Genomic DNA, 66,347 nt, shown 5'->3' on the forward strand with positions numbered 1-66,347 from the left:
ACTCTCCTCTGAGGGTGTCATCAAACAAATAAGGTGGCAGGTTCTGCACCTGCCTGAACACTGGTGTTTCTATGTGCAAGGACCTGGGTTCAAATCGCAGGTCCTCACCTGTGGTTCTAGGGGAGGGGTGAGCTTCAGGATCATGAAGCAGTGCTGCAGGTGAAGCAGCTTTGTTTATTTATTTATCTATCTATTTATTCCCTTTTGTTGCCCTTGTTGTTTTATTGTTGTTGTTATTGATGTCGTCCTTGTTAGGACAGAGAGAAATGGAGAGAGGAGGGGAAGACAGAGAGGGAGAGAGAAAGACAGACACCTGCAGACCTGCTTCACAGCTTGTGAAGCAAATGCCCTGCAGTTGGGGAGCCGGGGGCTCGAACCTGGATCCTTATGTTGGTCCTAGTGCTTTGCAACACCTCGCCACCTGCACTTAACCCAACGCACTACTGCCTGACTCCCATGAAGCAGCTTTTTCTCTCTCCCCAAGGCCTCCTCTACACTCAGTTTCTCTCAGTTTATCCAACAAATAAAATATAGTATATAATAATAAATGAGTAAATCTTTATAAAAATATAGAGGCAGTGCCATGGAGATGTTTAGGGCCAGCAAAACAGTGACAGGTGACAGGGCAACCTCCCCTCAGCTGCTGTGTGTGATGTCTGTAAGGCTTCCCATAAGACACGGGAGACACCATCTAGATCCACACTTCTCAGTGTGCCTTTTGCTCCTCTGCCACACAGCAGACAGCCTCCTCTCAGCTGCTCTGTGTGTGATGTCTGTAAGGCTTCCCATGAGACACTGGAGGCACCATCTAGATCCACACTCCTCAGTGTGCCTTTTGCTCCTCTGCCACACAGCAGACAACCTCCCCTCAGCTGCTCTGTGCTGATGTCTGTAAGGCTTCCCATGAGACACTGGAGGCACCATCTAGATCTAGATTCCTCAGTGTGCCTTCTGCTCCTCTGCCACACAGCAGACAACCTCCCCTCAGCTGCTGTGTGCTGATGTCTGTAAGGCTTCCCATGAGACACTGGAAGCACCATCTAGATCTAGATTCCTCAGTGTGCCTTCTGCTCCTCTGCCACATAGCAGACATCCTCCCCTCAGCTGCTGTGTGTGATGTCTGTAAGGCTTCCCATGAGACACTGGAGACACCATCTAGATCTAGATTCCTCAGTGTGCCTTCTGCTCCTCTGCCACATAGCAGACATCCTCCCCTCAGCTGCTGTGTGTGATGTCTGTAAGGCTTCCCATGAGACACTGGAGGCACCATCTAGATCTAGATTCCTCAGTGTGCCTTCTGCTCCTCTGCCACACAGCAGACAACCTCCCCTCAGCTGCTCTGTGCTGATGTCTGTAAGGCTTCCCATGAGACACTGGAGGCACCATCTAGATCTAGATTCCTCAGTGTGCCTTCTGCTCCTCTGCCACACAGCAGACAACCTCCCCTCAGCTGCTGTGTGTGATGTCTGTAAGGCTTCCCATGAGACACTGGAGGCACCATCTAGATCCACACTCCTCAATGTGCCTTTCTCCTCTGCCACATAGCAGACATCCTCCCCTCAGCTTCTATGTGTACTGATGTCTGTAAGGTTTCCCATGAGACACTGGAGACGCCATCTAGATCCACACTCCTCAGTGTGTCTTTTGCTCCTCTAACACACAGCAGACATCCTCACCTCAGCTGCTATGTGTGCTGATGTCTGTAAGGCTTCCCATGAGACACTGGAGACACCATCTAGATCCACACTCCTCAGTGTGCCTTTTGCTCCTCTGCCACACAGCAGACATCCTCCCCTCAGCTGCTGTGTGCTGATGTCTGTAAGGCTTCCCATGAGACACTGGAGACACCATCTAGATCTGGACTCCTCTGTGTGCCTTGTGCTCCTCTGCCAGACAGCAGAGATGAAATTCAAACTGACCACAGTTCCTACAAATGCTGGAGGCCCCACAGTGCCAGGCTGCTGTGTAAACCCCTGAAGAGCTGGAATCACATACATGGGAGAGATAGAACCCTTCCCAGCACTCACAGGGACAAAGGACCTGATTTGCAGGGCTCCTCCAAACCCTACCCTATTACTCTCTTCTGTTTAATATTTTATTCTATTTTAATGAGAGAAAGAGATACAGAGAGAAGGACCAGAGCCCTGCTCAGTTCTGGCTGATGGTGGTGCTGGAGATTGTGTTGTTGTGGCGGTCTGGTGTTGGGCTGCACTGCGGAGAAGAGAGTGGACGTCCAGAGCAAAGGGGTACACAAATCTTTATTATAGGATGGGGGGGGTTGGTTCAGACCACGTGGGGCCAGCCAGCAATGGCCGTCCCCACTACCTGACCACGGGGGGAGAGAAGGGGGTGAGATCTGAGAGAGGGGGAGCTGAGAGCCCAGAGAGAGGGGGGGTGAGGGGGCTTTTATTGGGAGACAACAAGGGGTGACGTGTGGGCCCAGGATTGGTTGAAGGGGGCACTGCTAGGATTTCGCGGGGCATAGTAAAACCTGGGGGCGGAGACTGCATCAGAATAACTCCTCAGCAACATCTCCTCCTTTCCCTTTATATCTAAATGGACACAGTAAAGAAAAATGGAATGGAGCAGGCTTAAATGTTTTAGAGGAATACCATGCTCAGGTGGGAAGATGTAGGACTTTCTGTGGAGGAGGTAAGGCTTAAATGGCTGCCAACCTTGTGATATTTATGCGTCCTCCTGTGCTCAACCCCTCTTTAGAGAGAGAGACTTACCTGGAGAGACTCATCTCATAGGTTTAAGCGCAGCCTGCTCAACCATCTCTTCACAATATCTCTACATCTTTTCTATCTTTCTACCTAGTAATTGCATAAGATGTACAAAGTCTGTAAAAGACTATCATGGAGCAGAAACCATTTGGGCATAGCCTAAATGATATAACAAAACAAGAAGGGACAAGTAGGGGAGTAGTAAAAGCCAGTGTGGTGTGAAGGGAAGGATTGGTGTATAAAGGAACATTCCCTGCTTGGGTGGGGAAAGGGGCGAGGGTACATAATGAGGGGGAGGCAGGAGGCATGACCCACCAAACAGAGGGGCTATTTGGCATTGTATAGTCCTCAAGGCAACAGTCTGTAAAGTCTATGAATTACTCAGGGTCAGTCTATAAGAAACCAGCAGTGTGAAGGGAAATAAGCTGCTTTAAAATTGTGTAAAATGTATATAGGGTATGCCAGCAAGTCCTATACAAGTCTCAGTCCGAAGTAGATTGTTAGGGGAAGAATTGGCAGGGGATGCGACACTGCATGAGGGAGGTCAGCTGCTGGAATTGAGGGAGGTCAGCCGCTGGAATTTTGCCTTTCTGTAGATAGCCAGCTGGAACCGCCAACACGTGACAGGCAGGTCAGAAGCAGGAACGGCAAGCAGGCATTAAGAAAGTTCTGTCCTTGGAGTCTGTGTATCAGGTTCTTCAGATCGTGTTGAGTGACATCTAGGGTTTCGGGGGGTGTGCCACTGTAGTTGTGCCATCTAGTGGGTGACGTCAGGGTGTGCAGGGGTTCAGATGGTTTTTCCGGGATTCCTGTGAAAGAAACACAAACAATCTGCTTCTCGTGGTTAATTTGAACTTGTAACAAATTATAGGTTTGTTATAGTTGATACCTCGATGATTATAATTGGTTTAAAATCTCTATGATTTTATTTAAATGTCATCTAATGTGACCTCCTGTAGCAGCCTCTACCGCAGGATCTTGAGACCAATTTTAGCTAAAATATTTATTTTAAACAGACTCAAATTGCTTAGAGAGTTAATGCATATTCGTGACAATGATTTTAACGTTTACAGTGCCAGATTGATGCCAGATCTGTTGTGGATTAATTTCCACAAGATAGTTTACAGGGCACCTTTGGGGGCCCTTCAAAGGTGTCCTGTATATAAAATTTATATAGTTTAGTTTTGGGAATGAATAGTCATGTTAAACATTTAGACTTTTACCTAAATAGTTAGTTTCCTTAACAAATTAATTTTTACCTTGTCTGGTAATAGTGTAGCTGTAGGATTACACTTTTGACCGTTAAGTTAGTATTACCAAACTTGAGACATACCCATAAACATTTAGTTATAACAAACTGGAGGAAAAAGAACTTTTGTTATAAAAACACATTATTTAAAAACAAATTTATATCTGTCATTAGTCACACAGTTTAAGACTAAACACTTACATATATACCAAAACTATATATAAAAATCAAAAGAGGGAGAAAGAAAAAAAATTTTGGAATGTTTCTGGATGTCTCCAGAAACTTTGGCTGCGTCCAGCATTTTTATATAAAGCCAATTACCTTTTAGAGTACTCCGAGCAGATGGGTCATGCAAAAAAAAATTTTTTTTGTCATTCAACACACTCACTCACAAAAACAACTGGCCAGTTATAACATAAGACATACAGGGAAAGGGTAGGAGAGAGGTCTCTGTGAGCCAGATTTTGTAGGTTCTGCCATGTCGTATTACAGGTCCTGGGATGTATCCTGCATCTGGTCCTCTTGTAGTATTTCTTGTTCTTCAGGGATAACAGTGCCATCCTGCGGGTATTGTTGGACATGGCGGGCAGGAACCCAGACAGGTTTAGAGAAATTTTGAGGGAAAACGCATGCGAAACCCCTTCCCATGGTCAATAATGGGGCAGGCCCTTTCCAAATTTTATCAAGTGGGTCTCTCCATTTGACCTTAATAGATGGGAGGGTAGATGGTGTTTGCCAGTGAATAATAATAGGGGGTAAGGCCAAGTTATTGTAAATATTAAAGAGATTTAATGTAGTTAAGGCTTTTGCTAGCTGGATATTGGGGGGATATGTTCCTCCTTTATCTTTATTTAGTTGAGCCTTCAGAGTTGGATGGGCCCTCTCGACAATGCCTTGTCCCTGTGGATTGTAGGGAATGCCTGTGGTATGAGTAATATTCCAGAGGGAACAAAAATCTTTAAATTGTTTGCTTGTAAACATAGCTGCATTGTCTGTTTTCAAAAATAATGGGACCCCCATAACAGCAAAACAAGAGAGCATATGGCTTACAAGCTTTTTTGCACTTTCTCCTGTCTGAGCTGTAGCCCACATAAATTTAGAAAAGGTATCAATTGAGACAAACACATATTTTTGTTTGCCAAAGTTTGGTATGTGGGTGACATCAATTTGCCAAATAGCATTAGCTTTTAATCCTCAGGGGTTAACCCCAAGGGTCTGGACAGCAGGTGTCTTTATGAGACTTGCACAAGAAGAGCATGTAGCTAGGATATGTTTTAACTGTGGTACAGGAACATCAGGGAATCGAGCTCGAAGGCCTTTAAGATTAACATGGGTTAGAGAATGAAAATTATCAGGATCAGAGACAGAGACTGGGAAAGTTCCTGTGGAGGCAAGGCGGTCAACTGCAGCATTCCCTTCGGACAGGGAACCAGGAAGAGGGCTGTGGGAATGAAGGTGTTGAATATACAGTGGTTGGGTTCGAGAACAGAGCATAGAGGCGATTTGAATCAAGAGAGGGGAAAGTGGGTTGTCATCAATTTTCACATAAGAACGAGCAAGCCATGGAAGTAAGTTAACAGTATATGGCGCCCGGGACGTGGGGCGAAGAAGCCTTCTGGACCTAGGAACTCCGCTGATCGAGAGGATAGGCCTATCCGAATTCACAGAGTCATCGCAGCCGAGGGAGTAACGCAAAGACTCGCATAGATCACCATGGAGCTACCCGACCATGAGTCGCATCTGGAGGAGAGTGTCACAGCGGCTGAGGTAAGCAAAACCATGGGACATGAATTTAGCAAACAAGATTTATTTATTAAAGGACTCAAGGAGTCACTCAAGACACGAGGAACTAGGGTTAAAAAGAAAAAATTAAAGAAGTTTTAAGATTATATTGCAAATATTTGCCCCTGGTTCCCCCAGGAAGGCACTATAGATGAGAAGCGTTGGAGAAGAATTGGTGACTGTCTTAATGATCACTATCAGTCTTTTGGTCCTGAACGTGTACCTGTTTCTGCCTTTTGTTACTGGAATTTAATTAATGATATCTTAAAAATCTATAATAATCACCCTGATATTAAAAACCTTATTACAGAGGGTGAAAAGGTCCTCCGGCAACTTTCTAGTCCGCCGTCCAGGACAAAGTCCCCATCCCCATGCCCTTCTGTGATTATTGATCCTGATCCCCCAGTACCCAGTCAAAATAAAAGCCTCCCAGCACCCGATGAAAGTAAAAGCCCTGTTCCCCTCCCTACAGGTTCCACCTCACTCACTAAAGTTCCCTCCATTGACCCTCCTATTGCTAATTTACATGAGTATAAAACCCAGCATTCTTTCCCCCGCCTCTATCCAGTTTTATAAAACCCCCCCTCTCCTGAAGCACTTCCCACGGAGGATGAGGCTTTGCTAGAAAAAGAGGCTGCCAGATACTACAATCCTGATTGGTGTCCCCCTCCCTTTAATTCCCCTCCCTATATCCATACCCCTGCTCTCCAGCCTGACCCTCTCCTTGACAATCCTTCTGTCAGGTGGGCACGCTCAGGAGCCCTTACAGGAATTTCCACCCTCCGCAAGGTCCTTGCTGACCGGAGAGAGCAGCTTCAATTAATGGAAGAAATAGCTGCAGTTACAGAAGAGCTTACATTTTTAGCCTCACCAAAAAACCTAAGCCCAAAAACCCTAAACCCAATCCCTAAAACTAAAGCTAAAACTAAACCATCCAAATCAAAACTGGTTTTAGCTTTCCCTGTTACTCGGAGCCAGGCTCAAACTGATCCTGCACGTGAGGACTCTATACAAATAGAAAATCCTGAAGACCCCCAAGACTCAGATGTTGGTAGTGATGATAATCTCCCAGAACCTCCCGCCCCCTCTAAAACTGAAGATGACAAAGCCCAATCAAGTTCAGACGATGATAATGATGATAATTGCTCTCAAAAACATAAAAATCTAAATAATTATAATGATTCTCAAAAATATAAAAGTCTAAATCTTAAATACTTAGAAAAACTAAAAGCGGCAGTTGCTAATTATGGTCTGACCGCTCCCTTTACCATAACCTTGTTAGAAGGATTTAGTGATAAATGGCTTACTCCTAATGACTGGAATCAGCTGGCTCGTGCTGCTCTTAGTGGAGGAGACTATGTATCCTGGAGAATTGAATTCATAGAAAATTGTAGAGACATGGCCCAACGCAATGAGAAAAAAGACTCCTCAAAAACATGGACCCTTAAAAAACTTGTTGGTGAGAGCCCTTATAATTCCAATGAGGCTCAAGCCCATTTCCCACCCGGCTTGCTCACCCAGATACAGCAGGCTGGCCTAAAAGCATGGAAACACCTCCCCCTAAGGGATCGACCACCACTTCTTTGGCAAAAATTAGACGAGGCCCAGAAGAGCCCTACAGTGATTTTATCAGCCGCCTAATTGAGGCAGCAGAGAGGCTTGTCGGAGGTGAGGAAACCGATAATCCTTTTGTTAAACATTTGGCTTTTGAAAATGCTAACTCCGCCTGTCAGGATGCCATCCGTCCTCACAGGCGTGGCACTCTTGCTGATTATGTTAAGCTTTGCTCCGGCATCAGCACTACACATGCGCTTGGGCTCGCCATCGGGATCGCCCTCCGTAATAATAATTTTGCTGCAGGCGCTGGCCAACATGCTGTAACTGCAAACAGCCTGGCCATTTTATGAGAGAATGCACGGCTACTGCCCAAATTCAATCTCCTGTGTCAGAGCGCCCTCTACCGGCAACAGTTTTTCCACGCTGCCACAGGGGCAGACACTGGGCCTCTGAATGCAAATCGAAAACTAACATCCAGGGCCAATTCTTAAACCCCCGGGAAACTTCCTGCGGGGCTGGCCCCCGGCCCCCACACAAGGGACAAACCCTGGGGCTATCAGGTTTGTCTCTCGGGCTCCAGCCCAACCACTTCAGCAACCGCTCCAGCCGCTTCCCCCTCCCCAGCCAACTCCCAATGCCTCCGCAGATCAGTCTCTAGTCTCTGGAGAGCCACCGCAGGACTGGACCTCTGTGCCACCTCCCGCGCAATATTAACCCCCGATACAGGCCCTCAGACCATAAGTACTGGAGTTTTTGGCCCTCTCCCTCCAAATTTATTTGGCCTTATACTAGGAAGAGCTAGTTCCACCCTCCGAGGTCTGCATGTGGTCCCTGGAGTTGTTGATAATGACTTCACTGGAGAAATTAAAGTTATTGCCTCCACTCAAGGAGGCACGCAGGTTATTCCACCCAGTGAGCATTTAGCACAGTTAATATTATTTCCCTTACAACATCTTAATAATAATTTCCATAAACAGTCCCGTCTCAATGACCCCCCTGGGTCTTCAGATGCATATTGGGTCCAACAGGTTTCCCTCGACCGCCCCTCCTTAAAATTATTTTTAAATGGCAAACCTTTTACTGGTATCATAGACACAGGGGCTGATGCCACAGTTATTTCTGAAAAAGACTGGCCACACACTTGGCCCTTAACGGCCTCTCACACCCATTTAAAAGGCATAGGCCAGTCCACTGATCCCAAAGTCAGCTCCCAGGCTCTTACTTGGTCAGATGAAGAGGGCAATACTGGCTCTGTTACTCCATTTGTTATCCCTGGGCTGCCAGTTAATCTCTGGGGACGTGATATTCTCTCTCAAATGAATGTTATTATGTGCAGTCCCAATGAAAAAGTGACCCGGCAGATGTTAAATCAAGGTTTTCTCCCGGGAAGAGGACTAGGAAAAAACTCTCAAGGAATAAGAGATCCCCTTACAGTCGCCCAAAGAACAGATCAGTCGGGGATGGGTATCCCTCCCCCTCCGCCTTTTTCCTAATGGCCGTTGACATACCTGCACCCCATGCAGAAAAAATTGCCTGGAAAACAAATGTCCCCGTATGGGTTGATCAATGGCCTTTAACACAAGAAAAATCCAAAGCAGCACTGACACTAGTGCAGGAGCAGCTTGCTGCAGGTCACATAGAGCCAACCTCCTCTCCATGGAATACCCCAATTTTTGTCATCAAAAAGAAATCAGGAAAATGGCTATTATTACAAGATTTAAGAGCTATTAACAAAGTAATGTTCCCTATGGTGGCCCTTCAACTGGGTCTACCCTCCCCTGTAGCAATTCCCTCTGGCTATTTTTTTAAATTTTTTTATTTAAGAAAGGATTAATGAACAAAAACATAAGGTAGAAGGGGTACAACTCCACACAATTCCCACCACCCAATCTCCATAACCCACCCCCTCCCATAATAGCTTTCCCATTCTCTAGCCCTCTGGGAGCATGGACCCAGGGTCATTGAGGGTTGCAGAAGGTAGAAGGTCTGGCTTCTGTAATTGCTTCTCCGCTGAACATGGGCGTTGACTGGTCGGTCCATACTCCCAGTCTGCCTCTCTCTTTCCCTAGTAAGGTGTGTCTCTGGGGAAGCAGAGCTCCAGGACACATGACAACCCTTCGGCTTCATTACTTGGGTGAGACCTTTCCTTTTATAGTACACTCTAATTTCATTTCAGGTGGTTCACTTTCTAACAAAGTCCCATAACCTAGGTATACACCAGTTTCTGTGAGAGAGAGCGTATGTTCACACGTATCCATAAACTACTGCAAAATATGTACCTGAAAGCAGAAGTACATTAGAGTTTGCAGTGAGTACCTCCCTAACACTTCCTCTCCACTATTCCAAGCTTGTGACCCATGATTGCTCAACAAATTGTTTGGCTTCATATGTTAACTCTCTTTTCAATCACCAGGTTCCAGATGCCACCAGGATGCTGGCCAGGCTTCCCTCTGGCTATTTTAAAATAGTTATTGATCTCAAAGATTGTTTCTTCACTATTTCCTTACACCCTGATGATAGGCCTCATTTTGCCTTCAGCATACCCCAAATAAATTTTCAGGGCCCTATGCCCCGTTATCAGTGGAAAGTATTACCACAAGGCATGGCCATTAGCCCTACCCTTTGTCAAAAATTTGTCAATCAGGCTGTTGCTCCAATTAGACAAAAATGACTTTCCATATACATCCTACATTATACAGATGACATACTTTTGGCTGCCCCCCAAAAAGACAGCGTGTTCCTATGCCTAGAAGATCTGACAGCCAGCCTTTCAAATAAAGGACTTCAAGTTGCCCCTGAAAAAGTACAAATAGCTGACCCTTATACTTACTTAGGATATGACCGTGTGCTAACCCCACGGATTCAACTATGCACCTCCCATTTACAGACCTTAAATGACTTCCAAAAACTTCTAGGTGACATTCAATGGCTTAGACCATATTTAAAATTGCCCACTCATGCCCTGCTCCCCCTAAATGAAATCCTTAATGGTGACCCAAACACATCATCTTCCAGAAAACTTTCCCCTGAAGCCCAAGCTTCCTTAACCCTTATAAACTACTCCATACAAGAACAGACTGTTTTTCAAATTGACTATAATACACCCCTGTTGTTTGTTATCTGTTCCACTTCTCATATGCCCACTGGTGTTTTCTGGCAAAACTCACTTATGGCCAAAGATAAGGGGCACCCCCTACTATGGGTTCATCTGCCCGCTTCCCCTCAGAAGGTGCTTGCTACATATCCATTCCTGATTGCACAGCTGATTATAAAAGCACGTAAATTGAGCCGTCAATATTTTGGGAAAGATCCTGATTCTCTTATCTTACCCTACACTAAAGATCAGCTTGACTGGTTGCTCCAAGCCTCTGATGACTGGCCTATTGCATGCGCCTCCTTCTCAGGCACCATTGATAATCATTATCCCAACAATCCCCTGCTACAATTTGCTGCTGTACATCCCTTTGTGTTCCCCAAAGTAACAGCCACCCAGCCTCTTGATAAGGCCTCCTTGGTATTTACTGACGGCTCTGCTAATGGAATTGTAGCCTACGTGATTGATGGGAACCCCGCCTCTTGCCTCTCCCCTTACACTTCAGCCCAGCTTATTGAACTTTGTGCTATCATCAAAGTGTTTCAAGAATTGCATTCCCAGCCCTTTAACCTATATACAGATAGTGCCTATGCTGCTCATTCAGTGCCCTTGTTAGAGACTGTTCCTTTTATCAAATCTTCCACCAATTCTTCTCCCTTATTTCTAACATTGCGCTCCTTAATTGTTGCTCGAACCTGCCCTTTTTTCATAGGGCATTTGCGTGCTCACACATTGTTACCTGGTCCCCTCTCTGAAGGAAATGCACTGGCAGATGCTGCCACTCAGTTAACTTTCCCTGTACTTATAGATCCCGTTTCCCTAGCACAACAGGCCCATTCCCTCCACCACCTTAACTCTCAGACCCTTCGCCTTGCATACAAGGTTACCCGTGACCAAGCTCATGAAATTGTTAAAAATTGCCCTGACTGTTCTATCTCACTACCAGTCCCTCATACTGGAGTTAATCCACGTGGACTGGTCCCGAGTGAAATTTGGCAAATGGATGTTACTAATTTTAATGAATTTGGAAAACTTAAATACATTCATGTTACTGTTGATACCTTTAGTGGCTTTATCTTTGCCTCCCTCCATACTGGAGAGGCCTCAAAAAATGTTATTGCTCATGTCCTTCAATGCCTTTCAGTCATTGGTAAACCTAAGGTGGTCAAGACAGACAATGGTCCGGGATACATGGGAAAAAATTTTCAGGCCTTCTGCCAGAAACTCTGTATTAAACATATCACTGGCATCCCCTATAACCCTCAGGGCCAAGGCATTGTAGAGCGAGCTCACCAAAAGCTTAAGGCAACCCTGCATAAACTCAAAAAGACTTCCCTGTATGAAACTCGTGGAGCGCCACGTAATATCCTCAACCATGCTCTTTTTGTTCTTAATTTTCTCAATCTCGATGCACAAAGAAAATATGCTGCTGACCGTCTCTGGCACCCAGAGACCCATGATAGACAAGCCATGGTCAGGTGGCGTGATCCCCTGACCTCACAATGAAAGGGTACCGACCCTGTCCTCATATGGGGACGTGATTCAGCCTGCATATATGATCAAAATGAAGGAGCTCCTAGGTGGCTTCCTGAAAGACTTGTTAGACAAGTCAATGGAATCTCACCCTCAAGGGGAGATTGCCCTGCTCTTCCTAAGAACAGTGTTGATATACTTCCCTAAAGCCCCAAGAGTTACTAATGCATTCCGTGCCCAAGAACGCAAGTTCCTGAGGCCTTTCTTCTCCTCTTGTTTTTTCAGGAAAACAGCTCAACAATCTGAAGATGGCTCCAAAGAAGTCCAGCCGTGTGATGCTTCCTTGTCTTCTCTAACTGCCCCTATTATTGGCTGTTCCCACCCGTGCAGCGCTTGTTTTTCAATAGGAATTCCAGGTTAGAGAGACACAAACTAAGGACTCACACACCATAGTCCAAAACATTGGCACGGCGCGCTGTCCTCCTAAAGGTTGCCAGGAGACTGTTGTTATTAAGATTTCTCCCAAAACTATATCTAGCACCTATCGGCCTTATGCCTGCTTTCCCTTTGATAATAAAGACAGGAACGGATGCCGTACTGATGTTTCCACTTATGGAGGCTGCCGCTATTGGTCCTGCATTATTCATGATGCCCACTCGCCAAAAACCCACACCGGAAAGCCCAGTATTCTCAGATTACAAGGGTCCCAGTTTACTATTCAGATTTCTGATCCTTGGGATACCCACTGGCAAGAGGGAGTTATAGGTAAATTATATAATGATGGATATTCCAAATATCCTACTGGAACTATACATATCTCCCGACAATTGGCGTTGGCCGAGCACAGAGAACAAGTAAATCAAGTCATTATAGAAACAGAAAATAAGCTCCATTCGGCTTTCCAAACGAATTCGGCCATGGAAGTCACTAAAAAATGGGCTACCTGGCCCCTTTATCTCCAATATGCAATTGATCTTTTAAATCATTCTCAGATTGCGCTCAACACTTCCCGTTGCTTGCTGTGTGCATCCCTTTCACAACCCATTCTTGCAGCAGCACCTTTAAACAACACACCTCCAGTTTCCCTGGAGGCCACCACAAAAAAAACCCCTATGGGGCCCCAGCCCTCCATCCCCTCAGTCCCACTTTTTCTAGAACACATAGGCAGTTCATTCATACTGGTGTGCCTTTATACCAGCAACTCTGGCTCCGTTAATTTCACCTGCACCCACAATGTCTCTGTAAGCGCTATCCATACAGCCCCCCCATTAGCTTACTTCTGGTGCTGTGGGACACTTCTGACTAGCATAAATACCACTACCCCTGGACCCTGCCTTATAGTGGCTATAGTCCCCCAACTCACTTTATATGAACCTGATGAGTTTGCATGGCTCTTACACTCCACTCACAAAAGAGCTGTTTTCCTTCCATTGATAATTGGCATAGGCTTAGCTACCTCTACCGGCATAGATGGTGGGGCACTAGGAAATTCTATCTATTCCTCCCATGATTTTTCTAACAAATTACAGCAAGTCATAGACTCCACCACAAATAGTCTAGAGTCATTACAGAGACAGATCACGTCACTGGCAAAAGTTACTTTACAGAACAGGCGAGCTCTTGACCTTTTGACGGCAGAAAAGGGAGGAACCTGCTTAGTTTTACAAGAAGAATGTTGTTTTTACATTAATGAATCAGGAGTTATAGAAGAAAATGTCAGAAACCTACAAACACTTAGTCGAGATTTGAGAAATAGATATGACCCTTCCTCTGCACAATCATGGATGAATTCCCCCTTCTTTACTTGGCTGCCTTCAATCATAGGACCCTTGATTAGTCTTTTGTTAATGGTTACCTTAGGACCCTTTATTTTTAATAAGATTACTGATTTCATAAAACGGCAGATTGACTCCTTGGCATCAAAACCTTTGCAAATACATTATCACAGACTTGATTTGGCTGACAGAGGTCTGGCTGAACCTGAGGATGACAGACCCCCTTTTTGGATGGCATAAAACTCAGAATTATGCTCTGAGACAGCCAACCTTGGCAGGGCAAGGACACCAGTAAGGGGTGCAAGGCAAAGCACTGCAGGGGGAGGACCCTATAGTCCGCCTCTGAGTCCCCTGTGAAGCAAACCTGATTTACATGGAGGTTGGTGTCAGCAACAAAAATTGTTTCCCTAGAAACTGTGGCTCTGCCTCCCCTCCCCAAAAAGACACTGAGAGCCTTATAAGGTGCGGGAAGGTTGGTTTTGCACCCACCCCGCAGGAGGAATCGGGTCAATACTTCCCCCCTCTGGTTATGTCCACCAAACCTGCTGTTAGGGTCTCCGCTTCTCACCCCCAATTGCCTGCCTCAATTTAAAATTATAACAAAGGGAGGATATGCCAGGAGCCATTTCTCTGCTTGATAGATGATAAGCTTTGAGACAATGGAACCCCTCAAGACAAGTGTTAATTCCCCCCTGGGCAGGCCATTTCCCCTCAGGTAAACCATTTATCAGTAATCAAGTGAGTCAACACAAGTGAGTCAACACACAGTTTGGTTTCCACCATTTGTTGCAAGGAACATTCCGCTTTGAAGTTTGCTCCTCCTCCCCCTCCTACAGCATCCCTTCTCCTTCCCCAAAGCCTTATAATGCCTGTGAACACAATAAAATTTTGCAGCTTGATCAGAAACCTGTCTTGCTGTCATTCTTCCATGTCTCGTGTCCCTTTCATTCCAGGTCTTTTTGGGTTCCTAGCACCTGTTCACCGTCCTGCTGGTCGGGGCATGTTACTATTTTCCTGTGATTGTCTAGAGCACTCATCGCAGAAGCATGCCTGCCACTGAAGATAGAGTGGGTCTGGGAGTGCAGCACGAGCCAGATCTTTCCAGTCCTGTGGTGTATTGAGATGCTGGTAAAAGCTCCTTAAGACGGACTTGGTCCATGGAGCATGAATACCGTCCTCCCTGACCGCTTGTCTGAGTGTTCCAAGTTTTTTAGAGAAGTATGGCTTCCACGGCTGAGGGTTTTGTTTAGAAGGGGCCACGTTTACCGGGAAGGTGTGGATTTGGTCCGATGGCACGGGAGAGGGAGCTACAGAAGTAGAAGGTGCCGTAGAAACTGCTGTAGTGGCCACAGGGGAGACTGAACGCATATCTATGGGGACGGAGCTCCCGGGGTGGACTGCACATGGTTTAAAGTCCTTAAATGCTGAAAAAATATCCTTTAGCTCTCGTATCTCAGCCACTAGGTCCCTTAATGATGTTGTATCAGCAGGGGGCAGGGTCAGGGACGAGGAAGCCTCAGGCAGAGCTGAAACCATGGCGGCAGGGGCAGGGGGCGGGGTCAGGAACGTGGAAGCTGCAGGCAGAGCTGGAAACCGGGGCAGCAGGGGCAGGGGGGGGTGTTCAGGGATGCAGAAGCTGCAGGAGGAGCTGAAATCGTGGCGGCAGGGGGCGGGGTCAGAGGAGGAGCGTCCGAACACGTGTGCGTGTCTGTGGGAATGGAATTCTTGGGTCTAGCTGCTGATGGCTTAGGATGTCTGTCTTAAGCACATGTGATTTAACTCTCGTACCTCAGCCTCAAGGTCACTTATCCTTATGGCATACCATGTTTTACATATCTTGAAAGTGGTGACCACAGTTATAAAAATCCAAGGGGTAGCGAAAATTAAACCGTTTATGATAGCGCAAATCTGTCCCAGGTCAAGAGATAATGACTGGGACACCTCCTCATAAAACGAAAAATTTCCCATGGTGCAGGGAAACACGGGGCCACAGAGGTGGGCGGATGCCACTTACCTGTGTCTGGGCGGTTTCGGGGACCTCAGGCTGGGCCACCCAGCAGGGTGTGGGCACGGAACACGATGGGCGCCAGATGTTGTTGTGGTGGTCTGGTGTCGGGCTGCACCGCGGAGAAGAGAGTGGACGTCCAGAGCAAAGGGGTACACAAATCTTTATTATAGGATGGGGGGGTTTGGTTCAGACCACGTGGGGCCAGCCGGCAATGGCCGTCCCCACTACCTGACCACGGGGGGAAAGAAGGGGGCGAGATCTGAGAGAGAGGGAGCTGAGAGCCCAGAGAGGGGGGGTGAGGGGGCTTTTTATTGGGAGACAACCAGGGGTGACGTGTGGGGCCAGGATTGGTTGAAGGGGGCACTGATAGGATTTGGCGGGGCGTAGTAAAACCTGGGGGTGGAGACTGCATCAGAATAACTCCTCAGCAGTCAACGCCCATGTTCAGCGAGGAAGCAATTACAGAAGCCAGACCTTCTACCTTCTGCAACCCTCAATGACCCTGGGTCCATGCTCCCAGAGAGATAGAGAATGGGAAAGCTATCAGGGGAGGGGGTGGGTTATGGAGATTGGGTGGCGGGAATTCTGTGGAGTTGTACCCCTCCTACCCTATGGTTTTGTTAATTAATCCTTTCTTTAATAAAAAAAAAAAGAAATAAAAAAAAAAGAATAACTCCTCAGCAACAAGATTGAACTTTGAACCTTGAACTTCAGAGCCTCAGGCAGGAAATTCTTTTGCAGAACCATCAGGCTCTCTCCCCAGCACTTTGCCCTATCATTCTTGAATAACAAAACTTTAAGAGTTTAAAAAAATTTTAAGGCAGCACTAAAAATAATAATGGAATTTTTTGCACAGAGGAGGCTTCTGCATTCTGTCTTAAAAAGATCAGTCAAATTTTGTGAAGAGGCCTTGGCCAGACCAGAGACTGTTTCTTCCAGACACCAGAGGGGAGCCAGGTAAGGGTGCCCCAAGGCAGTAGGAAAAAATAGTGCTGCTGGAAGTGCAGGGACTGTTCTGCAAGACACAGGAGCTATGGAGTTCATCAAAACACATTTCTGGGGTTGGGTAGTGGTGTAACTGGTTGAGTGCACATGTTACCATGCACAAGGACCCAGGTTCAAACCTCCAGTCCCCATCTGTGGTGTGAAAACTTCACAAGTGGTGAAGCAGGCCTGCAGGTGCCTCTCTATCTCTCTCTTTCTCTCAATTTCTGGCTGTCTCTATCCAATAAATAAATAAAGACAAAATATTATTAAAGCATTTCCATGGTGTAGAGTAAGTACAGTGGGGTAGGGGCTTTGTTAGGTAAGAGGGCACAGAAATTCTGACAAGCCCAGGCCTCCAGCAGCCAAGGGTCTTTATTGCCCAGTTCCTGGTGGTGTTAGAGCTCTCCTTAGGGAAAGCACCCAATCTCCCCTGTACCCTGCTGGCATGGTAACTGTAAAATGCACTTCTTTGACATATGAACTTCACATATTAGATATAACAGTCTGATCATAATCCTACTACACTATCTTTGCCAGTTATAGCAGCTAGATAACTCATTTTTAACCAAGACTTTAAGCACAATCCTTAGCCCAAGAAGATGTAACATCTCTTTATACCAGTCCTTGCACTTTGTGCAAAGTGTGCTTAACCCGCTGTGCTACCGCTCAGCACCCTATATCTCTTAATTCCTAATAACCTAACACCTAGCCTATAACATGAAAACCAAATTCAGTTCAATCATATCACAAAAAATACATTAAAGAGTACAGAAAACTAAAATAAGATATTCTTTTTTTAAGAAAATATTTTGTTTTAATGAGCGATATACAGAGAGAAACACCAGAAAAATGTTGAGCTCTGGTTTAGGCTGGTTTTGAGAACTTAATCTGGGAGCTTGAAGTCCTATTCTCTTTATAGCCTCTAGTGTTTCTAAATAAATGAATAAATAAATAAATAAATAAATAAATAAAATGGTCTGGGAGATAAAGCAGTGGATAATGCTTTGAACTCTAAAGCCTCTCCCCTCTCTCTTGTTAATGACTACTTTTAGGGATTGAGTTACAGCAAAATGTTTATACAAAAATATTTCTATACCTGAGGTTTTGAGGTCCCAGTTTCAATCCACAGCACCACCAACAGCCAGAGATGAGCAGTGCTTTGGCCTTATCTTTTTATTTACTTGTATTTCTTGCTAGCTCCTCCAGTAAAATAAATAAATATTTAAAAAATAACAAATAAGTATTTAAACTATATAAAATATTGTATTTAATAAAATATGTAGCATATATTATTCATAAGCCACTGCCTTTTCCCCAGAATGATATGGGTCATATAAAAATCCTAAAATAAAGTGTTTCAAAATAATAAATACAAGTGATTCTATTAATTGATGCAGATTAAGAAACGTTAAACAAAGCCCAATGCTATTTGATATACTCACTCTTCAAATTAGGATTAAAATAGCATTGCAATAAGATATAGATTATGTTCAAGGCTTGAATCTAAACATCTATTCCTGAAATCATTAGCAAGTTCAGGATAATGAATCTCCCAACTACTGCTTTTTAAGATTTTATATATTCATTTACTGGATAGAGATGAAAAGAAACAGAGAGAAAGGCAAGAGAGAGACCTGCAACACTGCTTCACCATGTATGAAACTCCAATTCTGCGTGTGGGACTATGGGCTTAAACCCAAATCCTTGCAGATACTGACATGTTCTCAACCAAGTGTGCCATGACCTGCCCTCTCCCATGCTTTATTACTGAAACTTTATTGCAGAGAATAATGCCATAAACACATATTACTGATACCATGTTAGAAGTTTACTACTGTGCTGTCTCTTCTGCCCCATTATTATTCTCATTATTACCATTATTGTTGGCATAATTTCCCCCAGAGCCCTGCTCATCTCTAGCTGGTGGTGGTGCTGGGTACTGAACTTGGTGCAGCCTCTTGCACAAGAGAGGGAGCCCTGGAAGGAGCTATGGTGATTGAGAAAAAGAAAGAGAACAAAAGTCAAAAGATAAAGTGCAAATTGGTAGGCAGGGGTCTACAATCTCCTAATGAGATGTTAAATGAAGTGTATTGTTTGTAAGACAGTTTTTTAAGAATGTGAAGAAGTCTAGTAATAGCTATGCTAAATGTCTCTCATGCCTGAGCCTTTGAAGACCCAGATCAAAGAGTTGTTCAGTGCTCTAGCTAATAATAATAAAATAAATCTTTCTCAGACATGAACATGTTGCATATGCATCTAGTCCACTCATTGACACTGTGCTGTTCTATCATAAGGCTACAATTGTTTCTATATTGTTTTCTAAAATGTTGATAGTAAAGTACTGGAAAGAAAATGCTCAAGAAAAAAGTAAAAACATATTAGTATGTACAGACATAAGCTATATGCAACTACTATAGTACTGAGAAAAAAGGCTAGGGAAAGAGAGTGTCCAGGAGTGGAGCTGCATGACCATGCTCCACACCCAGCCTCGAGGTCTGGCCACACATGGGAGATGCTATGGTATCAGAGGATGGCTAGGGAAAGAGAGCATTCAGGAGTGGAGCTGCATGGCTATGAACCACACCCAGCCTCTGGGTCTGGCCACACATGGGAGATGCTATGGTATCAGAGGAAGGCTGGGGAAAGAGAGCGTCCAGGAGTGGAGCTGCATGGCTATGAACCACACCCAGCCTCCGGGTCTGGCCACACATGGGAGATGCTATGGTATCAGAGGAAGGCTAGGGAAAGAGAGCATCCAGGAGTGGAGCTGCATGGTCATGCACCACACCCAGCCTCCAGGTCTGGCCACACATGGGAGATGCTATGGTATCAGGAAAAATGTGGGGAAAGAGAGCGTCCAGGAGTGGAGCTGCATGACCATGGTCCACACCCAGCCTCCAGGTCTGGCCACACATGGGAGATGCTATGGTATCAGAGGAAGGCTGGGGAAAGAGAGCGTCCAGGAGTGGAGCTGCATGGCCATGAACAACACCCAGCCTCCAGGTCTGGCCACACATGGGAGATGCTATGGTATCAGAGGAAGGCTGGGGAAAGAGAGCGTCCAGGAGTGGAGCTGCATGACCATGCTCCACACCCAGCCTCCAGGTCTGGCCACACATGGGAGATGCTATGGTATCAGAGGAAGGCTAGGGAAAGAGAGCATCCAGGAGTGGAGCTGCATGGCTATGCCCCACACCCAGCCTCCAGGTCTGGCCACACATGGGAGATGCTATGGTATCAGAGGAAGGCTGGGAAAAGAGAGCATCCAGGAGTGGAGCTGCATGGCCATGCACCACACCCAGCCTCCAGGTCTGGCCACACATGGGAGATGCTATGGTATCAGAGGAAGGCTGGGGAAAGAGAGCATCCAGGAGTGGAGCTGCATGACCATGCTCCACACCCAGCCTCCAGGTCTGGCCACACATGGGAGATGCTATGGTATCAGAGGAAGGCTAGGGAAAGGGAGCGTCCAGGAGTGGAGCTGCATGGCTATGAACCACACCCAGCCTCCAGGTCTGGCCACACATGGGAGATGCTATGGTATCAGAGGAAGGCTAGGGAAAGGGAGCGTCCAGGAATGGAGCTGCATGGCCATGCACCACACCCAGCTTCCAGGTCTGGCCACACATGGGAGATGCTATGGTATCAGAGGAAGGCTGGGGAAAGAGAGCGTCCAGGAGTGGAGCTACATGGCTATGCACCGAACCAGCCTCCAGGTCTGGCCACACATGGGAGATGCTATGGTATCAGAGGAAGGCTGGGGAAATAGAGCATCCAGGAGTGGAGCTGCATGGCTATGCTCCACACCCAGCCTCCAGGTCTGGCCACACATGGGAGATGCTATGGTATCAGAGTAAGGCTAGGGAAAGAGAGCATCCAGGAGTGGAGCTGCATGGCTATGTACCACACCCGGCTTCCAGGTCTGGCCACACATGGGAGATGCTATGGTATCAGAGGAAGGCTAGGGAAAGAGAGCATCCAGGAGTGGAGCTGCATGGCTATGTACCACACCCGGCTTCCAGGTCTGGCCACACATGGGAGATGCTATGGTATCAGGAAGAAGGCTGGGGAAAGAGAGTGTCCAGGAGTGGAGCTGCATGGCTATGCTCCACACCAACCCCCAGGTCTGGCTACACATGGGAGATGCTATGCTATCAGAGGAAGGCTGGGGAAAGAGAGCGTCCAGGAGTGGAGCTGCATGGCCATGCACCACACCCAGCCTCCAGGTCTGGCCACACATGGGAGATGCTATGGTATCAGGAAAAAGGCTGAGGAAAGAGAGTGTCCAGGAGTGGAGCTGCATGACCATGCTCCACACCAGCCTCCAGGTCTGGCCACACATGGGAGATGCTATGTTATCAGAGGAAGGCTGGGGAAAGAGAGCGTCCAGGAGTGGAGCTGCATGACTATGCTCCACACCCAGCCTCCAGGTCTGGCCACACATGGGAGATGCTATGGTATCAGAGGAAGCCTGGGACAACGTCTCCCTCTCTGAGTTGCCATCTGAAAAGGATGAAAGTGAACAGGTGCCTCCCCCAGACTCTGCCTAATGGTCTGTGTGGGTCCATCAGCCCTGGGTGATTCTGTGCTGAGGAGGTTGGGAGAGATGTTGTGTGTGGGAGTAGTGGATGAGAGGTGCCTGACCCAAGGGGCAGGTCCAGCAATTGCTCTGCCTGTGTTCAGAGGGCTGGACCTCTGTAAACGCTGTTCCCCTCATTTAAAAGGTTCCTGAACAATAACAGTGATGCCATCTGGCAAGCCACCTCATGAGATTGGGTCAAAGTAATTCCTTATCCAGACCTACCTCTAAACCAACTTCACCCCCAATCAGCAAGAAGTATCCAAAATGAACTTGTTGCCCCACATCCCTTTTTATCCCATTTTAGGGTCTGAAATGAAGGAAATATGCAGAGACCTGACATCCTAATCTCAAGGGAAGAGCTTATCTTGCTGAAATGGAAAAGTAAACCCCTCACCCACATAGGAATTTACCCCCACCTACACTAGACATCTTCAACATCTATAATGGTAATAATGAGAATATTAATGGTGCAGAAGAGACAGCAGAGTGATTCTTACAGAAAAAGAATATTAGAATCAGCAAACAAGTAAATGCAAAAAAGATCCGTACCCTTTAGGGAAAGACAGAGTCAGGCTGGGGGTACAAACTGACTTGCCAATGTCTATGACCTGCAGAGAAGCAGTGACAGAAGCCAGAACTCCTTCCTTTTGCATACCAAAAAGAATTTTGGTTCATACTTTTAGAAGGGGAAAAAGATAGGGGAGGATGATCAGAGGGCTCTGGACCCAATTCCATCAGGACCTAAAATAGTCGTCACCTAGAATCTTTGTTTTCACACCGTCACCAAATGGGAAGTGAATCTGGAAAATGCCAGACCTACAATGTGATCTAACAATTTCTCTCCTGGGGATATATCCAAAGGAAACAAAAACACCCACCTAAAGAGATCGGTGTACACCTATGTTCATAGCAGCACAGTTTGTAAAAAACAAGCCAGATGCCAAACAACAGATGAATGGCTAAGAAAGTTGTGATATATATATTAGATTACTACTCAGCTGTTAAAAATGATGCTATCTCCTTTGCCTTATCTTACCTGGAACTTGAAGGAATCATGTTAAGTGATAAACCCAAAAGAGAACAATGACTGAAAAAAAATGTTTCTAGGTGGAACTTAAGAAACAAGGACAGTGAAGAACACATAAAAACTGAAACTTGAACAGGGTGTGGTGTGTTGCAGCAGAGCAAAGGACTCTGCAAAGTAGGGGAATAGGTAAGGAAAGGGGGTGGTGGTGGTCCCTGATGGTGGAAATGGAACTAACTTGAGAGTGAGAGTGTTCTGAAGACACCTATCAGAGAGAGATGAGAAACTGCACCAATGTGTCAACAAATGTGCTATAAAGCACTGAGCCGCCAAAAAATTGCTACAAAAAAATTAAAAAGAAAAAAAGAGTTGTATGAGAAAAAAAATGAAAATACTGAGTAAAAAGGTGCTATGAAGGACCTCAAGACCAGTCAATGGACATTGTAAAAATGATTAAAACAACAGACAAACTCAGCTTCCCCAGGGTAACTCAGCACACTGTTCAGTTCAGGGCCCATGTGGCTCTCAGCTTCCCCAGGGTAACTCAGCACACTGTTCACTTCAGGGCCCATGTGGCTCTCAGCTTCCCCAGGGTAACTCAGCACACTGTTCAGTTCAGGGCCCATGTGGCTCTCGGCTTCCCCAGGGTAACTCAGCACACTGTTCAGTTCAGGGCCCATGTGGCTCTCGGCTTCCCCAGGGTAACTCAGCACACTGTTCAGTTCAGGGCCCATGTGGGTCTCGGCTTCCACAGGGTAACTCAGCACACTGTTCAGTTCAGGGCTCATGTGGCTCTCGGCTTCCACAGGGTAACTCAGCACACTGTTCAGTTCAGGGCCCATGTGGCTCTCGGCTTCCCCAGGGTAACTCAGCACACTGTTCAGTTCAGGGCCCATGTGGCTCTCGGCTTCCCCAGGGTAACTCAGCACACTGTTCAGTTCAGGGCCCATGTGGGTCTCGGCTTCCCCAGGGTAACTCAGCACACTGTTCAGTTCAGGGCCCATGTGGGTCTCGGCTTCCCCAGGGTAACTCAGCACACTGTTCAGTTCAGGGCCCATGTGGCTCTCGGCTTCCCCAGGGTAACTCAGCACACTGTTCAGTTCAGGGCCCATGTGGCTCTCGGCTTCCCCAGGGTAACTCAGCACACTGTTCAGTTCAGGGCTCATGTGGCTCTCGGCTTCCCCAGGGTAACTCAGCACACTGTTCAGTTCAGGACTCGTGTGGGTCTCAGCTTCCCCAGGGTAACTCAGCATACTGTTCAGTTCAGGGCCCATGTGGCTCTCGGCTTCCCCAGGGTAACTCAGCACACTGTTCAGTTCAGGGCTCATGTGGCTCTCGGCTTCCCCAGGGTAACACAGCACACTGTTCAGTTCAGGGCCCATGTGGCTCTCGGCTTCCCCAGGGTAACTCAGCACACTGTTCAGTTCAGGGCTCATGTATGTGGCTCTCGGTTTCCTAAGGGTAACTCAGCACACTGTTCAGTTCAGGGCCCATGTGGCTCTCGGCTTCCCCAGGGTAACTCAGCACACTGTTCAGTTCAGGGATCATGTATGTGGCTCTCGGCTTCCCCAGGGTAACTCAGCACACTGTTCAGTTCAGGGCTCATGTGGGTCTCAGCTTCCCCAGGGTAACTCAGCATACTGTTCAGTTCAGGGCCCATGTGGCTCTCGGCTTCCCCAGGGTAACTCAGCACACTGTTCAGTTCAGGGCTCATGTGGCTCTCGGCTTCCCCAGGGTAACACAGCACACTGTTCAGTTCAGGGCCCATGTGGCTCTCGGCTTCCCCAGGGTAACTCAGCACACTGTTCAGTTCAGGGCTCATGTATGTGGCTCTCGGTTTCCTAAGGGTAACTCAGCACACTGTTCAGTTCAGGGCCCATGTGGCTCTCGGCTTCCCCAGGGTAACTCAGCACACTGTTCAGTTCAGGGATCATGTATGTGGCTCTCGGCTTCCCCAGGGTAACTCAGCACACTGTTCAGTTCAGGGCTCATGTGGCTCTCGGCTTCCCCAGGGTAACTAAGCACACTGTTCAGTTCAGGGCTCATGTGGCTCTCGGCTTCCACAGGGTAACTCAGCACACTGTTCAGTTCAGGGCCCATGTGGCTCTCGGCTTCCCCAGGGTAACTCAGCACACTGTTCAGTTCAGGGCCCATGTGGCTCTCGGCTTCCCCAGGGTAACTCAGCACACTGTTCAGTTCAGGGCCCATGTGGCTCTCGGCTTCCCCAGGGTAACTCAGCACACTGTTCAGTTCAGGGCCCATGTGGCTCTCGGCTTCCCCAGGGTAACTCAGCACACTGTTCAGTTCAGGGCTCATGTGGCTCTCGGCTTCCCCAGGGTAACTCAGCACACTGTTCAGTTCAGGACTCGTGTGGGTCTTAGCTTCCCCAGGGTAACTCAGCATACTGTTCAGTTCAGGGCCCATGTGGCTCTCGGCTTCCCCAGGGTAACTCAGCACACTGTTCAGTTCAGGGCTCATGTGGCTCTCGGCTTCCCCAGGGTAACACAGCACACTGTTCAGTTCAGGGCCCATGTGGCTCTCGGCTTCCCCAGGGTAACTCAGCACACTGTTCAGTTCAGGGCTCATGTATGTGGCTCTCGGTTTCCTAAGGGTAACTCAGCACACTGTTCAGTTCAGGGCCCATGTGGCTCTCGGCTTCCCCAGGGTAACTCAGCACACTGTTCAGTTCAGGGATCATGTATGTGGCTCTCGGCTTCCCCAGGGTAACTCAGCACACTGTTCAGTTCAGGGCTCATGTGGCTCTCGGCTTCCCCAGGGTAACTAAGCACACTGTTCAGTTCAGGGCTCATGTGGCTCTCGGCTTCCACAGAGTAACTCAGCACACTGTTCAGTTCTGGGCCCATGTGGTTCTCGGCTTCCCCAGGGTAACTCAGCACACTGTTCAGTTCAGGGCTCATGTATGTGGCTCTCAGCTTCCTAAGGCTAACTCAGCACACTGTTCAGTTCAGGGCCCATGTGGCTCTCGGCTTCCCCAGGGTAACTCAGCACACTGTTCAGTTCAGGGCCCATGTGGCTCTCGGCTTCCCCAGGGTAACTCAGCACACTGTTCAGTTCAGGGATCATGTATGTGGCTCTCGGCTTCCCCAGGGTAACTCAGCACACTGTTCAGTTCAGGGCCCATGTGGCTCTCGGCTTCCCCAGGGTAACTCAGCACACTGTTCAGTTCAGGGCCCATGTGGCTCTCGGCTTCCCCAGGGTAACTCAGCACACTGTTCAGTTCAGGGCCCATGTGGCTCTCGGCTTCCCCAGGGTAACTCAGCACACTGTTCAGTTCAGGGCTCATGTATGTGGCTCTCGGCTTCCCCAGGGTAACTCAGCACACTGTTCAGTTCAGGGCCCATGTGACTCTTGGCTTCCCCAGGGTAACTCAGCACACTGTTCAGTTCAGGGCCCATGTGGCTCTCGGCTTCCCCAGGGTAACTCAGCACACTGTTCACTTCAGGGCTCAGGTGGCTCTCGGCTTCCCCAGGGTAACTCAGCACACTGTTCAGTTCAGGACTCATGTCGCTCTCGGCTTCCCCAGGGTAACTCAGCACACTGTTCAGTTCAGGGATCATGTATGTGGCTCTCGGCTTCCTAAGGCTAACTCAGCACACTGTTCAGTTCAGGGCTCATGTATGTGGCTCTCGGCTTCCTAAGGCTAACTCAGCACACTGTTCAGTTCAGGGCCCATGTGGCTCTCGGCTTCCCCAGGGTAACTCAGCACACTGTTCAGTTCAGGGCCCATGTGGCTCTCGGCTTCCCCAGGGTAACTCAGCACACTGTTCAGTTCAGGGCCCATGTGGCTCTCGGCTTCCCCAGGGTAACTCAGCACACTGTTCAGTTCAGGGCCCATGTGGCTCTCGGCTTCCCCAGGGTAACTCAGCACACTGTTCAGTTCAGGGCTCATGTGGCTCTCGGCTTCCCCAGGGTAACTCAGCACACTGTTCAGTTCAGGACTCGTGTGGGTCTCGGCTTCCCCTGGGTAACTCAGCATACTGTTCAGTTCAGGGCCCATGTGGCTCTCGGCTTCCCCAGGGTAACTCAGCACACTGTTCAGTTCAGGGCTCATGTGGCTCTCGGCTTCCCCAGGGTAACACAGCACACTGTTCAGTTCAGGGCCCATGTGGCTCTCGGCTTCCCCAGGGTAACTCAGCACACTGTTCAGTTCAGGGCTCATGTATGTGGCTCTCGGTTTCCTAAGGGTAACTCAGCACACTGTTCAGTTCAGGGCCCATGTGGCTCTCGGCTTCCCCAGGGTAACTCAGCACACTGTTCAGTTCAGGGATCATGTATGTGGCTCTCGGCTTCCCCAGGGTAACTCAGCACACTGTTCAGTTCAGGGCTCATGTGGCTCTCGGCTTCCCCAGGGTAACTAAGCACACTGTTCAGTTCAGGGCTCATGTGGCTCTCGGCTTCCCCAGGGTAACTCAGCACACTGTTCAGTTCAGGGCCCATGTGGCTCTCGGCTTCCCCAGGGTAACTCAGCACACTGTTCAGTTCAGGGCTCATGTATGTGGCTCTCGGCTTCCTAAGGCTAACTCAGCACACTGTTCAGTTCAGGGCCCATGTGGCTCTCGGCTTCCCCAGGGTAACTCAGCACACTGTTCAGTTCAGGGCCCATGTGGCTCTCGGCTTCCCCAGGGTAACTCAGCACACTGTTCAGTTCAGGGCCCATGTGGCTCTCGGCTTCCCCAGGGTAACTCAGCACACTGTTCAGTTCAGGGCCCATGTGGGTCTCAGCTTCCCCAGGGTAACTCAGCACACTGTTCAGTTCAGGGCCCATGTGGCTCTCGGCTTCCCCAGGGTAACTCAGCACACTGTTCAGTTCAGGGCTCATGTATGTGGCTCTCGGCTTCCCCAGGGTAACTCAGCACACTGTTCAGTTCAGGGCCCATGTGGCTCTTGGCTTCCCCAGGGTAACTCAGCACACTGTTCAGTTCAGGGACCATGTGGCTCTCGGCTTCCCCAGGGTAACTCAGCACACTGTTCAGTTCAGGGCTCATGTATGTGGCTCTCGGCTTCCCCAGGGTAACTCAGCACACTGTTCAGTTCAGGGCCCATGTGACTCTTGGCTTCCCCAGGGTAACTCAGCACACTGTTCAGTTCAGGGCCCATGTGGCTCTCGGCTTCCCCAGGGTAACTCAGCACACTGTTCACTTCAGGGCTCAGGTGGCTCTCGGCTTCCCCAGGGTAACTCAGCACACTGTTCAGTTCAGGGCTCATGTATGTGGCTCTCGGCTTCCCCAGGGTAACTCAGCACACTGTTCAGTTCAGGGCTCATGTATGTGGCTCTCGGCTTCCCCAGGGTAACTCAGCACACTGTTCAGTTCAGGGCCCGTGTGACTCTCGGCTTCCCCAGGGTAACTCAGCACACTGTTCAGTTCAGGGCCCATGTGGCTCTCGGCTTCCCCAGGGTAACTCAGCACACTGTTTAGTTCAGGGCCCATGTGGCTCTCGGCTTCCCCAGGGTAACTCAGCACACTGTTCAGTTCAGGGATCATGTATGTGGCTCTCGGCTTCCCCAGGGTAACTCAGCACACTGTTCAGTTCAGGGCCCGTGTGACTCTCGGCTTCCCCAGGGTAACTCAGCACACTGTTCAGTTCAGGGCTCATGTGGCTCTCGGCTTCCACAGGGTAACTCAGCACACTGTTCAGTTCAGGGCCCATGTGGCTCTCGGCTTCCCCAGGGTAACTCAGCACACTGTTCAGTTCAGGGCTCATGTATGTGGCTCTCGGCTTCCCCAGGGTAACTCAGCTCACTGTTCAGTTCAGGGCTCATGTATGTGGCTCTCGGCTTCCTAAGGGTAACTCAGCACACTGTTCAGTTCAGGGCCCATGTGGCTCTCGGCTTCCCCAGGGTAACTCAGCACACTGTTCAGTTCAGGGCCCATGTGGCTCTCGGCTTCCCCAGGGTAACTCAGCACACTGTTCAGTTCAGGGCTCATGTGGCTCTCGGCTTCCCCAGGGTAACTCAGCACACTGTTCAGTTCAGGGCTCATGTGGCTCTCGGCTTCCCCAGGGTAACTCAGCACACTGTTCAGTTCAGGGCCCATGTGGCTCTCGGCTTCCCCAGGGTACTCAGCACACTGTTCAGTTCAGGGCCCATGTGGCTCTCGGCTTCCCCAGGGTAACTCAGCACACTGTTCAGTTCAGGGCCCATGTGGCTCTCGGCTTCCCCAGGGTAACTCAGCACACTGTTCAGTTCAGGGCTCATGTGGCTCTCGGCTTCCCCAGGGTAACTCAGCACACTGTTCAGTTCAGGGCCCATGTGACTCTTGGCTTCCCCAGGGTAACTCAGCACACTGTTCAGTTCAGGGTCATGAATGTGTCTATGTAGACACAGAGGTGACACACAGAAAGCGAGAGGGCATAACAGCTCCACAGCTCTCTGTGCCTGTGATGCCAAAGCAGGCCCCCTCCAGGGTAGCTGTCTCATAAGCCTGCCTGCAGATTCACAGCAGCCCCATCTGGAATCGCAGTCACTGCATGGAAAAGTAACACTCTTAGGAGAGGGTGATAGCAAAGAGATACTCATGTCTGAGGCTTTGCAATCCCAGGTTCAGTCCCAACACCATTATAAGCCAGAGCTGAATAGTGCTTTGGTTTAAAAAAGTCAAACACAGTGCACAAGGTCCCAGGTTTGAGCCCCTGGTCCTTACCTGCAGGGGGAAAACTTCGTGAGTAGTGAAGCAGAGCCTCAGGTGTTTCTCTGTCTCTCCCTTCCTATCTTTCCCTCCCCTCTCAATTTCTCTGTATTTTCAGGGCTAGTGGCTCACCTGGTAGGGTGCACGTTATCATGGAATTAAATGTATTTTCAGGGCTAGTGGCTCACCTGGTAGGGTGCACGTTATCATGGAATTAAATGTATTTTCAGGGCTAGTGGCTCACCTGGTAGGGTGCACGTTATCATGGAATTAAATGTATTTTCAGGGCTAGTGGCTCACCTGGTAGGGTGCACGTTATCATGGAATTAAATGTATTTTCAGGGCTAGTGGCTCACCTGGTAGGGTGCACGTTATCATGGAATTAAATGTATTTTCAGGGCTAGTGGCTCACCTGGTAGGGTGCACGTTATCATGGAATTAAATGTATTTTCAGGGTTAGTGGCTCACCTGGTAGGGTGCACGTTATCATGGAATTAAATGTATTTTCAGGGCTAGTGGCTCACCTGGTAGGGTGCACGTTATCATGGAATTAAATGTATTTTCAGGGTTAGTGGCTCACCTGGTAGGGTGCACGTTATCATGGAATTAAATGTATTTTCAGGGCTAGTGGCTCACCTGGTAGGGTGCACACTATCATGGAATTAAATATATTTTCAGGGTTAGTGGCTCACCTGGTAGGGTGCACACTATCATGGAATTAAATGTATTTTCAGGGTAGTGGCTCACCTGGTAGGGTGCACGTTATCATGGAATTAAATGTATTTTCAGGGTTAGTGGCTCACCTGGTAGGGTGCACACTATCATGGAATTAAATGTATTTTCAGGGCTAGTGGCTCACCTGGTAGGGTGCACACTATCATGGAATTAAATGTATTTTCATGGTAGTGGCTCACCTGGTAGGGTGCACGTTATCATGGAATTAAATGTATTTTCAGGGTTAGTGGCTCACCTGTTAGGGTGTACACTATCATGGAATTAAATGTATTTTCAGGGTAGTGGCTCACCCGGTAGGGTGTATACTATCATGTGAGAAGATTTGTCTTCAAAGCTCCTGTCCCTCCCTTAAGGATGAAGCTTCACTAGTGGTGGAGTCGTGTTTCAAGTGTCTCTCCTCTTTGTATTTATCTCCCTATGTCTCTTTTTTCTCTCACTTTATCAAAAAGAAAGGAAAGAAGAAATGACTGCTACGAAGAATGGAGTTGACAGGCATTGAGTCCTAGTGATAACTCTGGTGGCAAGAGAAACGAGAAGGATTTTTACTTATATTGGATATATTATATGGTTCTCAGATATTAGCAGCCATTGGAATTATCAGATTTTTAAAAAATTAATATAGATTACTTGTCTCCTCTGGTACAATTTATGATTCCTTCCATCTAGAATGGGGCCCAAGACTCTGCATTGGTACTGTTAACTTCCGGGTGATTTTGATACTGCTGATGGCAGATGACAGTGAGTGATAGTGTGCATTATACCAGTGTGTGTGTATGTGTGTGTGTGTCTGTCTATATGTATGTCTGTGAGTGCGTGTGTGTGTGTGTGTGTGTGTGAACAGCAACACTTCCTTATTCTAGGCTGAGATGGGGGCATCTCCAAGATAAAGACACACACATGTTTGCAATAGAGTAACTAGAACTCTCATCAAGTTGGGTTCATTGTTCACTAAGTTTCATCTTTCCTCACTCTAAAAACACATGTTTGCAGTAGAGTAACTAGAACTCTCATCAAGTTAGGTTCATTGCTCACTAAGTCTCATCTTTCCTCACTCTAAAAATACATTCTGTAGAGAGTCGGTTTCTATTTTGCAGTCATACCAAATACAATTGTTAAGAGGAAAAAACACACCCCAGCCAGGAATACTTAATCCTATGGCTGTTTTGTTTTGCTTTTCATCCTTTTCTCCTATTAGAAAGGAAGAGTTTTGAGGGGCACTGGGTAAGTAGTGGGAAGAGTCTGTAAGAGCTCACCAGGAAGGTAGCCACACCTGGTATAAGTTGGCTTCAGGTGGGGGTAAGGGAGGGAATGAATTAGGTTAAGAGAACTCAGGGAGAGCCTGGGCAGTGGTGCACCTGGGTAAGCAAGCACATTACCATGCACAAGGTTCAAGCCCCTGCTCCCTACCGGGGGAAAGCTTCACAAGTAGTGAAGCAGGTCTGCAAATCTCTCTCTTTCTCTCTATTCCCCTTCCTCTCTCAATTCTCCATTTCTCTCTGTCCTATACAATAAATTTAAAAGTGGGGGAGCAGGGGAAGGGAAAATGCTGCCAGCAGTGATGGATTAATCATACAGGCACTGAGCCCCAGTGACAACCCTGGCAGAAATAAAATAAAATAACAGTAAATGCACACAGAGCTCAGGGAGACACCACACTTTCCTTGACCTTCGTGTGACTATGCCTGAGCTATCTGCAACTTCCAATCTGTTTTTGCACACTTTTTACTTCAGTTCTTTGGAATAAAGTTTGAAATAGCATTTACACACCTGACCCTCAGAATCTTTGGGGATTTTTCTAGGAAAACATCTGTGAATGAACCAACAAACCCCAGAATAAAGACTGACCCTTAAGCCTCCTTCTGGACCCAGGGCTAGCATTCCTGAAATAGGCTCTTACTAAACCAGGCACCAGGACAGTGGATGCCTTTGGTGTCAAGGGCAACCCACAGGCTCTGGCCATGCAGGTTCCAATGAGCAATGACCACCTGTGCTTTCTCCCTGCTTCTCTCTGGCCAGCACCTTTATTAGAAAGATCTAGAAAATATTCAGTTTGTTTGCAAATTCCAAACAAAATAAAAGCCCAATGTTCTGTGTTCCCTGTTTCAGCATTTCTTATATACATTAACATTTCTCCCTACAAATACATAGCAGAACTTGTGAACAGAACTAGAACTAGAACTATAAAAGTTTCAGGTGTGCAGGGCCACATATCTGCTTAGACTTATGCTCCACCCATTGAACTCTCCCATCCCCTTATCTGCCTTTTGAGTGTCCATCATGGACCATGTATCATCACAGCACCTGGAGGTTCAGCAGTGCATCTCACAGGCTCCTGTTGGCAGTAAGGGTGGGGAGGGTGAGGATGACGTGTCACTGTCACTATGAAGCCGGGTGCTGTCAGTCACCCTTCTCAAGCTGGGTTCTCTTGGTGTCATCTGGTTGTGGAACTCAGTGCATTTCACCCAGAGAAAGTGCTGACTCACTGCTTGGCTCTTGCTCAAGACTCACTTCCTTCTGAGAACCCCACCGGTTTCACTCTCCAGTTTCAGTTTCTCTTTCCTAAAGTTAAGTGCAGAGAAACTGGCCAAAAACCCAGCTGATATTCCTATAAATAGTTCTTTTCCACACTTATTTGAAGCAGAGGGGGGAGATTTCCGAAGAGCACAGGAGCCTGAACGGCAACCTCTCAGAAAAGCTGAGAGAACACGGCAGCAATGAGGTAACTTTGCACCCTTCTTCTGTAAATGTCTGCAAACTGTCTGCTCATTCTTGTTGGGGAATGCAAATCTAGACAGTCATACTACACAGGAAGGTGGATGCTTGAATTCCTCTTGATTGTGGTTTCTGGCCCTGTGGTGTCATATCTGTTTTAACAGCCCTGACTTATTTACTCCTGCTGCTTTGTGATTCAGTCAAGCCTCCAAGGGAAACTGATAGCTGCTATTCTAGAGGAGGGAGGGGTGGGAGCAGAGAGGAACGAAGGTTTCATTAGGCAGGTGTTTCATTTAAAGATGGGTCTGGGGGAGTCTCTCCTGTAGACAGTCTCTCATTTGTTTCCACCTGAAATAATTATGTGAGAGACTTTCCATAGGATTCTTAAACTCTTTTTAGCAGATAATGTGAGAGATGTGCCCTTATTTCATGCTACAATAAACTTTGCACAAATGGGCTCAAACATTTCAACTTTGAATTAGGGCTGGGAAAAGATAAAAAATAATTTCTTCTTTTCTATTTTTTTACAAAACATTTATTTCACTATTTATGATTTCACTTATTTAATGAGAGAGATACAGAGAGATGAGAGAACAAGCCCTGCTCAGGTGTGTCTTATGGTAGTCCTGGGGATTGAACCTAGAACCTCAGTGCCTCAGGCATGTAAGACTTTGCAGCATTTATGCTGTCTCTTCAGATATATATATATTTTTTCTTCATATATATATGTATATTCATATATATCTGAAGAAAATATATATTTTATTCTATATATATTTATATATAATAATATATATTTTATTCTATATATATTTCCCATCTATTGATTGATTTAAGTCCTACATGAAGTATGAATTGGAGATGTCTGCCTGATCGGGAAATATTAGAGAAATTCTCAAGTGTCATTCTCTTCCTTCCTTCCTTTCTCTTTTCATTTTTCCTCCTTCCCTCTCTTTCTCTTCATTTCTCAATATCCCCCCCCTTTACTAGAGCACTGATCAGCTCTGGGATCTTGGTGCCCAGCCCTGACCCAATCAGGTTAGGGAGTGGAGAGCTGGCATGAACAGTGAGACGGAGCACAGTCAGGTGAGGGAGTGGACAGCGGGCATGAACAGTGAGACGGAGCCCAGTCAGGTGAGGGAGTGGACAGCGGGCATGAACAGTGAGACGGAGCCCAGTCAGGTGAGGGAGTGGACAGCGGGCATGAACAGTGAGACGGAGCCCAGTCAGGTGAGGGAGTGGACAGCGGGCATGAACAGTGAGACGGAGCCCAGTCAGGTGAGGGAGTGGACAGCGGGCATGAACAGTGAGACGGAGCCCAGTCAGGTGAGGGAGTGGACAGCGGGCATGAACAGTGAGACGGAGCCCAGTCAGGTGAGGGAGTGGACAGCGGGCATGAACAGTGAGACGGAGCCCAGTCAGGTGAGGGAGTGGACAGCGGGCATGAACAGTGAGACGGAGCCCAGTCAGGTGAGGGAGTGGACAGCGGGCATGAACAGTGAGACGGAGCCCAGTCAGGTGAGGGAGTGGACAGCGGGCATGAACAGTGAGACGGAGCCCAGTCAGGTGAGGGAGTGGACAGCGGGCATGAACAGTGAGACGGAGCCCAGTCAGGTGAGGGAGTGGACAGCGGGCATGAACAGTGAGACGGAGCCCAGTCAGGTGAGGGAGTGGACAGCGGGCATGAACAGTGAGACGGAGCCCAGTCAGGTGAGGGAGTGGACAGCGGGCATGAACAGTGAGACGGAGCCCAGTCAGGTGAGGGAGTGGACAGCGGGCATGAACAGTGAGACGGAGCCCAGTCAGGTGAGGGAGTGGACAGCGGGCATGAACAGTGAGACGGAGCCCAGTCAGGTGAGGGAGTGGACAGCGGGCATGAACAGTGAGACGGAGCACAGTCAGGTGAGGGAGTGGAGAGCGGGCATGAACAGTGAGACGGAGCACAGTCAGGTGAGGGAGTGGAGAGCGGGCATGAACAGTGAGACGGAGCCCAGTCAGGTGAGGGAGTGGACAGCGGGCATGAACAGTGAGACGGAGCCCAGTCAGGTGAGGGAGTGGACAGCGGGCATGAACAGTGAGACGGAGCCCAGTCAGGTGAGGGAGTGGACAGCGGGCATGAACAGTGAGACGGAGCCCAGTCAGGTGAGGGAGTGGACAGCGGGCATGAACAGTGAGACGGAGTCCAGTCAGGTGAGGGAGTGGACAGCGGGCATGAACAGTGAGACGGAGTCCAGTCAGGTGAGGGAGTGGACAGCGGGCATGAACAGTGAGACGGAGCCCAGTCAGGTGAGGGAGTGGACAGCGGGCATGAACAGTGAGACGGAGCCCAGTCAGGTGAGGGAGTGGACAGCGGGCATGAACAGTGAGACGGAGCCCAGTCAGGTGAGGGAGTGGACAGCGGGCATGAACAGTGAGACGGAGCCCAGTCAGGTGAGGGAGTGGACAGCGGGCATGAACAGTGAGACGGAGCCCAGTCAGGTGAGGGAGTGGACAGCGGGCATGAACAGTGAGACGGAGCCCAGTCAGGTGAGGGAGTGGACAGCGGGCATGAACAGTGAGACGGAGCACAGTCAGGTGAGGGAGTGGAGAGCGGGCATGAACAGTGAGACGGAGCACAGTCAGGTGAGGGAGTGGAGAGCGGGCATGAACAGTGAGACGGAGCCCAGTCAGGTGAGGGAGTGGAGAGCGGGCATGAACAGTGAGACGGAGCCCAGTCAGGTGAGGGAGTGGACAGCGGGCATGAACAGTGAGACGGAGCCCAGTCAGGTGAGGGAGTGGACAGCGGGCATGAACAGTGAGACGGAGCCCAGTCAGGTGAGGGAGTGGACAGCGGGCATGAACAGTGAGACAGAGCACAGTCAGCATGAAGGGCAGCCTGCTTTGCGGTGTCATCACAAGTTCCAGTCCAGCCCCCACCACACTGAGGGAAGATTTGAGGCTAGAGTGTCTTTCCTCTCTCCTCATCTCTATTTCTGTCTGAAAAAGTTAGCTCAGAGTGGTAACACCCTAAGAAGGACTGGAGAAAGGAAGAAATAGCTTCAGTATTTCTAGAGGGCCAGCAAATAGCTCACCCTGACAGTGCACTTGCTCTGCCATGCACATGACCCAGGTTCAAGCATGACTCCAGCTCAGCTGGAGGAAACTGAAGTTGTGGTTTCTTTTATTATTAATATTATTTATATTTTTACCATCTGTTTTATTTATAAAAAGGAAACACTGACAAAGCCATATAGGATAAGAGGGGTACAACTCCACACAGTTCCCACTACAAGAACTCTGTATCCCATCCCTCCCCTGGTAGCTTTCCTGTTCTTTATCCCTCTGGGAGTATGGACCCAAGGTCATTGTGGGATGCAGAAGGTGGAAGATCTGGCTTCTGTAACTGCTTTCCCGCTGAACGTGGGCATTGACAGGTGGATCCACACCCCCAGCCTGTCTCTCTTTTTCCCTAGTGGGTCAGGGCTCTGGGGAAGTGGAGCTCCAGGACAGATTGGTGGGGTCCTCAGCCCAGGAAGTCTGGTTGGCATCATGGTAGCATCTGGAACCTGATGGCTGAAAAGAGTTAACATATAGAGCCAAACAAATTGTTGACTAATCATGAACCTAAAGACTGCAATAGTGTAGATGAAGATTTGGGGTCTCCATTTAGAAGATAGCTAGCTTCACTTCAGACTGTGTCCAGAGACATCAGGAGTGAAATGTCAACACTTCAGCCTCATTACTCAGGTGAGACCTTTCCTTTCACAAGATTCTCTAATACCATTCCAGGTGGTTTACTTCCTAACAAAGTCCCAAAACCTAGATATAGACCAGGTCCCATGTTCACATATATCCATAAATTATGGCAAAATTTATACCTGAAAGCAAAAATTGTGTAATAGTGTGCAGTGAGTCAGTATGATGTTCCTAATGAAATAGCGTCTACTTAAACTTAGATTCCTCCTCACCTACTTCTGATTACACTTCCCTCACTCACTCCAAAGCTAACCTTATCAAAGCAAGGACTATAAAAGCTGAATAAGGGCAAGAGACTGGCATACTTTAACGATGACTCTTTAGTCACTATCAGGCCACCCCATCAGCTGGGGCCCTAGTCAGGGAGTCCTGAGATTCCCGAACAGACATGATGGGCCTAGACTTCGAATAGATCCCTCTTTTTATTATCACTGGTCATCTCCATCAAGAGGAACACAATGGACCTCTTTGTGGGCCCCCATAGGACCTTGCCCTCAACTTGGATCAACAATGGTAGAGAATGTTCCATCCTCTGAAGAAAGGATGGACAACATACTCTATGCTCCACCTGAGAAAGACGGGTCCTGATATTGGGGCAGCTTGGAATGTTCCTACTCATGACCACAGAATGTGAGCTCTGATCTACAGGGATGCAGAGAAACACAGGCTCCTAAGCTGAATATGGGCCCCAGGTCACATCAAATCGATGGGGTTTACAGTCAGCAATATTTATACACTATTCCCATATTTGGGAGCTACTCTCTTCCCTGATCCAGCTTTCTGGTCCTTTTCCAGCCATGACATCATCTCCCCAGACAATAACTTGGGTCCACCTGCATATCAGATTTCAGGCTCAGGAAAAAAAAAAAAACTAGTATAGTCATGGGCCCTTTGGAATAACTAAAATAGGCCTACCAGCTACCTTCAAAGTTATGGTTTCTTACCCTTGGTTCTATCTCTCTCTCACTCTTTATCTGGAAAAAAAAACCAGAAAACAAACAAACAGACAAATACTGTCCTGGTGTGGTGATGCCCTGACAGTGACAGGAGTCATTCTGGCCACTTTATATGACTTTCCAGATCTTTCCTGGATATTCACAGCAGAATCCATAGTAGCAGGCTATCACCTCCTGATGATAAATACATGTAGATTGAATTCAGACTAACAAATACATGCAGAATGAAAATAAACCATGTGTATTGGGGGTCCAGCATTTTAGAAGTTCTGACATAGACAATGTAGAAAACAATTTGGGGACAAGGAATGATTTTTTTGATAAAAGCACTTCAGCAAAGGCCATAAAGTTAACATTAGCTCTTGGACAGAGCTAGAAGGAATTATGTTAAGTGAGCTAAGTCAGAAAGATAAAGATGAGTATGGGATGATCCCACTCATCAACAGAAGTTGAGTAAGAAGATCTGAAAGGGAAACTAAAAGCAGGACCTGACCAAATTCTAAGTAGGGCACCAAAGTAAAAGCCCTGTGGTGAGGGGTAGACATGCAGCTTCCTGGGCCAGTGGGGGGTGGGAGTGGGTGGGAGGGATGGGTCACAGTCTTTTGGTGGTGGGAATGGTGTTTATGTACACTCCTAGCAAAACGTAGTCATATAAATCACTAGTTAATTAATACGAGAGGGGGAAAATTAATTGTATGTCTCGAAGTTTTTCAAAACACAAACTGAATCTTTTCAATATATAGGCTGTGTATTTGATATGCAGACTCTCTCAAAAGCCTAGACCAAGTAGATCAGAAGCAACCAATAGCACAGCTATATACAAGATACTGGGTACTGTACAGCAAACCCTAACAAAAGGAGTTTTCAAAGTTAACCCAATTACCAAACAATGTGATGATAACATTAACTATCGATTGTCTTTTAGAACCCTATGACAGCAGGAACCTCACATCTCCACTATAGAGCCTCTACTTCCCCCAGTCCTGGAACCCTTGGATAGGGCCCACTTTCCCGTATGCCTCTCCCAATCCATATCAAATAATATTGCATCCGCCAATTGCAACCTAACCAACACAACGACTGCCACCTCAACATGCTTCACTTCAGACTGTGTCCAGAGACTTCAGGTGTGGAATGACAACCCTTCAGCTTCATTACTCGGGTGATACCTTTCCTTTCATAGTATTCTCTAATTCCATCTCAGGTGGTTCACTTTCTAACAAAGTCCCAAAACCTAGATATACACCAGTTTCTGTGAGAGAGAGCATATCTTCACACGTATCTGTAAACTACTGCAAAATATATGCCTGAAAGCAGAAGTGAACTAGAGTTTGCAGTGAGTACCCCCTAACATTTCCTCTCCACTATTCCAAGCTTTGGGTCCATGATTGCTCAACAATTTGTTTGGCTTCATATGTTAACTCTCTTTTCAGTCACCAGGTTCCAGATATCATCAGGATGCCAGCCAGGCTTCCCTAGACTGAAGACCCCACCAATGTGTCCTGGAGCTCAGCTTCCCCAGAGACCCACCCTACTAGGGAAAGAGAGAGGCAGACTGGGAGTATGGACCGACCAGTCAACGCCCATGTTCAGCGGGGAAGCAATTACAGAAGCCAGACCTTCTACCTTCTGCATCCCACAATGACCCTGGGTCCATGCTCCCAGAGGGATAGAGAATGGGAAAGCTATCAGGGGAGGGGGTGGGAAATGGAGATTGGGTGGTGGGAATTGTATGGAATTGTACCTCTCCTACCCCATGGTTTTGTTAATTAATCCTTTCTTAAATAAAAAATTAAAAAAAACATAACATTAACATAACATTAGCGTAACATTAACGTAACATTAACATAACATTAGCGTAACATTAACATAACATTAACATTGTTAAGTGCATGTGTTACCATGACCAAAGGCCTGGGTTCAAGCCCTTGGTCCCCATCCGCATGGAAGAAGCTTCATGAGCCATGGAGCAGTACTGCAGGTGTTTCTCTGTCTCTCCTCCATCTCCTTTCCCTATCAATTTTTTTCTGTCCTATCAGAAATGAAATTAGGTTAAAAAATTGGGCAAAGAAAATTAACTAAAGCTGTGGGAAAAAATTATTAATTAGATAGAAAATATAGAGTAATAAAGATAAAATGGTAAATTAAGAGGAACTAAGGCATTAACAATGTAAAAGATAAACATGGAGTTGAATTTCAGATAAATAACAAAAAGGTTAACATCTGGATGGCAAAACATTAAAAAAAGAACAAAAGATTATAACGCTAACAACCTTGGAATATAAGAGTCAGTGTTAGGTAAGAATGAAGAACAGGAAAAGGAAATGTTTATTTATTTATTTTCTTTCATTTATTTTAATTTATAAAAAGGAAACACTGACAAAAACCATAGGATAAGAGGGGTACAACTCCACACAATTCCCACCACCAGAATTCCATATCCCATCCCCTCCCCCTGACAGCTTTCCTATTCTTTATCCCTCTGGGAGTATGGACCCAGGGTCATTGTAGGATGCAGAAGGTGGAAGGTCTGGCTTCTGTAATTGCTTCCCCGCTGAACATGGGCGTTGACAGGTGGATCCATACTCCAAGCCTGTCTCTCTCTTTCCCTAGTGGGGCAGGGCTCTGGGGAAGCAGAGCTCCAGGACACATTGGTGGGGTTGTCTGTCCAGGGAGGTCTGACTGGTGTCAGGGTTGCATCTAGAACCTGGTGGCTGAAGAGAGTTAACATATATAGCCAAACAAATTGTTGACTAATCATGAACCTAAAGGCTGGAATAGTGCAGATGAAGTAAGTGTTGGGGGGGGTCCTCCATTTTGTAGATAGCTAGTAGGCCTATTTTAGTTATATTTCATAGGGCCTATGACTATACTAGTTTTTTTTTTCACCCTGAGCCTGAAATCTGATATGCAGGTGGATCCAAGTTATTGTCTGGAGAGATGATGTCATGGCTGGAAAAAGGACCAGATAGCTGGATCAGGGAAGAGAGTAGCTCCCAAATATGGGAATAGTGTATAAATATTGTTGACTGTAAACCACATTGATTTGATGTGATCTGGGGCCCATATTCAGCTTAGGAGCCTATGTGACCTCTGCATCCCTGTAGATCAGAGTTCACATTCTGTGGTCATGAGTAGGAACATTCCAAGCTGCCCCAATATCAGGACCCATCTTCCTTAGCTGTAGCATAGAGTATGTTGTCCAGCCTCCCTTCAGAGGATGGAACATTCTCTACCATTGTTGATCCAAGTTGAGGGCAAGGTCCTATGGGGGCCCACAAAGGGGTCTATTGTGTTGTTCCTGATAGAGATGACCGGTAACAATGGAGAGAGGGGTTTATTTGAGGTCTAGACCCATCCTGTCTGTTTGGGAATCTCAGGACTCCATGACTGTCATTCTGCTGAAACATACCAACACCTGACTAGGGCCCCAGCTGATGGGGTGGCCTGATAGTGACTAAGGAGTCATCGTTAAAGTATGCCAGTCTCTTGCCCTTATTCAGCTTTTGCAGTTCTTACTTTGATAAGATTATGTTTGGAGTGAGTGAGGGAAGTGTAATAGGAAGTAGGTGAGGAGGGTATCCAGGTCTAAGTAGACACTATTTCATTAGGAACTTTATACTAACTACAAACTATTGTGTACTTTTGCGTTCAGGTATAAATTTTGCCCTAATTTATGCATACATGTGAACATATGCTCTATCTCATGGGACCTGGTCTATATCTAGGTTTTGGGACTTTGTTAGGAAGTGAACCACCTGGAATGGTATTAGAGAATCCTGTGAAAGGAAGGGTCTCACCAGAGTAATGAGGCTGAAGGGTTGACATTTCACTCCTGATGTCTCTGGACACAGTCTGAAGTGCAGCATGCTGAGGTGGCACTCGTTGCGTTGATTAGGTTGGGATCATCAGATGCAATATCATTTGGTATGACTTGAGAGAAGCATGCAGGGAAGTGAGCCCCACCCTAGAGGTTCCAAGACTGGGGGAAATATAGGATCTGTAGAGCAAGCAGGAGGTTCCTGCTATCTTAAGAAGGGTTTAAGAAGACAATAGATTGCTATTATCACATTATTTGGCAATTGGGTTCACTTTGAAATATCCCTTTGTTATAATTTACTATCTTATACACAACATCACCATATTTTATGTCCTTTGACATTATTTGTATATAGCTGTGCCACCGGTTGCTTCTGTTCTCCCTAGTCTAAGCTTTTAAAGAGTCAACATATCAAAGCCTCAGCCTACTGTCTATGCACTAAAAAGTTTGAGACACTCAATCAATTTTCCCTTCTCATATTATTAGTGATTTATATGACTATGAATTAATAGGATTGTACATAAACACCATTCCCACCACCAAAAGACTGTGTCCCATCCCATCCTCCCCCCATCCCACCCCACCCCTGCCCCATGAAGTAGAACCTCCACCCTCACCCTCAGCCCAGGGTTTTTACTTTGGTGCCCTACAAATGTATTCTTTTACTGGATAGACAGACAGAAATTGAGAGGGGTGGGGTGATAGAGAGAGGGAAGAAAGAAACACATGCAGCTCTCATTCACCACTTGTGGAGCTTTCCCTCGTGCAGCTAGAGACCAGGGGCTTGAACCTTGGTCCTTGTGCACTGTAATGGGTGCACTTAACCAGGTGCACCCCAGCCTAGTCCCTGGGGAAAAAAATATTTTAAAGGTCATGAAACCCAGCCTCCAGTGAAATCTGTGCCCACAGATGGCTCCACCCCACCCCTGCAGAGACAGACTTACTCACAGGAGGAAGGCAGGGGACCACCTCTCCCCAATAACCAGACTCAGAAAACTGCCCACCACCCCTCCTTCCTCTTGCTGCCAGCAGCCATCCCACCCCAGCTGCCCATGCATTTCACACTTGATGCCAAGACTTGGAAAGGAAAAAAGTAATAAAGATTTCTTTTCCTACTTTGATGATGGGGATCACATTTTCAGAAGGGGAGCATATGGCTCCCTTTTCTTGCCAAGCAACACAGCCTTGTCTGAAATTCTCCATTTTCTTTCTTTCCATTTTAATCCAGTGAGATCACCAAGAACTCCTTGGAGAGGGCCCTACAGCAGCTAAAGTGCCATTTCACTTGGAACTTGATGGAGGGAGAAAAGTCCTTGGATGACTTTGAAGACAGAGTGCGTAACCAGACAGAGCTCCAGAATAGTGAGTTCAAAGCCACGGCGTGCAACCTACTGGCCTACATCAAGCACTGCCGAGGTCAGGATGCAGAGGCCCTGCAGTGCCTGCAGCAGGCAGAAGAGCTCATCCAGAGACAGCATGCTGGCCAAGCCGAAGTCCGGAACCTGGCCACATGGGGAAACTACGCCTGGGTCTACTACCACCTGGGTAGACCCCAGGACGCTCAGAAATATGTCGACAAGGTGAAACGCGTGTGTGAGAAGCTCTCCAGCCCCTACAGGATCATGTGTCCTGAGATGAGCAATGAGGAAGGGTGGGCCCGGCTCAAGTGTGGAGGAAGCCAGAATGGGAGGGCACAGGTGTGCTTTGAGAAGGCTCTGGAACAGCAGCCAAACAGCCCAGAATCTGTCTGCGGCCTGGCCATCGCGACTTTCCGTCTGCATGACGGCCCACCCCCGGAGACTCCCACTGGCCTCCTGCGGCAGGCCATTCGGCTGAATCCTGACAACCAGTATCTGAAAGTGCTCTTGGCCCTGAAACTCCAAAAGACAAAGGCAGAAGAGGAAGGAGAGAGGTTGGTAGAAGAGGCCTTGGAGAAAGTCCCGTGCACAACAGCTGTGCTCCGCAGTGCAGCAAGGTTTTACCGCAGCAAAGGCGACCTGGACAAAGCCACAGACCTGCTTGGAAGGGCTTTGGAAGGCACACCGAATAATGCCCACCTGCACTTCCACATTGGGAGCTGCTACCGGGCAAAAGTCCTCCAAATGCAGAGAGAAAATGAGCTCTGTGGACAAAGAGAGGACTTAGAGAGACTGGTAAGAAAAGCTGTGCATCATTTGAAGATAGCTGATGAGAGCAATGGGACATTCTCCCTTGCCTGCTCCTATCTGGCCGGCCTCTATGCACAGGTGGGCCAGTATGAAGACGCGGAGCATTACTTCCAAAAGGAGCTCGGCAAAGAGCTTACTCCATCAGCCAAGCAAGTGCTCCACCTGCGCTATGGCAACTTTCAGCTGTATCAGATGAAGTGTGAAGACGAGGCCATCCACCACTACGTGGAGGGTGTGAAAATAGACCAGGAGTCAAAGGAGAAAGAGAAGATGAAAACCAAACTGCACAGAATCGCCACAGCAAGGCTGTCAAAAGATAAAGACGACTCCAAAGCTTTGCACCTTCTGCGATTCCTCGAGGAGCAGAATGAAGAAACACCACAGATGGAAACCCTGAGAGGAGTTTGGACTCTGGAAGCCTGACACTCACCCCTCTAGTTCATGACAGAGGGCTCAGGAGATGGTGTCCAGAGCAGAGCTGGAAGGCAGTTGAAATGTCTCCACCAACTGGGTTTTCAAAATGGTTAACAAGGGGCATTTCAGGGAGGGGCTGGGTGGTGGTGCACCTGGTTGAGCGCACATGTTACAATGTGCAAGGACCTGGGTTCGAGCCCCCGGTCCCCACCTGCAAGGGGAAAACTTTGCAAGTGGTGAAGCTGTGCTGCAGGTGTCTCTCTGCCTCTCTCCCTCTCTTACACCATCTCCCTCTTGATTTCTGTCTGTCTCTATCCAATAAATAAAGCTAATAAGACATTTTTAAAGACATGCAGGGAGACATGTCCACAGCTGGATCAGAGTTATGGGGAAACTGCTGGTCAGGTATCTACACTGGAATTGCTCAGGGAGTGTGGGGCTATGTGTTAGCTTGATAGAGCTTAGGGAAAACTCCCCCATCCTTGGATGGAGGTCTGAGAAGATACCCTCTTGTTAAGTCTCTCTCAACCGAGGTGAGCAAAGGGGAGAAACCACATCTCTCAGACTTAGTTCTTTCCTTCTTGACTCTCAAGCACACAGAAACCTCACTGCCTCTCTCCATTAACTGCACGCCACAAGGCTGCCTGCCTTACGGTTCATTCAAAGTTCACATAGTCACCCAGAGTTCACACAACCACCCCTTTTCTGATCACTAGAGAAAGCATACTTCCTCACACACCTCTCTGACAACAGTCAGTGAAGCACCAAACTTTATTTCCTTATAGCTTTGATAACTACCATGCTGTTTATCTTTACCCTATCTCAACCTGCTGACTTAACCCCTGTGTTGCTCTCAAATACCTTTGGATAATTAAGTTGCTTGCATCATGGAGAATAATTATCTTGACCTTTATGTATCTCATCAATTCCTGTCATACCAGCCCCCTACCATAGGGGCAAGCTGACCTTTAAGAAACCTGTAATTCCTGACATGTTTGAAATATGTTCTTTGTTTGGTTTTCTATTTAAACTCATGCCCACCTGCTAATAAAGGAGATCTGAGCACACTTCCGTCTCCCCGGTGTCTTTGCTTCATTTCATCCCTTGAGCAAGCGAGAGAGAGCTGGTCGGTTGCCTTTCTGCTGGAGACCACCCCAGCAGAAAGCCGACAAGGGAGTTCTGAGAGAAGGACTGGACTGGAGGGGGGCTGGCAGTCCCGGAGTTTGGTCAAGGCACTATTTCCAGGTGAATTCACTTGTATTCTTGTATTCTTCCTGTGCTTATAGAAGAGGTCAGATTCCTCATATAGTTCATTCTACTACCCACCCCTCTGTTTTTTTACACTATTTTGTTTTTATTTAGCTGTTGACATCATCTTAGCTGCTGTACGGTTAGCCCCACAGAGACACCAATGTGCTGCCCTCCTCAAAGCCTGGGGGATCAAAGCTGGAATGAGGCTGGGCAGCCTCTCCTCACTTCTGGATCCTGCTTCACATGTTCTACACACCCTGAGTTCAATTATCTGAGATGAGAACATGGTTTGGAAAAGAGAACAGAGAACATGTCCAATCTAAAAGGAATACCATCTGGGGGGCGGGCGGGCGAGTGGTGGGACACCTATTGAGTGCACACATTACCGTATGCAAGGATCTAGGTTCAAGCCCCTGGTCCCCACCTGCAGGGGGAAAGCTTCACGAGTGGTGAAGCAGGGTTGCAGGTGTCTCTCTGTCTCTCTCCCTCTAGCTCTCCTTTCCCCTCCATATCTGGCTGTCTATAGCAAATAAATAAAGTTAATTTAAAAAAAAAGACTTGTGGACAAGTTTAAAAGAGAGAGGAGTCTCAGCAGCCACTTGTGGGAGACTCTGCCTTGACTGTGCCTTCTGTCCAGTCATCATGGAACAAGTGGAAGATTTAAACAGGGATTCTGCTAAAACACAACACTGCTCTTTAAACCTGCAGAAAATACATGCTTTGCTAATGGGTGTAAGGAAAGAGTAAGACAAAAAAAGAGAGAGAGACAAGAATGGAATTTGTCATTGTAGACCTCAACCAGCTGGAAGTTTCTTAGCCAGGATTAGGAAAAGTTCACTGTAAGAGGAAAATGTAATTTGTTTAAAAACATTTTAATGTTCCAATTGATAAAAACCTGCTTGCTGGAGGATCAAGGACTCAATGAAAGATCTGGGAAGCATGGGAGTTTTAACAGTGACAGTGCAGGGTGGTGGGGCTACTTCTGGGGGTAGATAAAAAATGATTGAACTGGGGCTCAGGGACAGCATAAAGATTATGCAAAACAACTTTCATGCCATAGGCCCCAAAGATCCCAGGTTCAGTCCCCAGCACCACCATAAACCAAAGCTGAACAGTGCACTGGTCTTCCTGTCTCCCATTAAAATAAATAAAATATTTAACAATTATTTTTTAAGTGAACTACACACAGTAAGTGGGTGAATTATATGGTTTATGAATTATATTTCACTGTAACTGTTTTAAAAAGAATGAACAACCTTGTCAAATGTGTATAAAGAAAACCTATCTTTTATGGTATTTAAACATTTTCACTTGTTAAAACTGAGTTCTTCCATTGACTTAATTTTTTAATACTTGATTTATTTATTAATGAGAGGGATAGGAGGAGAGAGGAATAGAAAGAACCAGACATCACTCTGGTACATGTGCTGCTGGGACTTGAACTCAGGACATCATGCTTCAGAGTCCAATACATTATCTACTGCACCCCATCTGGGACCACCCCAGTGCCTTTATCACCACTACTGTAGCTACTGCTACACAGTATAAGATATAATACAATGATTACGAAGATGTAATGTTCAGGAGTGTACCAGAAATAAATGTACAGCCCACACTGCCACTGTCAGCCACTTTCCAGTCTGCCTCCATGTAGTCTCTCTCCACACTTTCCTCACCCTCCCTCACCCTCAGTCTGAGTTGGTTTTTCTGTGTTTTGCCAGCCCTTTTGCTTTCTGCCTGTATGTTTTATATGTGAGTGGAGCCATCTTGGATTTGTCTTTCCCTTTCTGACTTCTTTGGCTGAGTGTGATCATAACCAGCCCTGTCCATATTGTCACAAAAGGCAAAATTTCATATATTTTATATATGAGCAACATTCCACTAAGTACTGTTTTTTTTTAAAGTTTAACCTCTAAGTGTACTTTTACTAAATTGTGCCCTTCTTATTATTAGCATTTTCTGTTGTCATTGCTTGTACACACCACACATGTTCTGAATAAATTGCTTTCTGAATAGAAAATGAAAGTGTATGAAATCTGGCCCCATTTTATTTTATTTTTTAAAGATTTTTCTTCTTATTAGTGAATGAGAGGCAGGAGAAAGAGAGAGAGAGAGGGGAAAGAGATTACTCTGTCAAATGCAATGCCAGAGATCAAACTCAGAACCTCGTGTTTGAGAGTTCAATGTTTTAGCCATTACATAACCTCATGGGCCACCTGAATTTATTATATTTTATTTTATAACATTTAATTTTATTTATTGCTTAGAGACAGGAATTGAGAGGGAAGGGGTAGACAGAGGCAGAGAGAAAGAGAAACATCTACAGAATCATTTTACTGCTCCTGCAGCTTCCCTTCCCACAACAGGTGGGGACTGGGCACTTGAACACAGTGACATGTGTGCTATACTGAGTACGCCACCACCCAATCCCCTGGCTTTATTTTTTACAAAATTTTTTATACTTATTTTCCCTTTTGTTGCCCTTGTTGTTGTAGTTATTGTTATTGATGTTGTCATTGTTAGATAGGACACAGAGAAATGGATAGCGGAGGGGGAGACGGGGGGAGAGAAAGATAGACACCTGCAGACCTGCTTCACCACCTGTGAAGTGACTCCCCTTGTTGGTATGCTTCACATTGGTTTGGTCTCACTCCCCCCTGCCTCCAGGAGATTGTGGTTTGGTCTTTGCCTTTTCATGCTTCTCCCTTCTCCCCGCCCCTATCATACGTACTTCCTGAGTTCCTGACGCTGCTGCTGGAGGAGAAAGATGCAGGACAGAACTGTGTGGTGGTTAGGTGTTGGACTGTTTGCCCGCTCGTGAATAAAGATTAAACTGCATTCTCAGCTCAGCCACGAGTTTCTGGTCATCTGTTACCTGCTCGTGAAGCCAGCCCGGCGAAAACGACATCCCCTGCAGATGGAGAACCGGGGTCCTTGCACTTTGCGACCTGTGTGCTTAACCTGCAGCACTACCACCCGACTCCCTCTTGGTTTGATTTTTAAAATACTCCAGGAAATAGTTGTCAGCAAATTGTTACAAAATTGAGTTCAAATACAGAAGAGAATTTGACTCAATGGGTAAGTCTATATTCACGTTTACACATTTAGACTGCTCTAATTTTCCAAAATGAAGAAAGTTATTCAGGCAGGGGAGATAGCATAATGGTTCTGCAAAGAGACTCTCATGCCTGAGGATCCAAAATCCAGGTTCAATTCCACCATCAGCCAGAGCTGAGAAATGCAAGGAGGAGGAGAAAGAAGAGGAGGAGGAAGAGGAAGAGGAAAGAGAAGAAGGAAGGAGCAAAGAAATCATTCAACAACCATATAGAACTGCTTGAAATACCATATTGTTCATAACTAGTCATTGCTAATCCATGACCAGTGCCTTTTGAGTCAAAAATTAAGATAAGCAGAGAAGTATATAAACAACTGGTACTACCCTTATGCAAGAATCTTGCATTTAGGCTGAGAGGAAGGTTTTGACCAGTTCGATTAATTGCTTTTCCCCCTACTCTAGCCACTTTTATACACTCCAAGTGGAACTTGAAAGGCTCATGTTAAATTAGATAAGCCAAAAAGAGGGCAAATGCTGTAGGTTGAATGTAAGAAACAAGAATAGAAAGGGAAACACAAAGTAAACCTTTGTGCACCAAAAAAAGTTGCACCAGAGCAAAGGACTCTGGGAAGCCAGGGTAGAGGACAGGGTGGAGGCTGTCTTGGGGTCCTGCTGCATGATGGTGGGAAAAGGATCTAAACTGGGGATGAAGAGTTCTGCAGGTGAAAACTGTACCCATTTGTCAACTACTGTACTATAAACCGTTAACCTCCCAATAAAGTGATAAAAATTTTAAAGTGTATGCACTCCATAGCAGTGTCTGTCTCTGAAGTCAGCATGCTCAGAACACATTTCATGAAACAAATTTCTTTTTGTCTTGAGCAGAAAAGTAATGGATATGGTGGACTGGAGAAACAGCACAGTAGTTATGCAAATGATTTTCATTCCTAAAGCTTCAAGCTCCCAGGTTCAATTTCCCGTACCACCACGATCCAGAATTAAGCAAAATTATTATTTTAAAATTATTTAAAATAAATATTCACATGTACATAATCTGTGGCAAATGGAAATTCAAGTCACTGTGCTCTCTCATGGAGAGAATAGGTGAACTGAAATCACTGAATTAGAGTCAAGTTCCCAGGTTCACATTGTCTCCCAGAAGTTAATTCACTGCATGAGAAATTAAAAAAAGACGATATTGTGTTCTTTGGGACAAAATGGATGGAACTGAAGGTGATCGCGCTTAGTGAAATAAGAGGTGAAATGTGGAACCTAGAGATCTGATTTACATGAACTTTCAAAAAAAAATCCAAACAAAACAGAAGCAAGAAATAAGACTTGTGAGAACTCGGGTGGTGATCTTTGAGGTGGGAAGATGGGGACACAAAACTTTGCTTTTGGGTGAGGTGTGGAACTAGACACTCATCATACAATCTTGTAACAAGATATTAATAACAATTAATTTTTAACTGCACTGCATAAGGCTATTAGTACAAAATATTTCTGGAAGGGCCACCAAAATAGTTTACCTGTATAGTGTGCCTACTTTGCCATGTACATGACCTGGTTTTGAACTTGGTCCCTACCACATTGGAGGAAGCTTTGGTGCTAGAGTGTCTTACCCTCTATGTTCCTCTCTTTCTAGCTAAAAAAAAAGAGTGGAGTATTGAAGCTCCAGCAATGACAAAAACATAAAACAAACTTCTGTAACAATTACTACATGGGTGAAAGATTCCTACATTTGAATCTCATATAGACTTTATTAAAGATACAATTTCCTGGGATCCTCTGTGGGTTCAAGGTCAGATGCCTGGGAAGTATTTTCATATTCTCTCAATCTATAATGGCAGAGTCACTTAAACAATTACTAGGACTGACTCATCACAGATGTGAGTCTAGTTTTGGTTTTATTTTCCTACTCTTGAATTCAAGTCTGTTTCACTTTCCAGTTCCTCTTCCCTTTCATAGAGATAATCACTCAGAGACAGGCAGGAAGCATCATGTGATGAACTCCAACACCCTTACTCTCCCTTTATATAGTCCCTTAGCCTTTTCTTAAGTCAGTCTAGCAAGAGTGCTGAAGACAAAAGCAGCTTGGACTCCAGCTTCCCAGAACTCAAAAGAAGCAGACTGTCAGCATGTGGTCAGTACTACAGGAGAGCCTGGCGCCTGGGGTCTTGTATGGAAGTTGCAAGCTTAGTTCTTAGGGCTCAAATTCTTGAGTTGTTCTTTTCCTTATGGACTAGATGCCTTGGTAATTTGGTTAATGTATTTCTATGGCTATTTCTAGTGGATATTCTCGGGCTCCCTAAGCTTCTAGAACATTACACTGAATGCAGCTGAGAACTGGGATGAGAAAAACATTCAAAAATGGCATAAAGTCTTCTGATTCCAAACTAGACCCAAGGAGATGATTCTACGGAAATTTTGTTTATGGGGGAGCAAGTAGAGCATCCTTCCAGACTGTGCATCCCTAGGGAGTTAAACCCAGGGCTTCAGATCTGAAACCATGTGCTTTACCTCTGAACCACTTCCTCTGTGACCAGGAAATGACTTTCTTTGGCTTTGCTGTAGCTGTTTTGTTTGAAAGAGCTAAACAACGCATCTTTCTGAAATTTTCAGCATACATTACTAAAGACAGCACTGGGAGTGCAAACCCAGCTCACATGAGGGGAATCTGAACCTGAGACATTTAATAACTTCAGAGTAAGAAGTGGGGTGAGACAGTTTTTACAGTTGTGAGTTTGCTGTTCCTTATGTAAAAATTAACCCCTAAAGGTGGAGGTTGTTTTCATTGTTGTGCAAATTGTGCTTCAGAAAATAATTTCTCCTGACAACAGATCATTCAATCTTTTTTTTTTCCTCCAGGATTATCACTGGACTCAGTGTTGGCAATATGAATCCACTTCTCCTGGTGGCCATTGTCTCCTTTTTTTTTCTTTTTCCTAATTTTTATTAGATAGGACAGAGAGAAACTGAGAGGATGGAAAGATAAAGGGAAAGATGAACACCTGCAGATCTATTTTACCACTCATGAAGTTTACCTCCTCTGAAGGTGGGGAGGATAACTCGGTCTCTCCTAATACTGATTGTTTCCTAAAGCTGAGTCTTTAGTAGTAGAAAGCAGAGCCATGGCTTCTTGAGGATGATTAGGAAGGCACAAGGGGAAGGTCCATGGCATCTGTACAAGACCAGAAGTGATGGTTTGTAATTCCTATTAGTACACACTGTGAGAATTTCTGTAGCTTATTTAACTAAATACAGCCAGTAAGCGCCCCTGGTATTCACCAACTGCATAACCAAAAGCGAACAATGTGGCTTGTTTCTAGGAAAACAGATTCTCTGAGCACCTGTGTATAGAGGAAGACTGCTTATTACACATTCATTGGTCTGTGAGGCTGAGGGGAAAGATGAAAAGATGGAGGGGAAAGGAAAAAAATCATGTAACATGGTGACAATGATTCTGTGCCCCTGGAAAAGAGAAAGGATCCTTAAAAAATACAAAACCACACAAAGTGATAGTCCTATAGAAAGCCACTGGGTGGAGGCAGAGAAGACACTATAATGGTTATGTAGGCAGACTCTCATGCTTGAGGTTCCCCATCTCACAGGTTCAATCGTATGTATCACCATAAGCTAGAGCTGAATGATGCTCTGGTAATAATAAAATAAAATGTCACCAGATGGCTAAATGAACCTTACAAGAATATGTGAAAACTGTGAGCTGACTTACTAAGTGAAGCAAGAGAGGCCTCAGTTCCCTCACTGTAGTTACTCCCTTCCCATCCACCCACCAAGTGGGTTCCAGCACAGCCCTCAACTTCAGGAAGGTAAATACAGCAAGTCAGTGGAAACCTCCTCTTCTTTTTAGAAACCCTTAGGGATGTGCACTAAGCAGGCATGTTCAGAGGAACAGAACTAATATGAAATTTATATCTGGGGACCCAGTAAAGCTGGTGGTGTAGTTCCATTCAGAGTCTCAATGGCTAAAAGCAAGAAGGCTGAGCAGAAAGACCCAGTGTCTCTGCTAAGACAGTCCATAGAAGGAACACATTCACGTTGCCTTTTGTTCTATTTGGGTCTTCAGCCACTTTGGGGACGGAACTAAGATTTATGCAATCTACAGGCTCAAATGCTATTCTCTCTGAGAATATCTTCATAGATATGATCAGAATGAATGTTTAGTCCAGTCAAGTTGACACACAAAGTCAGTCTGCTTTTGCATCACAGGCTACAAAGCTGCAGGTGCCCATCACAATGACTGTGTCTTTTTCTCCACAGTGAGGCCAACAAGACGTCTCTGGAGGAAATCCTTTCACAACTGAAATGTCACTTCACATGGAATTTATTTAAGAAAAAAGGTGTCCCAAGTGACCTGGAAGACAGAGTGTGTGAGCAGATTGAATATTTAGACACCAAGGTCAAAGCTACAATGTACAACTTGTTGGCCTATGTAAAACACTTAGACAAGCAAGATGAAGAAGCCCTGCAGTACCTGCAAAAGGCTGAAGAGCTCATCCAGAGAGAATACACTGGCCAAGCAGAAATCAGAAGCCTGGTCACCTGGGGAAACTATGCCTGGGTCTACCACCACCTGGGCAAACAGCAAAATGCTCAGAAGTATGTTGATAAGGTGAAACAAGTGTGTGAGAAGTCTCCAAACCCTTACAGCATTGAGTGTCCTGAGATGTATAGTGAAGAAGGGTGGGCCCTGTTAAAGTGTGGGGGAGATGAAAATAAAAGGGCAAAGGTGTGCTTTGAAAAGGCTCTGCAAAAAGAGCCAAAGAGCCCAGAATTTACCTGTGGACTGGCCATTGCGACTTTCCGCCTGGGTGATGACCTGCCCCCTGAGGAACTTATTGACCTTCTGTGGGAGGCCATTGGGCTGAATTCTAACAACCAGTATCTGAAAGTGCTTCTGGCTCTGACACTTCAAAACACAAATGAAGAAGATGAAGGAGAGAGGTTAGTTGAAGAGGCCTTAACAGCAATCCCATGTGCAACAACTGTTCTTCAACAAGGAGCAAAGTTCTATCAAAGGAAAGGTGACCTGGATAAAGGTATAGAACTGCTTGAAAAGGCTTTAGAAAGCACAACCAATAACGCCCGCCTACATTACTCTATCGGGTATTTATGCAGGGGAAAAGTCTTACAAATAAGTGACCCAAAGACTGGAATGTTTAGCAAAAGTGAGGAGTTACAGGAGCTAATAAAAAAAGCTGTGGGTCATTTCAAGAAAGCTGATGGGATCAATAAAAATATCTGGCACTATCTTGGTGGCCTCTATGCACTGTCAGATCAGTATGAAGAAGCAGAGCTCTACTTTCAAGAACAGTTCAGTAAGGAACTTTCTCCTGCAACCAAACAAAAACTTCACATGTTTTATGGCAACTTTCAGCTGTATCAGATGAAGTGTGAAGACAAGGCCATCCACCATTATGTGGAGGGTGTGAAAATAGACCAGGAGTCAAAGGAGAAAGAGAAGATGAAAACCAAACTGCACAGAATCGCCACAGCAAGGCTGTCAAAAGATAAAGACGACTCCAAGGCTTTGCACCTTCTGCAATTCCTCAAGGAGCAGAATAGATAAGTACAGAATGGTGGTCCAAGAGGTGACACAGTGGATAAAGCATTGGACTCTCAAGTGTAAGGTCCTGAGTTCAATCTCTGGCAGCACATATACCAGAGTGATGTCTGGTTCTTTACCTCTCTCTCTACCTATCTTCTTCATGAATAAATGAATAAAATATTTTTTAAAAATAAAAATTAGAGAAATACAGACTACAGATGAAAACCCTGAGAGGGATTTGGACTCTGGAAGCCTCATACTCACTCCTTTAGTTCAAAATATATAGATAAACAAACAAACAAAAGTGCTTGGTGAGTCCATAGTCAGGATGATGAGAAGCAGCAGAACTGGGGAATCATTTTGTAGCCAATAACTTGTAAAAGTTTTGAGAAGGAACATCAGTGATGAAGGTCTTTTCTCCATTAGTAGTGTTGTATAGTCATTGTAATAAATCTTCTAGTAGACACAAAAAATTCTAACACACACACACCATACACACACACCAGAGTACCCCTTGAGCCATTGAGATTTTCTCAGTAGATAGTGAATGATTTGAAATATCAAGGTTAACATGCACCCAAGCTATTAGTTATCCCAGTCTGAGAATATCAGTCACTATACCAAGAATTTCACCAACGCACAGCTGGGATTTGTGGTAAAGCAAAAAGCCAGCACTGTCTGAAGGTTACCTGGATGTGGATAGCAGGCACAGAAGGTGAAGGAGAGAAAGATCAAGTAGAGACATGACGTTGTATAACTGATGGACACCATTATCTGCAGTAGCCTCAGATCCATGTGATGGACTTGAAGGGCCCCCGTGAAACTATTCAGGAACCTCATGGCATTGGAAAAGGAATTAAGAACAGCTGTTTAGTGGCATAGAAGCCACAGGCTCTTGAGTGAAACCCACTATCCTTAGAGATGTTGGGCTGGGGAAGTAGGGAACTGAACCTGGGCCATTTAGGGAAGCAGGTAACTGAACATTGTATCCTTGAGGCTACAGGGAAGCCAATCAAACACTAAGTTGTCCCAGCTGCCATAGAGATTAGTGAATAAGATTGCCCTGCACATGAGAAAAGTGACTTTCAGTTTACAGCAGTGTTTCAACATCCAGGAAACAGTCTAGGAAGAGAAGAATAAGCTCTCCACTCTCCCCATCCCCAACCCACTAGGGCTCTGTTTAAGGAACATCAGGCATCATAATACTAAGAGATTCCTTAAAAATCCTCCCCCTCTCCTCCCAACTCACATACAAAGCAGAACCCAGCATCATATACTGGCCAACAACAGAAACCAAAACAGTTGGTAAAACTAGGAAAATGCCAGTTCTGGAAAACCAGTACAACAGCAGGTCACTTAATGATGCAAATCCAAATGAGCTATCAGAAAGAATTTAGTAACTGCATTGTCAGGAAATTTTAAGAAATACAAAACCATTAATTTAATATGAAGAAATGGATTAAGGGGATTTCTGGGAGGCATCGTTTATGGAGTAGCTGCAATCAGGCTCTCCCTGATACAACTATTGTACTCAGCAAGAGATTGAATTGCCCACGTATCTACAACGGAAAAAAAATCCACAGCTTCAGGTGGGTGCCAGCACGTGAGGTTGGGGAAACAGGAGTGGGTTGAAAGACATGGTCAGTCAAAACAAGAGCTCTGGGTGGATAGCATTCAGCACCAACCTGCAGCACCTGGGACAGTAACGCAGTTATCAGTTATCAGACCCCGCAAAAGAAAAGAAATTGGAGCTTAAAACCTCTCAAACTTTTACTCAGGGTTTTTAATTTTATTATTATTATTATTATTAATAGTATTCATTAGTGTGTGTTTGCTTTTTTTTCTCAGTCTGAGTTTAAGATAAAGAAAAAACTCAGCCCACAGATAGCTCAAAACACCCCCTCTCCCCACCCACCGCTGCAGATTCAAATAAGTGGAAAGCAAAGACCACAACAGCACCACCTGCTGGCAAACAATAACCAACACCATACATGCGAAAGCAAAGAGGTAGACAGTTAAAAAGCATGTCTTTATTGGGGAGTGGACCACCTGGGATGGAATTAGAGAATACTATGAAAGGAAAGGTCTCACCCGAGTCATGAAGCTGAAGGGTTGTCATTCCACACCTGAAGTCTCTGGACACAGTCTGAAGTGAAGCATGCTGGGGTGGCACTCATTGTGTTGATTAGGTTGCTATCTGCAGATGCAATATTATTTGATTTGTATTGAGAGAAGCATGCAGGAAAGTGCGCCCCACCCTAAGGTTCCAGGACTGGGGGAAATATAGGCTCTATAGTGGAAATGTGAGGCTCCTGCTGTCTTAGGGTTCAAGAAGACAATGGTTAGTTATTGTTATCATCTCATTATTTGGTGATTGGGTTAACTTTGAAAAGTCCCTTTGTTAGGGTTTGCTGTATAATACCCAGCATCTTGTATATAGCGGTGCTACCGGTTGCTTCTGTTCCCCCTGGTCTAAACCTAGATATAGTCCAGGTCCCCTGAGATAGCGCATATGTTCACATGTGCCCATAAACCAGGGGAAAATATATACCTGAAAGCAGAAGTACACAACAGTCTGCAGTGAGTACCCCCCACCCCAACACTTCATCTGCACTATTCCAGCCTTTAGGTTCATGATTGTTCAACAATTTGTTTGGCTTTGTATGTTAACTCTCTTTTCAGCCACCAGGTTCTGGATGCCAGCATAATGCCGACCAGACTTCCCTGGACTGACGACCCCATCAATGTCTCTGGAGCTCTGTTTCCCCAGAGACCCACCCTACTAGGGAAAGAGAGAGGCAGAATGGGAGTATGGATCCACCTGTCAACACCCATGTTCAGAGGGGAAGCAATTACAGAAGCCAGACATTCCACCTTCAGCATCCCACAATGACCCTGGGTCCATACTCCCAGAGAGAGAGAATGGGAAAGCTATCAGTGGAGGGGTGTGATATGGAGATCGGGTTGTGGCAATTGTGTGGAGCTGTAACCCTCCTATCCTATGGTTTTATTAATGTCTCCTTTTTTAAATAATTTTTTAAAATTTATTTTTATTTATTTATTCCTTTTTTTGTTGCCCTTGTTTTATTGTTGTAGTTATTATTGTTGTTGTCATTGTTGGATAGGACAGAGAGAAATGGAGAGAGGAGGGGAAGACAGAGAGGAGGAGAGAAAGATAGACACCTGCAGACCTGGTGGGGAGCCAGGGTTCTAACCGGGATCCTTATGCCGGTCCTTGTGCTTTGCGCCACCTGCGCTTACCCCGCTGCGCTACAGCCCGACTCCCTTAAATAAAATTTTTAAAAGCATGTCTATTGTGGTCTGGGAGGTGGTGCAGTGGATAGGGCATCAGACACTCAAGTGTGAAGTCCTGAGTTCAGTCCCCAGCAGCACATGTACCAGAGTGATGTCTGGTTCTTTCTCTCCTTCTATCTTTCTCAATTAATAAATGAAATCTTTTTTTAAAAAAGCATGGCTATTTTTTGTCAGTGTTTCCTTTTTATAAATAAAAATTATATTTTTAAAAAACATGTCACATCTGGGAGTCGGGCTGTAGCACAGCGGGTTAAGCGCAGGTGGCACAAAGCACAAGGACCTGCATAAGGATCCCGGTTCGATCCCCGGCTCCCCACCTGCAGGGGAGTCACTTCACAGGCGGTGAAGCAGGTCTGCAGGTGTCTATCTTTCTCTCCTCCTCTCTGTCTTCCCCTCCTCTCTCCATTTCTCTCTGTCCTATCCAACAACGACAACAACAATAATAACTACAACAATAAAACAACAAGGGCAACAAAAGGGAATAAATAAAATAAATATTTAAAAAATTTTAAAAAACATGTCACATCACACAGAGAGAAGTAAATCAGATAAAATTCAAGAAGTTCTGGGAGTCAGGTGGTATCGTAGCGGTTTAAGTGCACGTGGCGCAAAGTGCAAGGACTGGCTTAAGGATCCTGGTTTGAGCCCCCAGCTCCCCACCTGCAGGCAGGTTGCCTCAAAAGTAGTAAAGCAGGTCTGCAGGTGTCTATCTTTTTCTCCCCCTCTCTGTCTTTCCCTCCTCTCTCCATTTCTCTCCGTCCTATCTAACAATGATGACATCAATAACAATAATAACTACAACAACAATGAAAAACAACAAGGGCAACAAAAGGGGAAATAAATAAATATTAAAAACTTTTTAAAAAATCCAAAAAATTCCAGATGCAGAGAGTCTATCAGAGATAGACTATAGAAAGCTTATGAGAACTCTACAATAATATAAGCAAGAGTTGAAAGAGCATTTTACTTTGAAATTTGATAAGAAGCTACAAAGCGTGAAAGAACTCAAAGCAGAGTTCACTAAGCAGTGAAGCAGCATGGAGGAAAAATTTCAAACAGAACTACAAGGACTGAAAGACACCTTTAGTGCACTTCAGTCTCAGGTAGAAAGCTTAGGAAATGGACTCACACATGCAGAAGAAAGAATTTCCAACCTAGAAGACACAATTATCCCACTCTTTTTTTTTTTAATTTTCTTTATTGAGGAATTAATGTTTTACATTCAACGGTAAATACAATAGTTTGTACATACATAACATTTCTCAGTTTTCCATATAACAATACAACCCCCACTAGATCCTCTGTCATCGTTCTTGGACCTGTATCCCCCCCCCCCATGTCTTTTCCTTTTAGTCCACTCTTTCAATTCAAAGATGAGGGAGAGGAAAAGTTTAGAAAGAATGAAGCTACTCTCTGTGAAACTGCAGAGTCCATAAAAAGGTCAAATAGGGAGTTATAGGGATACCTGAGGAAGTAGATTGGGTCAAAGGTCCAGATGTAACTTTCAGATAAATTTTAGATGAAAATTCCCCCCACCTAGGTAATCCTCAGAACATACGTATTTTGGAGGCAGGTCGATCACCGAGGTTCAGAAATCCCAAACAACCAACACCAAGGCACATTATTGTAAAATTATCAAAATTCAATGACAAGGAGAAAATTTTGCAAGCTGCTAGGGAAAGGAAAGAAGTTACATACAAAGGGAGAAATATCAGACTTTCATCAGCTTTTTCTTCACAAACCCTAGAGGCAAGGAGAGAGTGGAATGACATATTCAAGGCATATTCAAAGAGAAAGAATTTCAGCCACGAATTTTGTATCCAGCAAAATTATCCTTCAGGTATGAGAGAGAAATAAAGGTATTCCCAAATATTCAAAAACTAAAGGAATTTGCCACAACCAACCCCATCTTACAAGAAATACTGAATGGAGTCTTACAGGAAAGGAGAAATCAAAGGAATACACATTCTCAGCAAGGTGAACAGCAGTAGACTAGAAACAAGAACACAATAAAATAGGAAAGAACAACAAGCAAATAGTGGGGGGGGATTAAAAGGCAAAGTAGCCCTATCAAATGTTTGGTAGTCAAGATCAACTTAAAAAAGGCTTTTCTAGATACACAATGCTAGTTATTACACACATGGTAACCACAAAACAAATCAGGAAACAGAGATTTATGGAAAACACAAGAAAAATCAGTGAGGAAATCACTACAGAAACTACATTCCTATTAAAGTGTAAACATATAAAACACTATTTAATTAATAGGAGAGGGGAAAAATTGATCATATGTCTAGAACTTCTTAAAACACAGACTGAGTCTTTTTAATACATAGGCTGTTTTTGATATATTGACTCTCTCTAAAGTCTAGACCAGGGAGAACAGAAACAACCGGTAGCACCGCTATATACAAGATGTTGGGTATTATACCCCAAACCCTAACAAAGGGACTTTTCAAAGTTAACCCAATCACCAAATAATGTGATGATAACAATAACTATCCATTGTCTTCTTGAACCCTAAGACAACAGGAACCTCACATTTCCACTATAGAGCCTATATTTCCCCCAGTCCTGGAACCTTAGGGTGGCGCACACTTTCCTGCATACTTCTCTCAATTCAAATCAAATAATATTGCATCCATGGATCGCAACCTAATCAATGCAACGAGTGCCACTCCAACACTTCACTTCAGACTGTGTCCAGAGACTTCAGGTGTGGAATGACAACCCTTCAGCTTCATGACTCGGGTGAGACCTTTCCTTTCATAGTATTCTCTAATTCCATTCCAGGTGTTCCACTCCCCAATAAAGTTCCCATATCTAGATATAGTCCAGGTCCCCTGAGATAGAGCATATGTTCACACGTGCCCATAAGCTAGGGAAAAATATAATACCTGAAAGCAGAAGTTCACAAGAGCATGCAGGGAATACCCCCCAACACTTCATCTGCACTATTCCAGCCTTTAGGTCCATGATTGATCAACAATTTGTTTGGCTTTGTATGTTAACTCTCTTTTCAGCCACCAGGTTCCGGATGCCAGCAAGATGCTGACCAGACTTCCCTGGACAGACGACCCCATCAATGTCTTCTGGAGCTCTGCTTCCTCAGAGACCCACCCTACTAGGGAAAGAGAGAGGCAGACTGGGAGTATGGATCAACCAGTCAACGCCCATGTTCAGTGGGGAAGCAATTACAGAAGCCAGACCTTCCACCCTCTGCAACCCACAACGACCCTGAATCCATACTCCCAGAGAGATAGAGAATGGGAAGGCTATTGGGGGAGGGGATGCGATATGGAGATCGGGTTGTGGGAATTGTGTGGAACTGTACCCCTCTTATTCCATGTTTTTGTTAATGTCTCCTTTCTTAAATAAAAAAATAAAAAATTAAAATAAAAAAATAAACTCATCCACACAATAGGTTAGGTAGAAACAAATGGGCAAAGATGCAACAATTTAAAATAAACTCAAAACAAAAATCAGAATGGACATAAGTAAACCACATATATCAATAATCACCTTAAATGTGAATGGCCTAAATTCACCTGTCAAAAGACTCAGAATAGCTACATGGATTAAATAACAAGATCCATCCTTTATATGTCTTCAGGAAACATACATCCAAAGAAAAAACAAATGGAAACTGAAAATAAGAGGTTGGGGAAAGATGTTCCAAGCTAATAACTCACAAAGAAGAGCAGAGACAGCTATCCTATTCTCTGATAAAATGGACTTTCAGTCAAAGAAAGTCATCAAAGATAGAGAAGGGCATTACATAATGGTTAAAGGTTCAATCCAACAAGAAGATGTAACCATCATTAATATATATGCTCCCAACTTAGGAGCACCCAAATATATAAAACAAACACTTACTGAATTCAAGGGAGACATTGATAGCAACACAATAATAGTAGGAGATTTCAACACACCACTCACAGCAAGAGACAGAACATCTGGACAAAAAAAAATCAATAGAGAAACAGTGAACTTAAATGAAACCATGAAATGGACCTAATAGATATATACAGAACTTTCCACCCCCAAAATAATGGGTACACATTTTTCTCAAGTACACATGGAACATTTACAAGGATTGACCATATGCTGGGCCACAAAGACAGTCTAAACAGATATGTAAATATTAAAATTATAAAATGCATCCTCTCAGACCATGAAGACATGAAACCACAAATCAACCAAAAAAGGAAATTTCCCCAAAGCCTGGAGGTTAAACAATATGCTGCTGAACAATAAGTGTGTCATCAAAGAGATCAAAAAAGAAATTAGGAATTATCTTGATACCAATGTGAATGAAGAAACCAGTCACCAGACCCTATGGGATGCAGCAAAAGCAGTGCTGAGAGGGAAATTCATTGCAATACAGGCCCTCATTAATAAATAGGAGAAATCACTAGTAAACCATCTAACAAGCCACCTCAATCAACTAGAAGTAGAACAACAAAAAGAACCAACAGTCAGCAGGAGACAGGAAATAGTCAAAATCAGAACAGAAATCAATGAAATAAAAAATAAGAAGACCATTAGGAAGATCAATGAAACCAAGAACTTGTTTCTTTGAAAGGATAAATAAAATAGATAAGCCACTAGCTACACTCACCAAGAGAAAAAGAGAAAGCTATGGTAAAATCACTAAAAAATGAAAGAGGAGATACTATAACAGATGAGGTAGAGATTCAAAAGATTATGCAAGAATATTATGGACACCTGTATGGAACCAAATTTGACAACTTAGAAGAAATAGACACATTCTTAGTCATATCCACTACCAACCTTGACATAAGAGGAAGTAGATAAACTTAAAAGGCCAATCTCTAGTAAAGAAGTTGAAACAGTAATCAAAAGCCTACCCAACAACAAAAGCCCGGGTCCTGATGGCTATACTAATGAATTTTACAAAACATTCAAAGAAGAACTAATACCCATCCTCCTCAAACTCTTCCAGAAAATAGAAGAATTGTTAGAATCCTTGGATTCCCATACACATATGATGGGCCTTGACCTCTGAAGGGTACCGCTCTCTAATAGCACTGGTCACTTCCATAAGGAACAGTGTCTTGAAGGCCCACTATAAGCTCAGACCAATAGGGACTTAGAGGTTACACAGGCTCTGGCAATAAATATAAATATGCACTTAGATATGGGCCCTGGAGCAGGTGGATGGAGGTAAATAGTTAGCCACAATTTTTTTATAAGAATGGGAGCTACTCCCCTCCCTAATCCAACTTTCTAGCCCTTTTCTCCACTCTGATACCATTCTCTCAAACAATATTCTCATCCAACCTCAGGCTACCTACCAAACTCAAGCAAAACTACTATAGCTGAATGCCCCCTGGAACATGCCTAAAATGGTTTTCCTAGCTTTCTTCTACCCTAAAATCCCTAATCTCATCTGCTGTGATACTACATTTTGGTTCCTGTTCATTGACCATCTTGTCTCAACATAGGTCATGCCACCTTCCAGACACCAAGTTACAGATGCTACCATGACTCCACCCTGACTTTTCTGGGCAGACGACCTCACAAATGTGTCCTGGACCTTCACCTCTCCAGAGTTCTGGTCCACTAGGGAAACATCCTGGGGGTATGAATCGACCTGTAAATACCCATGCTCAGTGGAGAAGCAGCAACAGAAGCCAGAACTTCTACTTTCTTCTCCCCATAAACAACCTTGATCCATACTCCCAGAGGGGGAGAAGTGATAGGATGAAGATAAGAGGACTCTGCACTCCAACTCCATCAGCACCCAGAGAGAGAGAGAAGGAAAAGGAGAGGGACACATGGAGGTTGTTATGTTGTCATGAGTGGCTTAGAGGGAAAGAGAGGACTGAACCAGGAAAAGAAGGGGCAACTATGCATAAATGTGGACAGGTAGTTGTAGAGAAGATAGTTGGCCCATGTCTACAACCTTAGGAGAACTGTGGTGGACTGCAGTGGGGAGAGTGAAGATTCAGAACTCTGGTGGTGGGAGTGGTGTGGATTCAAATCTGTCAACATGTAATTCTATAATATAAAAATATAAAAATTTAAAAAAGAAATGGATTAAGGGATGTGGGTGGGTAGATAACATAATGGTTATCCAAAGAAACTCTCATGCCTGAGGCTCCAAAGTCCCAGGTTCAATCCTCCACACCACCATAAACCAGAGCTGAACAGCGTTCTGGCAAAAAAAAAAAAAAAAGAAAAAGAAAAAAGAAAGAAAGAAAGAAGAAATGGATTGCAAAAAAAAAAAAAAACCCAGAAACAGGGGTGGTTCAACATCTACAAATCAATCAATTTAATTCATCATATCAACAAAAAGAAAGGTGAAAATCACATGGTCATATCAATTAATGCCAAAAAGGCATTTGACAAGATCCAACACCAATTTATAATAAAGATCCTGTAGACACTGGGAGTAGAAAGACCATTACTCAACTTAATAAAGACCATTTATGACAAACCCACAGTTAACATCATCGTCATTGGGGAAAAGCTGAAAGCTTTCCCCCTAAAATCAGGAACCAAAGATGTCCACTATCTCTACTGTTATTCAACATAGTTCTTGAGGTCCTCACCAATGCGATCAGACAAGAAAGAGATATCAACAGTATATAGATTGGAAAAGAAGACATCAAACTATCACTACTTGCTGATGACATGATATTACACCTAAAGAACCCCAAAGACTCCACCAAAAAACTACTAGAAATAATATATTCAGTAGAGTAGCAGGATACAAAAGCAATACACATAAATTTGTGACATTTCTGTATACAAACAGAGTCTGAGTGAATTAAAAGACTCAATCCCATTTACCATTGAACTTAAAAAGATAAATACCTTAGGGTGAATTTCCTTCTTTCTTTCTCTCTCTCTTTTTCTTTCTCTCTCTCTCTTTCTTTTCTTTCTTTTAAAAAAGGAAACATTAACAAAACCATAGGATAAGAGGGGTACAACTCCACACAATTCCCACCACCAGAACTTCGTATTCCATTCCCTCCCCTGATAGCTTTCCTATTCTTTAACCCTCTGGGTCTATGGACCCAAGGTCAGGTGAAGGACTTTTACAGCAAAAATTATATTATATTGCTAAAAGAAATAGAGAAGAACACAGAAATGAACGAACATTCCTTCTTCCTTGGTTGGAAGAATAAACATTATAAAAATGGCCATTCTACTAAAAGGAATGTACAATTTCAATGCAATACCAATTAAAATTCCAATGGCATTTTTCAAGCAAATTGAATAACCTTTCCAAAAATTTGTGTGTAACCTCAAAAGGCCATGAACTGCCAAAGGGCCTCTGAGAAAAAAAGGGAAAAATATGGAGGTACCACACTCCCCAACTTCAGTTTATACTACAAAACAATAGTAGTCAAAACAGTATGGTACTGGAATAAAAATGGACAGTTGGATCAATGGAGCAAAATCAAAAGCCCAGAAATGAGCCAACACATACACAGCCACCTAATATATAGGACAAAGGGGCCAAAACCATTCAATGGGGTAAAGAAGATCTCTTCAACAAATGGTGCTGAGGAAATTGGACAGCCATGTGTAGAAAAGTGAAACTAGACCACCACCTAACAGCATACATCTGGGTCAAATAAAAATTGAATAAAGATCTAGATATTAGATCAGAAACTCTAAAATTTATAAAATAAAATGCTGGTGAAACTTTGTAGGAATTTCACATCAAAGATGTATTTGGAGACTGAACCCCCTGAGCATGAAATGAATATGAACCCCCTGAGCAGAAATGAATATGAGTAAATAAATGGGATTAAATGAAACTAAAGAGCTTCTACACATCAAAAGCAAACCACACAAGAACAACCAGGCAGCCAGTAAATGGGAGAAGATATCTGCACATCACAAATCAGACAAGAGACTGATATCAAACATCTATGCAGAATTGCTACAACCTACAAAAGAAGCAAAAATATCCCAATAAAAAGTGAGCCATAGAACTAAACAGACAGCTTCCTAAAGAGATATACATGTCTCATAGAAACATGAAGAAATGCTCCATTTCACTTATTAGAGAAATGTACATTTAAACTACACTGAGATACCATCTCATACCTGAGAGAATGGTTTACGTCAACAAGCCAGGAAAGGAAAGATGTTGAAGAGGTTATGGAGAAAAGGGACTATACTTCACTGCTTATGGGATATCAAACTGGGACAGCCCCTTTGGAGACTGTATGGAGAGTTCTTAAACAAATAAAAACGGCATTACCTTATGATCCAGCAATACCAATCTTGGACATTTATCCAGTGGACACTCAAACATTAATTAGAAAGGGCATGTGTCCCCTTGTGTTCATAGATGCATTAACCACAGTAGCCAAAGACTTCTTCTTCTAGCGTTTGCCCTTCTTCCGTAGCCAGTCAACAGCGTCAGGTTGAGCCTGATGTAAAGCTGCTTGTTGCTGGCTTTGAAAGTGACTGGGATCCATGTGGATTCAGTCGGCTAGGAAGGATCGTCAGTTTCCCCAATGAATGGGTACTCACGGGATGCACCACGGGAAGGTCGATCCAATGCATCCAATGCCAAAGACTGGAAGCAGCCTAAATGCCCATCAGATGTCTGGCTAAAGAAGTTATGGGATACATATTCCATGGAATACTACTCTGCAATCAAAAAAGAAGATACTGTATCCTTTGGGACAAAATGGATGGAACTGGGAGTGATTATGTTTAGTGAAATGAAAAGATGAAAGACAAATACCAGATGGTTTAATTCATGTGTGGAATATAGTGACCTGATTTACATAAACTTGCCAAAAACAAAACAAAAACTTCCAAACAAAACAGATGCAAGCAAACTATCTGTAATACTTATAAAAATTATGGTGATTAAAACACCTAGAATTGCCAAAACCATCTTGAGGAAAAGAAACAGAAATGGAGGCATCACCCTGCCAGATCTCAAAATATATTATAAGGCCATCATCATCAAAACAGCCTGGTACTGGAACAAAAATAGGCACACAGACCAGTGGAACAGAACTGAAACCCCAGATCTAAACCCCCACACCTATGGACATCTCATCTTTGATAAGGGGGCCCATAGAATTAAATGGAAGAAGGAGGCTCTCTTCAACAAATGGTGCTGGGAAAACTGGGTTGTAACATGCAGAAGAATGAAATTGAACCACTTTATCTCACCAGAAACAAAAATCAACTCCAAATGGATCCAAGACCTGGATGTTAGACCAGAAATTATCAAATACCTAGAGGAAAACATTGGTGGAACACCTTCCCACCTAAACCTCAAGGACATCTTTGATGAAACAAAGCCAATTGCAAGGAAGACTAAATCAGAAACAAACCAATGGGACTACATCAAATTGAAAGGCTTCTGCACAACAAAGAAACCATCACACAAACAAAGAGATCCCTCACAGAATGGGAGAAGATCTTCACATGCCATACATCAGACAAGAGACTAATCACCAAAATATACAAAGAGCTCAGCAAACTTAGAACCAAAAAAGCAAATGACCCCATTCAAAAATGGGCAGAGAATATGAACAGAATATTCACTACAGAGGATATCCAAAAGGCTAACAAACACATGAAAAACTGCTCCAGGTTGCTAATTTTCAGAGAAATGCAAATAAAGACAACATTGAGATACCACCTCACTCCTGTGAGAATGGCATACATCAAAAAAGACAGCTGCAACAAATGCTGGAGAAGCT

At 45.2% G+C, this 66,347-nt stretch overlaps 2 protein-coding genes and 1 long non-coding RNA gene across 3 annotated transcripts; all 3 read left to right on the plus strand.

The window, feature by feature from the left end:
* Positions 1-5,582: 5,582 nt before the first annotated feature.
* LOC132541534 (uncharacterized) lies at positions 5,583-12,494 on the plus strand. The gene is made up of 2 exons (XR_009552684.1): positions 5,583-5,742; positions 12,167-12,494. It is a non-coding gene; the product is annotated as an uncharacterized LOC132541534 (long non-coding RNA).
* A 19,727-nt stretch (positions 12,495-32,221) lies between these two features.
* IFIT2 (interferon induced protein with tetratricopeptide repeats 2) lies at positions 32,222-43,587 on the plus strand. The gene is made up of 2 exons (XM_016194867.2): positions 32,222-32,358; positions 42,091-43,587. Exons 1-2 carry the CDS (start codon positions 32,354-32,356, stop codon positions 43,451-43,453), a joined length of 1,368 nt encoding a protein of 455 aa, XP_016050353.2. The 5' UTR covers positions 32,222-32,353; the 3' UTR covers positions 43,454-43,587.
* A 6,141-nt stretch (positions 43,588-49,728) lies between these two features.
* On the plus strand, positions 49,729-53,666 carry LOC103127383 (interferon-induced protein with tetratricopeptide repeats 2-like). Its single transcript, XM_007538282.3, has 2 exons — positions 49,729-49,893; positions 52,032-53,666. Exons 1-2 carry the CDS (start codon positions 49,889-49,891, stop codon positions 53,338-53,340), a joined length of 1,314 nt encoding a protein of 437 aa, XP_007538344.2. The 5' UTR covers positions 49,729-49,888; the 3' UTR covers positions 53,341-53,666.
* Positions 53,667-66,347: the final 12,681 nt, after the last annotated feature.

This window comes from Erinaceus europaeus, chromosome 1 (genome assembly GCF_950295315.1).
Source record: "Erinaceus europaeus chromosome 1, mEriEur2.1, whole genome shotgun sequence".
Lineage (NCBI taxonomy): Eukaryota > Metazoa > Chordata > Mammalia > Eulipotyphla > Erinaceidae > Erinaceus > Erinaceus europaeus.